The 72,089-nt window shown below is 35.7% G+C and overlaps 3 protein-coding genes and 2 pseudogenes across 4 annotated transcripts; 2 read left to right on the forward strand and 3 right to left on the reverse strand.

Moving 5' to 3' along the window:
- Positions 1 to 23,242: 23,242 nt before the first annotated feature.
- LOC120123187 lies at positions 23,243 to 23,596 on the forward strand. The gene has a single exon (XM_039142133.1). The coding sequence runs from the start codon at positions 23,243 to 23,245 to the stop codon at positions 23,594 to 23,596; it is 354 nt and encodes a 117-aa protein (XP_038998064.1).
- Positions 23,597 to 29,419: 5,823 nt separating this feature from the next.
- LOC120123166 (self-incompatibility protein S1-like) lies at positions 29,420 to 30,169 on the forward strand. Its single transcript, XM_039142120.1, has one exon. It carries the CDS (start codon positions 29,698 to 29,700, stop codon positions 30,109 to 30,111), a length of 414 nt encoding a protein of 137 aa, XP_038998051.1. The 5' UTR covers positions 29,420 to 29,697; the 3' UTR covers positions 30,112 to 30,169.
- Positions 30,170 to 30,816: 647 nt separating this feature from the next.
- On the reverse strand, positions 30,817 to 34,026 carry LOC120123188 (annotated as a pseudogene).
- Positions 34,027 to 40,192: 6,166 nt separating this feature from the next.
- Positions 40,193 to 43,027, reverse strand: LOC120123208 (annotated as a pseudogene).
- A 1,412-nt stretch (positions 43,028 to 44,439) lies between these two features.
- Positions 44,440 to 48,724, reverse strand: LOC120123156 (protein LAZ1-like). Of its 2 annotated transcripts, XM_039142111.1 has the most exons (8): positions 48,377 to 48,698; positions 48,224 to 48,280; positions 47,489 to 47,597; positions 46,748 to 46,932; positions 46,571 to 46,659; positions 46,023 to 46,284; positions 45,557 to 45,811; positions 44,440 to 45,257 (listed from the first exon to the last, which is right to left on the reverse strand). In XM_039142111.1, exons 1-8 carry the CDS (start codon positions 48,512 to 48,514, stop codon positions 44,886 to 44,888), a joined length of 1,467 nt encoding a protein of 488 aa, XP_038998042.1. In that variant the 5' UTR covers positions 48,515 to 48,698; the 3' UTR covers positions 44,440 to 44,885. The 2 variants fall into 2 exon arrangements, with proteins under 2 accessions (XP_038998042.1, XP_038998043.1); XM_039142112.1 differs by lacking the exon at positions 44,440 to 45,257 and having other exon boundaries at positions 45,610 to 45,816; positions 48,377 to 48,724.
- Positions 48,725 to 72,089: the final 23,365 nt, after the last annotated feature.

Raw genomic sequence — 72,089 nt, forward strand, 5'->3', positions numbered from 1 at the left:
GCTGAGGCCCGAGCAGAAGTTAAAGGGAGCACTAGCTTTGCTCAAGATGGAGGCATTAAGATGGTGGTGTTTGATTGCCAAGAGTATCTCGAAGGATCAATGGACTTGAGATATTTTCAAGGAACGCTTTCGAAGTCATTACATCGGGGAGAGATACTTACATGAGCGATATCAGGTGTTTCAGAGCTTGGAGCAGGGTGATAAGTGAAGATACTAATTTTTTTATCCATATTATTAATATTATTATTATTATTATTATTATTATTATTATTATTATTATTATCATTATTATTATTATTATTAAATATATATTAAATATATATAAATAATTAATTACAGGCCAATTACAAATGGACCGGCCCAGTTACAAACAAACCAGAACCGGTCCAGATCAAACCAGAAATCCTAAACATTTGGGGGTTTCAATTAGGGTTTCCTAACCCTAATCTAGTCGTCCGCCTCATCACAGCCGTTGGATCTGAGAGATCCAACGGCCCACACTCATCCAGCACAAACCCTAGGGTATGATACCCTAGGGCCACGCGGTCGCCGCTGCTGCTGCTTCCAGAAGACTCCACCGCCACACCAACATTCCAGCTTCCACCACGCCTCCATCGAAGCCTCCAGAAGACCCAGATGGCCACCCACGTTGCTACTCTAGCAGTGAGTCACCACTGGTAGTCTGGTGACTCACCGAAGGGTAGTCTATTACCCGGTCCGACGGCCACACCGCCCGAACCTGAGAAAAAAAAAAAAAAAAGACGGAAACAGAAACACAAACACAGAGAAAAAAAATATACAGAGAAAAAAAAACTATTGCCAACGATCTCAGCAGCAAAGAACCAGAAAAGAAAGAAAAAGGAAGAAGAAAATTACCGAGGAAGCCGACCGCCGGATCTCACCAAACCTTCGAAAACCGAAGGTATTTTTTTAGATTTTCTCCGATTGGGAGCCGTTTAAAGGAAAAGATCATCGGAACCGTCATTAGGACGGTCCGATCTACGTTTCGATGTAAAAAAAAAAATTCTGGCCACCGAAGACGGTGGCCGGCGGCGGTGGTTGACGGCGGACGAACGTCGACTGACGGCTGCCGGCCGGCTGGCTTCTCTCTGTTTTAGAGAGAAGCGAGAGAAAATTCTCTCTCTCAGAGAAGAGAGAGAGAAGGAAAATGAAGAAATGAAGCTGGCCTTCGGGCCAGCCAGTTTTGGACCTTTTATAGGCCTTCCCGAACGACGTCGTTTCGGGAAGGACTATGCGCGTAATTAGACAATAGTTAAACCCGTCCGCCGTCCTCCTAATTTGTAATTTTACATTCTAGTCACTAAATCGATTTTATAATACTTTTAATTCAGATCTTAAATTTTAATTTCTTTTATTTTAGTCCTTTATATTAAAATAATATATTTAGGATAAATAACAGATTTAATCCCTTAATTTTAATAAATAATATTTTAATCCCTAGTTTATGTTTTTAATTTATTTTATTCTAATATCCGAATTTTAAATAATTTTATTTTAGTCACTAAATAAATAAATAAGAAATAGCATGTTTAATCCCTATAATTTGATTAATTATAAATTAGATTTTTAAATTTTATTTTACTATAATTTATTCATTTATTTTATATGTTTTCATTTATTTTACTGCTTTTAAAATATATTGTTTTAGTGGTATTTTTATTTTATTTGTTTATATTTTTAAAATATTTTTATGTATTCATAAATATATATATAATAAATAGTAATTTTTAAATATTTATTTTTAATATCAAAGAAAAGGACAGTCTTAAAATAACTGGATGTCCTATTCTGATATTTAAAATTAAAAATTAAAACAATATTATTTAAATTAATATTTATCAATGTCAAAGAAAAGAGCTGTCTTAAGGCACCTAGAAGTTTTTTCTGATATTTTTAAATAATAAATATTTTTATATAATTTTGAAATAATATGATTATAAAATATATTTTGAATTTTATTTTTTAAAATTAAATTTAATAATAAGAGACAATTTATAATTAAAAAGTACCAATTTTGGGCGTTGTAGGGGCTAATCCTTCCCTAAACGTAACCGACCACGAATCCCTTTTTATTTAAAAAGAACGAATTTTTGGTTATAAACGCAGATCAGTTCATTTTTTGATGTTTTTTTAAACTCTTTTAAAAGATAATTTTTAGGTATTCGACCTACCTGATCCAAAAGGCCGATGGCGACTCTCAAATTATTTTCAAAACCATTTATTCACATCAATTTTCCCGCCAAATAAATATTTCGTGCCCGGACGAAAACCGGTTACGACAGCTTGGCGACTCTGCTGGGGACTGGTCAAACTTTTAAAAATCAATTATAAATTGTCTCTATTAATTAAAAATTAAAAATCATATATTATTTTTTAATTCTTTCTTGTCAATTTTTATTTATTATTTTTATAATATTTATATGTTATTTTATTTGCAAGTATTTTATTCATTATTTTTTTTCTGTCAAAGGTTTGAACATTTCTCCTCACACACACACTTGCATTGCATAACATAAAGCTCTATAATTGAGTTGTCCCTGTTAAGTGGAAGTGAAAGCGACGTCTTCGTGAGAATTTATTCTCCGTGTCAGACCTAGCAAGTAACTTCCGGGGTTCATATGCTCTCTGTCTTCGTGAGAATTTATTCTCCGTGTCAGGCATAGAGAAATGTATCCCTCGAATTGAACTCGATCCACTTTAGTCTGTGATGGACTAGGATTGAGGGTTAGCAACCCAAGGGGCACTAACAAGGACAATTCGGGTACCTTGATTCTTAGATCTGAAACCCTGCATATAAAGAACCTTAGAAACTCTTCCGATCATAAGTCATGCCGAAATTTTGTCCAAAATAGGTGTACACACAGGAGAAATGAATTCTGACTTTCTTGTTAATTTATTTATTAATTAAATTACATGTTTATTTAAATTATTTAAATTTAGAAAAGCATGTTTAAATAAAGAATATTTATGTAAATGTTATTATTAAATTTCTTTATTATGTAAACTAATTTATTTCTTTTTGTGTGTTCTTTATTTTCTGTTTGCATTACATCATACAGGATAAAAGACATTGATCCTTGTGTTAATTGTCTCATTGGAAAGCCTTCATCTATGGATAAAAAGTGTTCAAATCAAGTAATTCTAAACTCAGAAGTAAGACAATGGGCTGAGGACTTACAAAGACGAGAAGGAGACAGCCTGCAGGATGATTATGTATCTGACTTGGCCAGTTATGCTCCAGTTTCACTAAAAAGAAATGATATGCAAGATTTGCGAAGCATTTGGGAAAGTTGGGATTCAAACAAAAAATTGCAGTTTTATCAGACTTACGGAGACATCCCATATTTGCTCTATGTAGAAGTTGATGATGAATTACTCGAGCCCTAATTCAATTCTGGAATCCAGGGTACAATTGCTTCACTCTCAATAAAGAGGATTTGGTCCCTACTATTGAAGAATACACAACTTTGCTACATATAGATGGGACTTTGGAGAATCGAATCTATTCAAAGTCAATTAAAACTCAACCCTTTCGAGTTAAATTAGCAAAGATTGCTGGGGTACGAGAAGAATGGGTGGCATCCCGTACAAAACAAAAAGGCGAAAGTGAAGGCATTGCTTGGACCAACATTAAAGAACTTCAGAGTCATCCAGATATTAAAGTACGATTCGATTTATTTGCTCTGGGTATGTATGGTATCGTCATTTCCCAAAAGTATTGGGATATGTTGAAACTGCAGTGGTAGATTTGTTTGAACAGCTACCGAAAAAGATTAATCCTGCTTCTGCAATCCTAGCAGAGACCTTCAGATCGTTAAATGCTTGTAGAAGGTTAGGAGGTGGACAATTCTCAGGGTGTACCCAGTTGTTATATGTTTGGATCCGTAGTCATTTCTGGAGGACAGAAAAGGTTTCATACCGACGCTTTAATACGGATTACTCACCATTAAAAGAATTTCTGGAGCAGGAATGGCCGAAAGAAATTAAGAAAGATATGTGGATTAATGCCTTTCGAAATCTACAAAGCAATGACGTGATTTGGCGAGCCCCGTGGCAAATCCAAAGGGAATTCTTTTACAAATGTGGAGATTACAACTGGATAATGCTGCTCGGATTATGGGGAGGAATTGGATATGCACCACTTCTGGTCATAAGACAGTATGAAGGTCGTCAATTTGTACCTGTCACTGCTGGGTTACAGTCATCTGAATTCGCATTCCACAGAAAAAATTATAAAAGAAGTATCATGGAAGCTGTTACAGCTTGGAAAATAACTTTTTGTATCCGAGCTAAAGCAGCAAAAGAAATGCTAACTCCTGATTATGAAGAATGGAGATCTGTCAGGAAAAACGAAAATATTCCTTTACCAGATCAAAATGAGGATATCTCTATGGAAGATCGCATTAAGGTGGTTCCGTCAGAGATTGAAATCTTGAGAGCTGAGTTTGAAGCAGAAAGAGAAGGCTGGTCGAAAGAATTAGAGCAAATGAGACAAGATAAAGCTATGTTGGGGGTTGACATTGAATTTCATTCATCTCAATGTGCAATGTTGAGAAAAGATAAAGAAAAAGGTGAGGATGAGTACAGAGCCTTACAGAAAAATTACCATGAGTTATATAAATCCCGGAAAGCATCAGGATCAAGCCAAGCAACAATACAGATGAATAAAAAGTTGAACATCGAGAAAAGACGAGTTGAAGATCTGAAAGGAAAGAATAGCCGTATACTCAAAAGCCTTGAGAAAGAAAAACAAAAAATGGAAGATTTTGAGGTCGACAGAAGAGATCGAATTATAAAACACAAGGCTGAGCATCGCGAGATCATGAATGAAATGCAAAGAGAAAGAGATCGAGTCAAAGATGTAGAAGAAATGAAGAATGACATCTTTAATAAATTTGAAGGTGAGAAAAATATCATGTTCAAGGGATTTGAATCTGAAATGAACCAGTTGATTGCTGAACTTGAAGTCAGAGGCCAAAAGATGGAAGAATCCAATGTTGAAAAAGAAAAATGGGAGCTGGAAAGAAAAAATTTCAACACCAGATTTGAGGTAGAACAGGAAGTGGCTAGAAATTGGATGCGAAGATGCAGAAACAAAGATGTTCAGATCCAGAAGCTTAATCAAAGAACGCAAGAAGCACGAACAAAACTTGAAGAAGATCTGGATCAGTCTAGAAAAAAAACTCAGAGTTTAATGCTTACATTTTGCAACTTGAGGAATCGTTGTTTCAAGAAAAGGTTCGTCTAGGGCCTAATGACCTCAAAGAAAGTAATGAGGAAAATACTTCACTGCAAAGACGCATTAGAGATCTTGAAAAAATTCTGCACAATTGTCAAGTCAGAATCACTGAATTAGAGCAGACTCTTGAAGAAATGAATGAACAGTGGCAAAAGTCAACTGAGTTTTATGTGGAAAGAAGTGAAGAAAGAAGCAATATGGTGTTCGAGGCCATGGTTCAAATGAGCGAAGTTGCTAGATATGTTGGGGAACTAGCTGTTGAAGCCAAATAATTGAGCATCAAGTTGATCCAGTTTCTAAGTACGGAAAGAAGGTGTCATGGTTAATAAAAGAAATTATAGAGCTTAATAGGAAAGCTATGCCTTATCTGTAGTTATGAACTATTATAAAGAAACTTTTGTATGCCGATGAAAGTTGTTCTATGACAGTTAACTTTTTGGGATCAATACCTTTTTGCATACATACATTTTGCATACATTCATCATTCATTTCATAATTTTCTTTATGAATTTTATTATTTTATTTTATTAAGATAAAATTCATTAATTAAAATTTGGAAAAAATAATATTAAAAGATTTTTCAATCGCAGTTATACTGGCCAAAAGAGAAATACAACATCACTACGGTACTAGACAAGCTACTAAGAGAATTATGGAGGATAAAATACAGCGTATTGAGGAACAGCATCATAAAGAACAAGAAGAAATGAGAATGAAGCTGGAAAAATTGAAGCCAGTATTGCAAATTCACAAGACAGTATGATGAAGAAATAGAGGACATGTTTAAAAGGCAGGCTATCAGTGGAAAAATGCATGAAAATCATGTATCTTTCGACCAAGAACCCATATATCCTCTAGGTTTCCACCAGAATCAATTTATCACTGGTACTATACCTATACAAATCAATGCTCGTACATCTGCATTACAAGAAGCCAAACCACATGAAGATCAACAAGTGAATCCTGCATCTTCAAGCAAAATTCCGCTTATATCGATGTGAAATAGGGGATCTTAATACTGATCATTTGATCCCAGATTTGAATGAGCTGAATGAGAAACAAAAAGTAAATGAAGAACTGACCAGACAGATCAAGAGCTTAGAAGAACGAATGAAATCCGTGGAAATAACTGAATCATTCTATGGGTTTGATGCTAGTGAGTTGAGTTTGGTTCCAGACCTAATCTCCCCCATCAAGTTCAAAGCTCCCGAATTGATAAATATGACGGTACTACATGCCCTTCATCCCACATTACTATGTTTTGTCGAAGAATGGCAGGATATGTGAAGGACGAGAAATTGTTAATTCACTGCTTCCAGGATAGTTTGACAGGACCGGCTTTAAAATGGTATACTCAATTGACCAAAGCCAACATTAGATCCTGGAAAGATTGGCTAAAGCATTTTTAGAGCAATATCGCCATGTAACAGACATGGTCCCCGATAGATGGACTCTCCAAAATTTGGAGAAAAAGAATAATGAAACATTCAGACAGTATGCCCAGAGATGGCGTGACACTGCGGCCCAAGTTCAACCACCTTTGTCAGAAAAAGAGGCCACAGTAATATTTGTTCATACCTTGAAGGCTCCTTATTTAAATCATCTAATGGGGAATGCAACCAGAAATTTTGCAGATTTGGTCATTTCTGGAGAACTCATTGAAAATGTCTTGAAAAGTGGCAAGATTGAATCAAATGATGGGTCTAGTTCCAAAAGACCTACGTACCGGAAAAAGGAGAATGAAGTCAACAATGCAAATTCTTACAGCAAGGATTCATCGAAAAGTGTTACAATAACCCAGCCAAGGGTTAAGAAAGAGGAAACAAACACTAATCGAGCAGATTCCAGAGGATCTCGAAAGGAAAATAAAAGGTTGTCTTTTACACCTTTACCAGTACCATATGCTAGATCTATGATTCGCTGTTAAAAGCAGATGTCATACGGCCCTATCCTTTGGTTCCCATGCAACCACCATTCCTCCTTGGTATGATACAAAGGCACACTGTGTTTATCATGAAGGAATCACGGGTCATTCTATTGAAAACTGTTGGCATTCAAAAGGGTGGTTCAAAATTTGATCAACACTGGGAAATTGGAATTCAATACACCATCTGCATCAAATCATCCATTGCCAAATCATGGAGATAAAAACGTGAATGCAATTCAGGAAGAGAACAGAAAGAAAGCAAAAACTGACATTTCTGAAATTAAATCTCCGTTTATTGGATATTCCAACAACTCTCGTAGCCGGTAGAATTCCATAACAATTCAGGCCAAAGCAGAATGAAGGCAAGAATTATTGTGAATATCATCAGGAGAAAGGGCATAAAATTCAACTATGTCCTGAGTTTAGGATTTGGTGCAAAAATTGATGAACAACAGAGAATAGAATTCTTTGAAGAAGAACCAAGAAAAAAGAAGATGATGTTTGCTCATCAGAGGATTCTAAACCAAGTCAAAGAATAAATGATCCTGTGATATTAATGTGAAATCATCTACGGTGATTCCTGCACCAATAAAGCCGAAAGTAGTTATCACCACTCCTCTACCATTTCCATACAAAGATACCGCAGGGTACCTTGGAATATACTACCAATGTTTCAATGGTAGGAGGATCTGTTTCTCTAGAAAAAATAGAAAAGAAAAAACAAAGTTTGAGTACAACATCGAAGTCTGAAGCAGTGAACGAAGTCGGTTTCTTTACGAGAAGTGGGAGATGTTACTCTCCCGAAACATCCAATGCTTCAGAACAAGTTAAAGCCAAAGGAAAAGCCATAGCAATACCTCAGAAAGTATTTGAGGATGAATCCCTTCCAGCATTCAATGAGCCTGTGACAGAAAAACAAGCTCAAGAATTTTTGAAATTATTAAAACATAGTGAGTATAGTGTGGTTGAACAACTACATAAACAACAAGCGAGAATTTCTATTCTTGATCTATTGATGAATTCAGAGGCACATAGAAATGCTTTGATGAAAATCCTCAATCAAACATTTATCCCCGAAGATATATCCCTCAATAAACTTGACAGAATTGTGGGACATATAGCCGCTGACAATTACATAACGTTCACAGATGATGAAATACCGGAAGGCGGAATGGGGTCAGTAAAAGCTTTGAACATCACGATACATTGTCATGGTCATGTGTTGCCAGGAGTATTGATTGACAATGGATCCGCTCTCAACTTGATGCCTCTAGTCACACTTCAAAGAATACCTCTGGATCAATCACACATGAAGAGTTATCAGAATGTAGTACGAGCATTTGATGGTACTCAAAAAGAAGTGCTTGGGAAAATGGAAATACCGTTGTTAATTGGCCCAGTAGTGTACAATATTGACTTTGTGGTGATGGACATCCACCCCACATATAATTGTCTATTAGGGAGGCCATGGATTCATTCAGCAGGAGCCGTTCCTTCTTCATTACATCAGAAATTGAAATTTGTTGTTGATGGACAACTAATATGCGTTGGTGCTGAAGAAGAAATCATTGCGTCTGTAACAAGCGATGTTCCATATATCGACACCAATGATGATGCTCTTGAATGCTCTTTTCGAGCTCTTGAATTTGTAAATGCAACCTTTATTGCAGAAGGAAGCAAAATTCCATATCCCAGATTGTCTGATTGCACCAAGATGACAGTACAACAAACTTTAGGCATCGGAGCTAAAGCTGGGAAAGGTCTAGGAAAGAATCTTCAAGGGATTTCAGTTCCTATCAGTATAAAGATGAAAAAAGACCGTTTTGGGCTAGGGTTTAAGCCCAATCTTCAGCAAAAGAACAAAGAGATGAAAAGAATATGTGAAGACAGAAAGGCAAAATTGAAAGGGGAAGAAATCCTTTGGAAACACATGTCTTTCCCACAGTTGAAGACCACATTCAGATCAGGGGGAATAATTAATATAGAACAGCAGCTTGTTGAAGCCTTTAAAGAAGAAAAGTTGACGAAAGATCAAGACATAGTTGAAGAAGCTATGAATGGATTATTTATCAACATGATCATGAATGACAGCAAAACTGGCAAATACTTGGATAGGATTCGCCCATGTCTTCCTGGAGAAACACTCACCAATTGGACCACTGAAGATCTTCCTATAGTTTTTAATATTAATGCAGAGTAATATTCAGAACTAATCTTTATGTTTAGCTCAAAAATATGAAAACTTTTTGTTATCTTGTAAAGGAAATTATGTTTAAATATAAGAAAATTTCTTTAAAATTTTCATATGGCAATCATTCTTTACATTTTCTTACATTTTTACATTTATTTATTTCATAAATTTACTATATTCTTTCGGAAATATGTCCGACTTAAATTTGCAGGTGTCACAGTGTTAATAGCATGTTTATTCCTAAATTTAATCCAGTGATAAATTTAGAGCAGCCCATATGTCTGGAAGAAATCAATGGGTGTGAGGATGAACTGGAATGTGATGTTCCTACTGAACTATTAAGATTGGTAGAAAAAGAAGACAAACAAATTCTACCCCACAAAGAAAAGGTTGAGACTGTGAATTTGGGGACAGATGAAGAAATAAAAGAGGTGAAAATTGGTACTACTCTGACCATCCAGATAAAGCAAGAATTGATAAATCTCCTTCAAGAGTTCAAAGATATATTCGCATGGTCTTATCAAGATATGCCTGGTTTGAGCATAGATATAGTGATACACAAGCTTCCAATCAATCCAGAATATAAACCGGTCCAACAAAAGCTCAGACGAATGAGGCCAGAAATGTTGTTGCAAATCAAAGATGAAGTGATGAAACAAATCAATGCAGGTTTCCTACAGGCATCTAAATACCCAGAATGGGTAGCCAACATTGTTCCCGTACCAAAGAAAAATGGGAAAGTTCGAATGTGTGTGGATTACAGAGATCTCAACAAAGCTAGTCCGAAAGATAGCTTTCCATTACCCCACATAGACACACTGGTGGACAATACTGCAGGGCACGCATGGTTTTCATTTATAGATGGATTTTCAGGATATAATCAGATAAAAATGAATCCTGAAGACATGGAAAAAACAACATTTATAACCATGTGGGGCACATTCTGTTATAAAGTAATGCCATTTGGATTGAAAAATGCAGGGGCAACATATCAAAGAGCCATGGTAACTTTGTTTCATGACATGATGCACAAAGAGATTGAAGTATACGTAGATGACATGATTGCCAAATCCCGAACTGAAGAAGAACATATTCAAAATTTGAGAAAGCTTTTCCAAGATTGAGGAAGTATCAATTAAAGCTTAACCCGCTAAATGCACTTTTGGAGTAACTTCTGGGAAACTTTTGGGTTTTGTAGTCAGCAAAAAAGGAATCGAGATTGATCCAGATAAAGTCAAAGCAATTCAAGATCTTCCACCACCCAATACAAAAAAAGAAGTTCGAGGATTTTTGGGAAGATTAAATTATATATCTCGGTTCATTTCTCAATTAACTGACAAATGTGATCCAGTGTTCAAATTACTTCGAAAGAACAATCCTGAAGTCTGGAATGAAGAATGTCAAGAAACTTTGGATATTATTAAGAAATATTTATCCAATGCCCCAATTTTAGTATCACCAATGCCTGATAGACCATTAATTCTCTACTTGACGGTTTTTGAAAATTCAATGGGATGTGTACTAGGACAGCATGATGAATCTGGAAGAAAAGAAAAAGCTATTTATTATTTGAGCAAGAAATTTACTGATTGTGAAGTTCGATATCCACCAATACAAAAATTATGTTGTGCTTTGGTGTGGACTACTCGAAGACTCAGACAATATATGTTATACCATACTACTTGGTTGATATCAAAACTTGATCCTTTGAAATTCTTAATGGAATCACCAGCTTTGACAGGCAGAATGGCTAGATGGCAGATGTTATTATCTGAGTTTGATATTGTATATGTCAACCAAAAAGCGATAAAAGGAAGTGTCATAGCTGATTTTCTGGCCAGTCGTGTATCAAATGATTATCAGCCTTTGAACTTCAATTTTCCCGATGAAGATCTGTTGTGCATATCCATGAATGAAGAAGTCAGAACAAATGATGAATTTGCAACTTGGAAGCTTTATTTTGACGGAGCATCTAATGCTTTGGGACGAGGAATTGGGGCAGTGTTAATTTCTCCAGAAAATGTTTATTATCCCTTTACGAGTAGACTGGAGTTCTTTTGCACCAATAATATGGCGGAATATGAAGCTTGTGTCATGGGATTGAAAGCAGCTATAGAAAGAAAAATCAAATTTCTCAAGATATTTGGAGATTCATCTTTGGTGGTGTATCAATTGCGAGGAGAATGGGAAACAAAAGATCCCAAATTGTTGGAATACAGAAATTTTACCCTTGAATTAGTGAAGGAATTTGAGAAAGTTACCTTCAATTATCTCCCTCGAGAAGAAAATCAAATGGCAGATGCTTTGGCTACATTAGCTGCTATGTTTCAAGCAACTAAGAAAGTTGATATGATGCCAATCAAAATGCAAGTATATGAAATTCCTGCACATTGTTATAGTGTGGAAGAAGAGGTAGATGGTAAACCATGGTATCATGATATCTTGCAATATATCAAAAATCAAAGTTATCCACCAAATGCATCGGAAATTGATAAAAGAACCTTGAGAAGAATGGCTGCTGGATATTTTCTTGATGGAGAGATTATGTATAGAAGAAGCAATGATCAAATGCTATTGAGATGTTTAAATACCAGCGAAGCTCGAAACGTCATTAAAGAAGTACACAGTGGAATATGTGGAACACATGCAAATGGTCTTTCCATGGCCAGAAAAATAATGAGATATGGATACTATTGGGCTACTATGTACACAGATTGCATTGATTATGCAAGGAAATGTCATAAATGCCAGATATATGCAGACAAGATTCATGTACCCCCATCTCCTTTACATGTAATGACAGCACCCTGGCCATTTTCTATGTGGGGAATAGATGTCATTGGGGCAATCACACCAAAAGCATCGAATGGACATTGTTTCATCCTTGTGGCAATTGATTATTTTACCAAATAGGTTGAAGCTGCTTCATATACTAATATTAAGAGATCCACAGTCTGCAAATTCATAAAGAAAGAGATAGTTTGCCGGTATGGCCTACCAGAAAGGATCATTACAGATAATGCTCTGAACCTGAACAACAAAATGATGACCGAACTTTGTGCACAGTTTAAGATCAAACATTCAAATTCAGTGGCATATCGTCCAAAGATGAATGGGGCAGTTGAAGCAGCAAATAAGAACATCAAGAGAATTATTACAAAGACTACTGAAACTTACAAAGATTGGCACGAAAAGTTACCTTTTGCTCTATATGCATACCGAACTACTGTTAGAACATCTACTGGGGCAACGCCTTTTTCTTTAGTCTATGGGATGGAAGCAGTCTTACCAATTGAAGTTGAGATTCCATCGCTTCGAATATTGAGAGAAATAAAATTGGATGAATCCGAATGGATCCAAGCTAGATTTGATCAATTGAACCTTATTGAGGAGAAAAGATTGAAAGCTATTTGCCATGGACAGATGTATCAAAAACGGATGATGAAGTCTCATGACAAAAAAGTACATCCAAGAGAATTCCAAGAAGGTGATCTAGTACTAAAAAAGAGTTTGCCTATACATAAAGATTTCCGTGGTAAATGGATGCCTAATTGGGAAGGGCCATACGTTGTGAAAAAGGCCTTTTCCGGAGGAGCGTTGATCTTGGCAGAAATGGATGGAAAAATTCTGAGAAATCCAATAAACTCGGATTCTGTCAAGAAATATTATGCTTGAAGAAAAGAAAGAAAAAGGAAAAGGAAAAAAAAGAAAAAGAAAAAAGAAAAAAAGAGAAAAAAACAGAAAAAGAAAAAAGGGGGGTTAAGGTGAAAACCCGCAAAGGGCATCTTGTAACCAAAGGAAGGATTTGAGTTGAAAACCTGAAAAGGCGGCTCAAATGCAGGTTGATATTAGGCATCTGACAATTGAACTCTCTTAAGATTTTGACAGTTTGGAAGAAACTTCACATCTACAAGCATTTCGACAACATTTGAGATCTTCCAGACAAAAGCTTACATCATTACTCTAAATTGTGTCAACTTGATTAATTTAGAAATACTTATGCTTATAATTTGTTGAGACATTTGAATTTTTATCATTCTTATGCTTGCCATAACTTTGAATACAATTCTATTTATTTCAAGTTCAATTTATTTGAGATTCAATTTATTTTTGAAAATTCAATTTATTCTTTTATTGAATTAACATAATTTTGAAATAATTTAAAGATTTCTGAATATCACTTTATGTTAATACGTTTAAATACATGGAATACAAAGTAAGCAAATCATCACCATCTTGAACAAGGTCGAATTTGACAATTCTACTCATCAATTGCTCCAATCGATCACCATTTAGGTCTTGCACATCTGTTTTCAAAAATATACTAAGACAGTAGAAGGCAACCTTTGTAGCTTTGATTCCAGCAAAAAGAAACAAGACATTGATATCACTGGGAAACATATCTCTATACAGATTCTTGTGTATGGTTTTTAAGGAAACCTAGAAGTATTTCCACCTCATCAGGTTCAAGTGGAGCAACTTTATTCCTTCCAACCCATACTAGATTCCATTTTCAGCACTCATTAAGAACATACTTCTGGACACTTGAAGGTGGCTCATTGTCATAAGCTTCAAGAACCTTATAGATCCTTTCTGTCAATTTGAGACGTCATGTACATGTTTATAAACAGTTCAACTTTGTTCTTGGATCACATGAAAGCCATCATTTCTTTGTCAATGGAAAAGCATCAGCACATGGAGGAAGCAAAATAAGAGAAAATCTGTTCTTAATTGGCAGAATTATGAATATAGCCCTTTTCAGTGTAGTAGCATGGAAATACTTCGAATCTACAAATTCTGGCTCTACATCAAATAAGTATTGTGATATCCTAGTCCAAACATTAACTGAAAGATGAATTTGCCAATAGCATCTTCTGGAAGTGTTCTTTGAGTTATCTGATCAGGTTGGACAGAACAATCATTGAATTTAGAAGATGAATTTGCCAATAGCATCTTCTGGAAGTAATCTTTGAGTTATTTGATCTGGTTGGACAGAACCAATCATTGAATTTAGAAGATGAATTTGTTCATAGCATCTTCTGGAAGTGTTCTTTGAGTTATCTGATTTGGTTTAGCAGAACCAATCATTGAATTTGGAAGATGAATGTGCTCATAGCATCTTCTGGAAGTGTTCTTTGAGTTATCTGATCTGGTTTGGCAGAACCAATCATTGAATTTGGAAGATGAATTTGTTCATAGCATCTTCTGGAAGTGTTCTTTGAGTTATCTGATCTGGTTGGACAGAACCAATCATTGAATTTAGAAGATGAATTTGTTAATAGCATCTTCTGGAAGTGTTCTTTGAGTTATCTGACCTGGTTTAGCAGAACCAATCATTGAATTGGGAAGATGAATGTGCTCATAGCATCTTCTGGAAGTGTTCTTTGAGTTATCTGATCTGGTTGGACAGAACCAATCATTGAATTTAGAAGATGAATTTGTTAATAGCATCTTCTGGAAGTGTTCTTTGAGTTATCTGATCTGGTTTAGCAGAACCAATCATTGAATTGGGAAGATGAATATGCTCATAGCATCTTCTGGAAGTGTTCTTTGAGTTATCTGATCTGATTGGACAGAACCAATCATTGAATTTGGAAGATGAATGTGTTCATAGCATCTTTTGGAAGTGTTCTTTGAGTTATCTGATCTGGTTTGGTAAGAACTACAGAACCAATCATTAGAATTAAAAGATGAACTGCATGATCGTCTTCATTAAGAAGTTTCTTTTCAAGCTTCTTTTGCTTATTCCTTTCCCAAAAATCATAGCACAAGTTTCGCCTTTGCTTGTAACTGGGATCATCACATAATGGCTTCCCATCTTTTACCGGAAGAAAGCTATTTGAAGTTTCAGCCTCTGAGAATCACATTTTTGTCAAGTATAACAGTTTATTCTCTTCATCAGAATCAGAAGTCAAGATTTCTCGGTATTAGAAGAACTATCGATATCTGTGAAATCATCTTGAAAGGTCACTTCATAATCAGATGAGTTGTTATCAGAATCAACATGTTGCCTGAATGCAAGCTTTTCAAGAGCTTATACTATTGAGTTTTATTCTCAAGAGGTTTTGTGACATTATATCTACATCTACATTTGTCAAAGATGATAGATTCTCTGATTTGAAGAAGACAGATCTATTGGGTTTTTACAATTGAAGAAATACTCAATTCACCAGTCTAAAATAAAACAACTTAATATTCATTCATCATATTTAGGCATTTGTAAAAATAGATGCATTTTCATTCATTTTTATTCTTGTTGAATTTTTAACAGAAATTTCAAAGATTTTAGCAAAGATTTCGAATTCACCACTTGATGGATCATCTTTTCCAGAGAAAGTTCATAATGAGAAGAACTCATCTGAAGAAGGAAGAAGAAGTTCATAATGAGAAGAATTTGTTCAACCTTTTGCCTGAATTCATCAATTGATGGATTATCTTTTCCAGAGAAGTTCATAATGAGAAGAACTCATCTGAAGAAGGAAGAAGAAGTTCATAATGAGAAGAATTTGTTCAACCTTTTGCCTGAATTCATCATTTGATGGATCATCTTTTCCAGAGAAGTTCATAATGAGAAGAACTCATCTGAAGAAGGAAGAAGAAGTTCATAATGAGAAGAATTTGTTCAACCTTTTGCCTGAATTCATCAATTGATGGATTATCTTTTCCAGAGAAGTTCATAATGAGAAGAACTCATCTGAAGAAGAAAGAAGAAGTTCATAATAAGAAAGAACTTGTTCAAATTTTTGCATAATTCTATCACAGAAGGAGATAGATTAGCATCAGCCTTTTCCAGAGAAAGTTCATAATGAGAAGAACTCATCTGAAGAAGGAAGAAGAAGTTCATAATGAGAAGAATTTGTTCAACCTTTTGCCTGAATTCATCAATTGATGGATTATCTTTTCCAGAGAAGTTCATAATGAGAAGAACTCATCTGAAGAAGAAGAGAAGTTCATAATGAGAAGAATTGTTCAACCTTTGCCTGAATTCATCAATTGATGGATTATCTTTTCCAGAGAAGTTCATAATGAGAAGAACTCATCTGAAGAAGAAAGAAGAAGTTCATAATAAGAAGAACTTGTTCAACTTTTTGCATAATTCTATCACAGAAGGAGATAGATTAGCATCAGCCTTTTCCAGAGAAAGTTCATAATGAGAAGAACTCATCTGAAGAAGGAAGAAGAAGTTCATAATGAGAAGAATTTGTTCAACCTTTTGCCTGAATTCATCAATTGATGGATTATCTTTTCCAGAGAAGTTCATAATGAGAAGAAATCATCTGAAGAAGGAAGAAGAAGTTCATAATGAGAAGAATTTGTTCAACCTTTTGCCTGAATTCATCATTTGATGGATCATCTTTTCCAGAGAAGTTCATAATGAGAAGAACTCATCTGAAGAAGAAAGAAGAAGTTCATAATAAGAAGAACTTGTTCAACTTTTTGCATAATTCTATCACAGAAGGAGATAGATTAGCATCAGCCTTTTCCAGAGAAAGTTCATAATGAGAAGAACTCATCTGAAGAAGGAAGAAGAAGTTCATAATGAGAAGAATTTGTTCAACCTTTTGCCTGAATTCATCAATTGATGGATTATCTTTTCCAGAGAAATTCATAATGAGAAGAACTCATCTGAAGAAGAAAGAAGAAGTTCATAATAAGAAGAACTTGTTCAACTTTTTGCATAATTCTATCACAGAAGGAGATAGATTAGCATCAGCCTTTTCCAGAGAAAGTTCATAATGAGAAGAACTCATCTGAAGAAGGAAGAAGAAGTTCATAATGAGAAGAATTTGTTCAACCTTTTGCCTGAATTCATCAATTGATGGATTATCTTTTCCAGAGAAGTTCATAATGAGAAGAACTCATCTGAAGAAGAAAGAAGAAGTTCATAATAAGAAGAACTTGTTCAACTTTTTGCATAATTCTATCACAGAAGGAGATAGATTAGCATCAGCCTTTATAGAGAAAGTTCATAATGAGAAGAACTCATCAAGAGCTTATTCAACCTTTTGAATGACTCTATCACAGAAAGGAGGTCATCATCATCCCCAGCAGAAAGTTCATAATAAGAAGAACTCATTTGGAGAGAGAGAAGAATTTATTCAATATCTCCATTATGATCAAAGTAAAGTCAAATGGATAAAAAATTTTATTATCTTTTCATCTTTGCCCTATTCTTGTTAACACAAGAATGAGCAAAGAGTGGCAGCTAAAGATACTAATTTTTTTATCCATATTATTAATTATTATTATTATTATTATTATTATTATTATTATTACTATTATTATTATTATTATTATCATTATTATTATTATTATTAAATATATATTAAATATATATAAATAATTAATTACAGGCCAATTACAAATGGACCGGCCCAGTTACAAACAAACCAGAACCGGTCCAGATCAAACCAGAAACCCTAAACATTTGGGGGTTTCAGTTAGGGTTTCCTAACCCTAATCTAGTCGGCCGCCTCATCACAGCCGTTGGATCTGAGAGATCCAACGGCCCACACTCATCCAGCACAAACCCTAGGGTATGATACCCTAGGGCCACGCGGCCGCCGCTGCTGCTGCTTCCAGAAGACTCCACCGCCACACCAACGTTCCAGCTTCCACCACGCCTCCATCGAAGCCTCCAGAAGACCCAGATGGCCACCCACGTTGCTACTCTAGCAGTGAGTCACCACTGGTAGTCCGGTGACTCACCGAAGGGTAGTCTATTACCCGGTCCGACGGCCACATCGGTGGTGGCTATCCGAACCTGAGAAAAAAAAAAAGACGGAAACAGAAACACAAACACAGAGAAAAAAAATATATACAGAGAAAAAAAAAACTATTGCCAACGATCTCAGCAGCAAAGAACCAGAAAAGAAAGAAAAAGGAAGAAGAGAAACTTACCGAGGAAGCCGACCGCCGGATCTCACCAAAACCTTCGAAAAACCAAAGGTATTTTTTTAGATTTGCTCCGATTGGGAGCCGTTTAAAGGAAAAGATCATCGGAACCATCATTAGGACGGTCCGATCTACGTTTCGATGTAAAAAAAAAATTTTCCGGCCACCGAAGACGGTGGCCGGCGGCGGTGGTTGACGGCGGACGAACGCCGACTGACGGCTGCCGGCCGGCTGGCTTCTCTCTGTTTTAGAGAGAAGCGAGAGAAAATTCTCTCTCTCAGAGAAGAGAGAGAGAAGGAAAATGAAGAAATGAAGCTGGCCCTTCGGGCCAGCCAGTTTTGGACCTTTTATAGGCCTTCCCGAACGACGTCGTTTCGGGAAGGACTATGCGCGTAATTAGATAATAGTTAAACCCCGTCCGCTGTCCTCCTAATTTGTAATTTTTACATTCTAGTCACTAAATCGATTTTATAATACTTTTAATTCAGATCTTAAATTTTAATTTCTTTTATTTTAGTCCTTTATATTAAAATAATATATTTAGGATAAATAACAGATTTAATCCCTTAATTTTAATAAATAATATTTTAATCCCTAGTTTATGTTTTTAATTTATTTTATTCTAATATCCGAATTTTAAATAATTTTATTTTAGTCACTAAATAAATAAAATAAAGAAATAGCATGTTTAATCCCTATAATTTTGATTAATTATAAATTAGATTTTTAAATTTTATTTTTACTATAATTTATTCATTTATTTTATATGTTTTCATTTATTTTACTGCTTTTAAAATATATATTGTTTTAGTGGTATTTTTATTTTATTTGTTTATATTTTTAAAATATTTTTATGTATTCATAAATATATATATAATAAATAGTAATTTTTAAATATTTATTTTTAATATCAAAGAAAAGGACAGTCTTAAAATAACTGGATGTCCTATTCTGATATTTTAAAATTAAAAATTAAACAATATTATTTAAATTAATATTTATCAATGTCAAAGAAAAGAGCTGTCTTAAGGCACCTAGAAGTTTTTTTCTGATATTTTTAAATAAATAAATATTTTTTATATAATTTTGAAATAATAGGATTATAAATTAAATATATTTTTGAATTTTTAAATTTTAATAATAAGAGACAATTTATAATTAAAAAGTACCAATTTTGGGCGTTGTAGGGGTGCTAATCCTTCCCTAAACGTAACCGACCACGAATCCCTTTTTATTATTAAAAAGAACGAATTTTTGGTTATAAACGCAGATCAGTTCATTTTTTAATTGATGTTTTTTTAAACTCTTTTAAAAGATAATTTTTAGGTATTCGACCTACCTGATCCAAAAGGCCGATGGCGACTCTCAAATTATTTTCAAAACCATTTATTCACATCAATTTTCCCGCCAAATAAATATTTCGTGCCCGGACGAAAACCGGTTACGACAATATGTCTATTATGGATTATGAGATTAAGTTCACCAGGCTGAGTCGTTATGCCCTGGGTTGGTGGACGATGAGGTAGATCGGTGCTTGATGTTCGAAAATAGACTGATGTATGATATCAAGGATCGGGTTGCTACCCACAGAGAGAGGAAATTTGATACCTTGTTTGAGATAGCCAAGACTGGTGAGGAGAGAAAGTGAGTGGGTTTAGAGCGTAGGAGGAACTGAAACAGAGGCACTGATTGAGACAAAGACTGATTTAGGAGAACTTCTAGTTCTAGTGACGTTTTTGTGCATCCCAATAAGAGAGGTAGGGTGAGTCTTCTCAGAGAGGTAGAGTAAGTTCGAGGCTTGCAACGTCAGCCACTCTGATAGTTCCAGCTTCTAGTCAGGATGGTTCTTCAGGAGTACCGCAGATGCCCACTTGTAAGTATTGTGGGAGACTCCATTTTAGAGAGTGCACGAAGAGGATGGGGGATTTGTTTCAGGTGTAGGTCCAGTGACCATTTCTTAGAGGGTTGTCCATAGCCGACTCCCACATCTTAAAAATCAGTTCAGACTCCTACTCGTACTCAGAGTGCAGTTCAGACTCCAACTGGGGGTCGTAGTCAGTCGAGAGGATATAGGATTGCTAGTAAAGTTTGACCTTCTCAGAGCAGGGGTACACTTGGATTGAGGCCATACAACTTGCTTGGTTTATGTTGCTCGACGTCGATAGGATAATGAGGAGCCTGATGTGATTGCAGGTACTATTCTTATTCATTCAGTTCCATACTTTGCTTTATTTAATCCTAGATCTACTCATTCCTATATATCACGTTCTATATCTAGGGGTTTTGATATCCCGATTGGGAATATCGAGAGTCCTGTGACAATTCTGAGCCCACATACCAATCTATTGATATAGACTGAATTTTTAGAGGGTGCCTTATAAAGATCCATGTGGAGTTTTTTTGGCGGATCTGATGGAGTTGCAATTAGAAGAGTTTGATTTGATTCTCGGAATGGATTGACTGGATGAGCATCGAGTTATTCTCAACTGTGAGACCAAGAGAGCTATCTTGAAGACTCTTGATAACAGGAGGATAATGATTATTGGGGAATGTCGTGGGTTCCTATCGAATGTCATATCAACCTTGGTAGCTGAAAGGATTATCAGAAAGACTTTTGAGGCATTCCTCATTTATATTTTGGATACCAAGAGTTCTCGATCGAACTTAGAAAGAATTCAGACCGTTAAAAAATTTCCTGATGTCTTTCTGGAGGAGTTGCCTAGTTTGCCACCAGATAGAGAAGTTAAGTTTGAGATTTAAGTCTATTCCGGTTCAACTTTAGTTTCGATGGCTCCTTACTGTATGACCCCTAAGGAGCTTAAGGAACTGAAGGTCTAACTTCAAGAGTTGTTGGATAGAGGAATTATTCGTCCTAGAGTTTTATCATAAGGTGCTCTGGTTCTCTTTTTGAAAAAGAAAGATGGGACATTGAGACTCTGTATTGATTACAGGAAACTAAACAAGCTCACAGTTAAAAACAAATATCCTCTACCTAGGATCCCTGATTTGTTTGACCAGTTCCGAGGAGTCACTATCTTTTCAAAGATAGACTTAAGATCTGGTTATTACCAACTCAAGGTGAAAGATTCTGACGTCCCGAAGACCACTTTCCGTACTTGATATGGGCATTATGAGTTCTGTGTGATGTCATTCGGGTTAACCAATGCCCTTGTTGTTTTTATAGGCCTGATTAATAGGGTGTTTTGACCTTATCTGGACCAGTTTGTAGTCGTGTTTATAGACGACATATTGGTGTATTCCCGGATCGAAGCAGATCATGATGAGCATTTTAGGATTGTTCTACAGTCCTTAAGGGAGCATAAGTTGTTTGCCAAGTTGAGCAAATATGAGTTCTGGCTCAGTAAGGTGACTTTTCTATAACATATCGTATATGTTGAGGGTATTCGGGTGGATCCAAGTAAAGTAGAGGCTATTCTGAGTTGGAAGTAACCCAAGAATGAATCATAGATTCATAGCTTCTTGGGTTTAGCTAGTTATTACCGTAGTTTTATCGAGGTTTCTTCATCGTAGCGGCTCTTTTGACGAAGCTATTGAGGAAGGATGTCTCATTTGTCTAGTTTGAAATACATCAGTCTAGCGTTGAGAAATTGAAGACGATTTTGACTGAAGCCCTAGTGTTGATTCAGCCTAAGTCATGGAAGGATTTTTTAGTTTACAGTGACGCTTCTCACTCTGGAAGGGAAGGTTGTAGCTTATGCGTCTCGTCAGTTAAAGTCGTATAAGTGAAACTACCCCACCCACGATTTCGAGTTAGCTGTAGTGGTTTTTACTTTAAAGATCTGGAGACACTATCTATATGGAGTGAAGTGTTATATCTATACCAGCCATAAGAGTTTGAAGTATATGCTTGTGTAGCTGGTTGGAGCTCCTAAAAGATTATGATTATGTGATAGAGTATTATTTGAGCAAGACCAATATAGTGGTCGATGCCTTGAGTCGTAAGACATTATCTAATCTTAGAGTTTTATTTTCCAAGTTGAGCTTTTATAATGATGTCAGTCTATCAGCAGAGTTATAGGTTAAGCTGACCATAACCGACGAGATTAGGGCTAAGTTGTTGCTTGGTAGCTCATTGATTACCATTATAAAGCAAGTTGAGCAAGGGTCGAGTTTGGAGTATACTCTTATTCATAATGGTATTCTATGCTTCCATGGTCATTACAGAGTTCCAAAGGATGAATAGTTGTGGCAGACCGTTCTTTAGGAGGCCATAATAGCCCTTATGCTATGCATCCTGGTGGAGACAAGATGTACAAGAATCTCAATTAGCGTTACTATTGGGTTGGTATGAAGGAAGATATTTCTAATTAGGTGGCGATATGCCTGACTTGTCAGTAGGTCTAAGTAGAGAATTAACATTTGTCTGGTCTGTTGCAGCCTATTATGATTCCAGAGTGGAAATAAGAGCGCATTACGATGGATTTTGTGACTAGGTTACCTTTGACCCCTAAAAAGGATTTTTTCTGGATGATTGTTAATCGACTCACCAAATCAGCTCATTTTATTCCTGTATGGGTTAATTATTCCTTGGACAAGCTGGCTAGATTATATATTTATGAGATTTTCAGGCTTCATGGTGTTCTGTTGTCTATCATTTTGGATCGAGACCCAAGATTTACTTCTAGATTCTGGAAAGCTCTATATGAGGCTCTAGGTGTTTGTTTAAACTTCAGTATAACTTTTCATCCGCAGAATGATGATTAGTCTAAGAGAGTGGTTCAGGTTCTTAAGGATATGCTACGAGGTTCTGTATGGGCATAAATGTCGTATTCCTATATGTTGGACTGAGTTGCATGATATGAGGACGTTGGGTCCAGAGTTAGTCTAGGAGACTAAGGATACTGTCATATTGATTCATGATCACCTGAAAGAGGCCTTTGATAGACATAAATATTATATTGACCAAAGGAGAAAGGATATCAAGTTTGAGGTTAGAGATCATGTATTTATGAAAATATCTCCATGGAAGAAGGTGTTGAGATTTGGATACAATGGTAAGTTGAGTCCGAGGTTCATTGAGCCTTATCGTATTCTGAAGAGAGTTAGACCTTTTGATTATCAGCTTGAGATGCCTCCTCAACTTAGTCACATTCATGATGTTCTTCATGTATCTATGCTAAGGCGATACCGTTCGGATCCGAGTCATGTTGCTCTGATTGATGATGTAGAGTTAAGACCTGATTTGTCCTATGAGGAAGAGTCTGTTCAGATTTTGGATAAGGATGAGAGAGTTCTTCGAAATAGGCAGATCCCTATGGTCAAAGTTCAATGGAGTAATTATGGTCCTATAGAGGCTACCTAGGAGACATTAAAGTCGATGGAGCTTAGTTTTTGCATCTGTTCAGACCAAGTAAATTTCGATGACGAAATTTATTTTTAGGGGGGAGAGTTTTCACACCCCAAATTAGGGATTAATTTTTTTTTAATTTAAATTTTAAGGTCTAAATTGAAATTTAATTATAATTATGGGACTAAAATGAAATTTTAATAAATTTTGGGTCTAAATTTGAAAGTTTTAAATTTAGAGGACCAATGGTGTAATTACACTATTTTCTTTTTGTTGGGGTATAGAATTCCATTTTCTCCTTATAAATTTCCATTTTTGGGAAATGTTCTCTTTCTCTATTCAATTTTCCATTTTTAATATTTTCTCTCTCTAAAATCTTTAAATGTTATTTCATCGACGATCGGAGCTCCGTTAATGACACCACTTATACCATTACTTTCCTTGCATTGTTGTGAGTCCAACAGTGGTTGTTTTGTCATTTAAATCATCAGTGTGCAGAGGGGTGACACAAAACAAGTTTTCAACAAAGCATAATCGGGCTCTCCGCCGTTCACCGTGGTGAACGAGCTAGGAAAGTGACTCAAAATCCCTTAAAATAATTTTTAGGATTTTTATATTTTTCCTGTCACAAAACGACGTCGCATGCGCTCCCACGCGTTGCCCCTACGTACGGGGCTTGTCCACCGCCTGATGGACCATCTAGAAACGTGTCGACCTAACCCACATACCCGACCCATAAACTGTATTCGACCCGACTCGTACATCCATTTGGCCTAAGCCCAACCAAACCGGCCCAATCAGACCAGTCTATTTCTAAATCGGACCAAACTGGTCTAATCGAACTGAACCAGATTGAGTTGAGCCAAGTCGAGCCGTGTTGTTGACTTTGACCGTTGACCATCGCTGTTGACTATTAACTATCGTTGTTGACTTTAACTGTTGATCGACGTTGATTTTTTTTAAAACCTCTCTCTTAAAGTTTTTCGATGTCTTGAGTTTGATTTTGTGGTTCGTTTTGCTAAATTCTGATCCAAAAGCCACGAATCGAGCATGTTAATCAAAAAATGCTTACTATTTTTAGCATTTCTACACTTTTATTCAGGATTTGATTATGGAATTAATCTGATGCTATATTTTTATGAAGGTACACGAGATACCCCTGACCGAGGGTCATCTAGGTCTGGCACTACCCGTCCCACAGAATTGTCCGATCTGTGTTCTTCAAGAGTTACTCGTAGGTTTCCGTAAATTATTCTATTAAAGTTTATTACTTATTTAATTAGGGTTCTTATTTCAGTTATTCTGATTCATAGAATCTAGCACTGCCACTGACCGCAATAGGAAGACCCAAGAGTAGGTGATCGTCCCAAACTACTCAGATCGGTTCAGGTGTGTTCCTATTGGTGTCCCAGTACTATTTTGACTATCTGTCTGAACTATTTAAAAATTCTTAGATTTATATTTTGATCACATTATATATGAATTACCGAATGCTTCTAGCATGATCTCTGGTTGCCCTATATTTGTATCTGATTATGATAAGTTGCATGTTTTAATATTTAAATAGTTAAAATTACTATTCTTACTCAAATACATGCACTTTTGCTATTATTGGGGGCTTTGATTGGAGGAAGTATCTCAAGCTTAGTCTATGACTTGTAAGACCTTATTGCAGGCTCCTCTTACTTTTTTTGTGCACATGATAAGTCCTTACCGCAGGCTCTTATACTATCTGTTTAAGGTCCTTATTGGGTGTACAGGTGGGTGTATGGTTCAGGGGAACCTACACATTTGGTGTTCGGATGGGGGTAGTGTTCATGTTTTTAAACCCTATTTTATACGTAACTTTTACCAAAGTATTTTATTTGTATGCTTTTATACAATGTCAAGAGCACACTGGGCTTTTTTTTAGCTCATTCTTTAATTTTTACCTTTTCAGATACTATCCGACAGTAGGCTAGCAAACTTGGCATCAAGAGGACTAATCTTTCTCTAGTTTTGTATTATTGTATATTTCTTCACGCCTTTTCTATTATATTTTGGGTGACACGTGTTTATTACTTCCTAGGTATCTATATTATGGATATTTTGTATCCCGATGTCATTCTTTGTATATTTACCGTAGGGACTTTTATGATGGTTATTTTCAGTATTTTACCGTTACATGGTCCTTATTTACTGAGATGAATTTGGATTGCATTTTAAATATGAAAAGAACTTTGAATACGACATGTGATCGTCTAGGTTCGATCGTAACTCCCAGGTCGGGTCTTTGAGGTTACATTGGATGTGAACCAGAAGAAGAAGACCCATGGTGCTGGTGATAAAGAAGGTCTAGTTGGACTGACCCCATGTTAATATGTAGTCCTTTGAATAATGTGAATACCATTGCTCCACCTAGTCCTGTTATTGTTCACAACACCTTTGTCTTCCTTGCCATTGTTCCAAACCTACCTTTTCCAACCTGTATGCCATGAATTATATACGGGTTGAGATGGATACAAAATTTATGTTGGAGAAGTGAAGTTAAAGATTGAGGAGATATGTTCCAAATGATGACGACTATAATGAAATTCATGGCTGGAATTAGGTTACTCATGGCAGTCACAAATGTTGCAGACGTTAATGACATTGCTTCTATGTACAAATTTTGAGACAGTGAGCCACTATATAATACGAAACACAGAGAAATTTATCTTTGTTAATTCTTAGTAATTTGTTCATTTGAAAACAGTTTTTTTCAATGATTTTAGGGTTAGGCTTTGATGATTACTATTAGTAGTGGTGAATCTTGATATTATAATTTAGAGGCCTAATAAAAAATTTAAATTTTTGGTAATATAATCAAAAAAAATTAAAATAGTGGAGGGACTTAATGAGATTTAAAAAAAAATTGGGCAGGCTTAGTGAATTTCTTTTAACAATTTTGATGGGCAAGATTTTTAAGACTTCAAGAGTACTTAAAAAAGTTAAGAAACCCTAATAAATTTCTAAAATAATTAAGAGGTATAATGTAAATTTCCCAAAACTTTGGGAGTGCCAAGACTGCTCTTCCACAGTGGATGAGAACAAGTGAGTTAGGCTCCGTTTGGTTCTAGAAAATATTTTCTGTTTTGTTTACTATTTTTTATTTTTAGAAAATAATTTTGATTTCCATTTTTTTAAAATTAGATGTTTGGTTAATATAAATAAAAATTTCAATTAAGAAATAAAAATAATTAAAATTTATTTGACATCTGTTGTTTAGAAATAAAAATGCATAAATAGTTATTAAATAAATATAATTATTAAAAATTTCATTACATAAATTTAATAGCCTGTTATGCAACTATAAAATAATAAAGTTGATAAGAAATTTTGTAACAAAAAATATTTTAATTTATAATAATGATAATGTATATTTGACATCAACTAAATTAATTAAAAAATAGATAAAAATAATGTTATAAACAATTGCACACAAAAGTGTCATTAAAATAAAAAATATTTGGTGTTATTTATGTTAGGTATGGCTCATAAATATATCGGTACAGTATAGGGTTATTTTTGTAAATATGTATCAGAGTTTATTTATTATAAAAGGAAATGTAACCAAAACCTATGAGATATTGAATAAAAATTCTAGCGCCGCCTAGGGCACCGAGGACGTAAGCACATTGTTGAACCTCATTAAAATTCTTGTGTTCTTTCCGTTCTCTTTACCCGATTATTCAACAATTTAAGGCTTTCAAACTTTTGGAATAAACTAGTGTAGTATTTGATTTTTTTACACTCAATACGACCTTTAACTAAGAAAAAAAATAATCTAATCCTTTGAGTAACGGAATCAAACATTAACCCTCACGACGTTTACATGACTATTCACAAAGCTTACATGATAATCTATAATATTGATGTGATAGTTCACGATCATGTTGTGATAGTACATGATGGATAATGATGTAGTAGATGGCTTAATTGATTTTTAGACTGAGTTTTAGGGTTTATTTGATTCTTTAAAATGTTTAAGGACTTAATTAATTTTAAATAAATTAAGAATAATATTTAAATTTAAAATTAAAGTATAAACAATTGTTAAAATAATTAATATATTAAATATAAAAATACTACAAAATTAAATTATTAAAAAATTTAGCTTAATGACCAAATTGATTGTAAAAATTCATAGACTATGTTATAAAAGTTTAAGGGTTGCATACACCATTAAGTTAAAAAAATATTATTAAAAAGATTTGAATTCATGTAAATTAAAAATTTTGAATATAGTGTTTTTCTATTTTTTTTCAAATTTCCAAAATAATTTTAATGAAAACAGTTAAAACATATTTTTTATGTTTTCATATTTTCACTTATTATTGTTTTTATTTTCAAGAATCATTTTCTAATTTTACGACCAAATACATTTTCTTCGACGTTTTCTATTTTCTAAGAAAATGGAAACGAAAATAATATATATTTTCAAAAACCAAACAGACTCTTATATTTTCGATTGATCCAAATCTAATCTTTAGTATTATACCCCTCCACTCGCCAGCCTATTCAACTCGAGTTTAAGGAGGTTGTGTCCAACTCAAAACCTAACCCAACATAAAATTTGATAAACAGGGATATGATTGAAATATATAGATATATTAATATTATTATAACTATCCCTAAACATATAATGAGTGCTCCCAATTTGTTATCATCCCGGATGATGAGGTTTGGAAATGTGAGAATGCGTTCAATCGTGAAAGGTGGATCATTAACTTTGGAATTAGTTTAATGAATTATTAATAAACCTGGAATTCGAAAATAAGCTTACCAAAGTAACCCACTAAGAAGTGCTTGAAGTATTATAGTCCCTGTTAGCTTTGGCCTCTCCCTGCGCATTAATGTTCATTACCACACACACATATGAAAGAAAGGGTTAATTACCATATATGGACATATTTATATACACCTAGCTATTTCAATCCTTCAAACAAAAGAGAAACACTGCAATCTTTTCATCTCGAAGTGCAAAAACAACGTAATAATTTTCACATTGTTGATGTGAGTAAAACCCTAAGTGAACCCACCATATTTATCGGTAGAGTTATGAGTGAATATTAAATCAAGTGGACTCAATAAATTATTTAGTACAAAATAATATAAAATTTGGAAAAAGAAAGTTATATTTGAAAAATTGAGTGGATTGTGTATAAACAAAACCAAACATCAACATGATGAAATAGAGGGAGGGAGGGAACCTTTGAGCGAGGAGAGCAAGAGGGATGGCAACAGCGGAGGCAAACATGAAGCGGTAAGCAACCATAACCTTCAAGCTCATCCCATCAGTAGCAGCCAATTCGTACAGGACTTGAACCCCTGTAAACACTATCTAACCACCACCATCACCATTGCAGCAATGCATGGCATGATTAACCCACGTTATTACGTACGTACGCTTCCTTTCATGGCGTCACTTTTATTTTGCTTTTCGTTTGGCATGCGATTTATGAAATGAAAGCTGAAGGTGTGTTTGGTTTGCACTTCAAATCATAATCTTTATGTTATTACAATAACAATAATAGCTATCAATTTTGTTTTTGTTTTACTTGGATTACAATCTTACATCTAAATACAGAACATAAGAGGTGTGAATAAAACTGAATTGAAGGAGGAATATAGTCACGTAACTTCCTAGTCCCATGAGATAAGGAGGTGTCAAATTCATGCATTTATTTTGAAAAAAGCAAACCATGTCCAAACATTATTATTATTATTATTCACAAAATTCCCCAAATTAATTAACCTTATCAAATAATAACGTGATTAATATAAAAAATATTGTTCTTTTAAAAAATTCAAACTTGTCACGAACTTGGTTGAGAAATTATTAAATTATGGGTCACATGGATAGCAACAAAGACAACCTTCTATTAGGCATTGGAGACTTCAACCACTATGCCTTGGATTCAACAAGATGTACTAGTTTTGTCATCATGGAAATGTCATCTTCTCTCAATTTGTGCATAGGGAAAGGAAAGCACAGCAATCCCTATGAAATTTTGTTTGTTAGCTATCAGATTACTTTAGACGTTGAGAGCAATAAATTAGAGCATTAGGCATCACCTATCGATACCATACTAAAAATGCAAGCTTCAGCTCTAATTTTCGGTAATGCTCTGGTGACTCTTCTAGTTTTAAGTTGTTGCACTTCAGTTCATTCGGATGATGCAGTGCATGTAAGCATCAAGAACAGATTGGGCAGTGGAAAGAACTTAACCTTGCATTGCCAATCAAAAGATACCGATCTCGGCCAGCAAAATGTGGGCGATGGGAGCGAATTTGGATGGGATTTCACCGTCAACGTATGGGGTAGTACGCTGTTTTACTGTGATATTGGGTGGGATGAGGTGCAGCAATATCATTTTGACTCGTATTCCTTTCAGAGGGACTTTGCTCGATGCCAGAGTCAATGTTCTTGGCTGGTTTCGGGCGAAGGCATCTACGGACTGAATGGACAAACAGGGTTCTGGGAATTTGCATACAACTGGTCATCTTGAATGCTTTGATCAATTCTCAAATAATGCATGTTGCTTTTCAAATACCAACCTCTTGTCTTGTATCGCCTTGTTTATACAAAAAAAAAACGCTGAGGAATGTTTGCATACTGAAACGCCTTGTTTGGTTATAAAATATTCTGAAAGAGGAGGAATTTTCTTTTCCCAAAATAGGAAAATTAGGTGTTTTGGGTATCCAAAGTCCATACAAAGTGCTATCTTGCCGTCCAAAAATCCAATTCCAAGAGTCGAAACGGAGTATATTTTGATGTTGTCATTTGATGACGTGGACTTTCAAAGATCCAACGGGTTGATGTCATATCATCATGAAATTATTTCAAAGATCCAATTAATGGCTTAGTTTTTTTATGCCATTAGTTCTCTCATAATTAATTTTCTAATAATCAATCACTTACCTTCATATTTACATGGACAAGACGTAAGATTCATCATTAAAAAATGGCAGGAAAGAAAACTGAGTAAAGTGGATGACACTATGAATAATAAGGTGAAAAGGGTTCATATAATAAATGAATCAAAATCGCATCCGAATCTTAATCTATTTACACAAACGTTTAAACTAGAAGAGATGAACATAGGATGGGTTAAACTGCTTTCAAATCTTCAATGAATCATTTTTTTGCAGTAAACCTAAAATACAAACATATGATATGGCATCAAATATTATTCTCAATCCTCTCTCGGTCATCTTCACCCACAGTGCTTACGCTTTTATTATATTGCATACAGAGTCTGTACAATTCGTGTATCTGGATTCCATCTTATATTCTACGGCTTCCTTTGATAAGATTCGGTCATAAAACGGCACCTTTGAGGTGGCGGATGCCTCTCGCCAAAAGGACCATAATTGATGGTGGCACTGCTACCGGACGAGCTTCCTAGACTCGGATTAGAAGTTTGATGAAGGGAGATTCGGATGGTGTGGCTCTGAGCTGATTTGTATATATCTATGCACTCCTGGAGGTCGGCGTCGCACGTCAAGAGAACCCATTCATCGTCGTCATCCAAGTACTTGAGATTGATTTTGCCGATATCTTCCATGTTAAAATGTTTCATGATCTCTTGTTGCATGTCTATGAATCCCCAACTTGGTTGCAAGATGAACTGTATCTTAGCTTCTCCGAACGTAGCTTTCACTCTCAAGGCGCCCTCAGCAGATATATTTCGGCCAAACATTTTCGGGAACCAAGGTCGAGTCTCGAAATTAGGAAGCTCAACTATTGTTTTACGGTTCAAGGAGTGCAATTCAGCATCACCGAGAACGCTCTTTAGTGTTCCACCAGGATCTTCCACTGTATTGATACCGGTACTCTGCTGTTTAGCTCCAGTGGAACAACAAGTACTTGAACCAGAGCTCTGACTTGATGAAGACAGTCGAGATTTTGACGCAGCAGCTCCTCGGATTAACATGTTGCTGTCAAGTTGCGGTTCTGATGTCAAGTTTGGCGAGCTAAGTTGTGGGAAGCTTGAATAGAACGAACCTATGTGAATGGCTCCCTCAGCACCTTGAACCGAATCAATAACACCTTGGAGCTTTCTTAAAGAGTGGCCTACCTTCTTAATTTTTCGAGACAGCCATCGATTGATCCCATGTTGTCTGCATATCCTTTTCAAAGTAGTCGGGCACACTGCAATAGAATAAACTCGGTAAGCAACTCGAACGTATTCGGTACTCTGTCTGTTTTCTGATCGTTTACTCGAGCTATATGATTTTCAGAAAAATGTTTTCGTTCAATAAAAATGAAGACAAGAATACAAGGCTTGTAGCTATAATGAAACGTTTTCATACCTCCAATACTCTTAGCAGCATCTTTAAGACTCCCTGCAAAGTACTGCCGGAGATCCTGCAAGCTGATTGTCTTCTCCATCTTCTTTCGTCTCTTCTCACCTGCTTTTTTACCGGCTAAAACTCCATGCCCGCCGGAAGAAGAGTCGCCGCCACCTCCTTCGACACTAGCTTCGGTTCCGGCTATTTGGTGAACATGTCCGAAATCCCAAAGTACCCGCTTATTGTATAACTTTAGCTGTGCCTCTTCCCAATAGGTTGTCACCTTGAATTCTTCTTTTGGTTCTTTAGCACTTTTTCCCTTTTGTTGGGCCTCCATCATGCGCGCAATCCAAGATGACTCCACCGGAGAGTTCTCTTTAGCAGAAAAAATCTTAAATTGGTCTGATCTCGAACCCGAAGTAACTACCATTTCCTTAACATGCAAGTATCACTTCTTCCTCAAGCCTGTTGCATAAAACAGGACAATGCGTTCAGCAGATGCTTTTGCGCTCTGCTGTCACGACAATCTGGGTAAGAATAACTTGCAACCAATCCTATAAACGTGCTTTGTAGCGGGATAATTCGTCTTAGCCGAACATGTGATGTTGGGAGCACGCCTCTAGGTAGCCTGAAAGACCTTCATCAGCCACGAAGCAAGCGGAAACGACGTCGGAATGTAAGCATCCACTTTTACCTCAACACTAGGTGGAGTGTGAAGCTATGGGAGCTCCTTAGATCAACGGCCTGCTAATAAATGCGCTCTATTTAAACCAGAGGAGGAAAGAACAGGTCTCGGTATGTGACAAATGAGTAACATAATAAACAAATACATGACCATTGGCTCTTCTCAAAGGTTTATTTATGTATTTTGTTTACTTTTCTAAAAAAATGAAAAGTCAATTACCATACAAGGCATGTTATTGTAAAAATGAAAAAAATTGGGGACAGATGGTTCATTAAAAGACAGAAGCATAGTGAAGAGCAGAACCCCATTGCTGAAACACTCATTTCGCTTACAGATTCACCATTTTACTAATAATAGAAAAAGAAATCAGACATGAAAGCTCTCCACTTTACAAAGAATCTTTGAGGGGAAAAAAACCCAGCTTTGGTTCTTTGGTTGTGCACTGTTTGAGTCGAGGAATCTTGGAATTCATGAAGAAATTAGTTGAAGATCTTTTGCAAAATGGCTCTCGAGATCTTGGGAGGCCATGGCTTCTCCTGCCATGCCCAAGCTCTCTTTGTCTTGTTTCTTTCGCTCGAGTCGCCGCGTACCAGAAACTGTGTTAGAAATTTAACCCTTCATTATTAACTAATTGTCTGATTAAACAATTTAATTATACGTTTAGGGTTCAAACGCGGAATCCTTCACCTGGTTTATTTAGGAAAACAGGCCGGGCCAACACCTTGCTGCTTAATTTCTCAGGGAACAATAACAATTTTTACCTACAACAATAACAATAAAATAATAATAAGGATAAATTATGCTCTCCTTTTGTTTTTTTGTCTGATTACTTTTGGTCACCGATTTAAAAATAAAGCACATTTGGTCCCTCACGTTATCGATTCGTCTAATTTAAGTTATTCAACTATTAATGTATGTTAACCCAATAACAAAAGTATTACGTGACAATTAAAATTTCTTTAAAAATACGATGTCATCATTTTTTTCTTCAAACACGGTGTTGTTGCTGCTACTGCCAACATTAGAGATAAAAAGCATGCCACTAGAAAAGATGATATCTTGCTATGATCTTAGAGGAGATGAATCTGAAGTCTACCTCATTCAACATAAATGACCTTCTGACTCCTCATCGTCTTTGATGTCATTGCCACCTTTCTTTCCTTTATTTTATCCAACACTTTTCAGCTTCAACTTATTCATATACTTACCATAACAAATCCATCCTCTCACCACCTCCATTAGATGTCGTCACCTTGTGTCTCCCCTCGAAAAGCTTGCATGCCAATGTCCTCTTCCATTCCTTTTCTTTCTTTATTGACCCCAAATAACTCAACCCCGTTGTTTCGTTGTTAACGCTTTGGGAATTCACCATTGTTTTGTCTTCAAGCTCCCCACCATTTTCAATTCCCACTGTAGCCTTAAGATCACTTACTTTACTCTCCATTGTCTTGGATTCCTATCTTTTTCTTCCTTCGTAGGCGATAAGTTTTCAAGCTCATTTTTTTTTCTTTCAAAAACTCTTCAAACTTCAAAGATCTTCATTACAGCATTTACCTGAATAATTTTCAGACATGAAATCTCCTCTAATTCTTCATCGTAAGTACCACTTGTCAATATTTTCTGATTGTAAACCGAAACATAATCGAATTCATTAACAGCTTGTAAGCAATCAACAATGACTTCCATCTCCGAAACTCCATCTGTGTTTTCTCTAATTTCTGCAATGGTTGTAATTTCATACATGAAATTATACGCTTCAAGCTCTTCCAAGCATGGTAAGTCATCACTTTCATCGTCGACTACTAGGGAACTTAATACCGTAAATAATGCAGGAATCAAAAGGGAAGTGGTGACAAAAAGCGGCGAAAGAAATCAAAAAATCTTAAAGAGATGAAGGAGAGAAAAAGATAAAATAAGAGAAGTAGATAAGATTAGAAAGAATGTAAGAGCAGAAGAATATGAAGTTAGAAAAAGATTTGAAAATTGAGTTTTCTTCTTGGCAACATTGGTTTGAAGCAAAAGAAAACTTATGACAGAAACTAACAAGCAAAAACGCGCAGAATTCCGAGTCTAGTTTCGTTTGATCTAGTTAACTAATTGGCGATGAAACACCTCTCGAAGTGCATGAAAACCGGATGTTAAAGAGAAGAAGACGATACGTTATTTTTGACACGTTTTATATTTTTAATTAATTGTAACTCAGACTTCCATTAAGGGTTAATGTGAGTTAACATTTGAGGGATTAAAATCATATAACACAAGGGACCAAATACACTTAATTTTTGAACTAGTAACCAAAGTCGTCCAAACAAAAAACCAAAGACTATTCGTACAATTTACCCTAATAATAATAATAATAATAATAATAATAATAGGGTAAATTACATCAGATATCACTAAACTTTAAGCGTTGTATTGTTTATACCACTGAACTTTCGATTTTTCACTTATAACACTAAACTTTGATTTTCATTTCATTTATATCACTAGGTCATTAAGTCATTAACAACCAAATCAAATGACGTTATTTTAGTGAGCTGTTTACGTCAATAACCATCAGTCACGTGATTGTGCCGTTAATAATTTAACAGTTCAATGGTATAATTGAAACGGAAAGAAAAGTTTAGTGTTATAATTGACAAAATCGAAAGTTCAGTGACGTAAACGATACAACACTTAACGTTCGGTGGTATCTGATGTAGTTTACCCATAGTAATAATAATCTAATAGCTCCCCCCCCCCAAAAACAAATTTCGATTTGAAATCTACAGCAACTGATGGTGATGACTCCACATAGTTGATTTAGAATATACTATTAATGATGATGATTAGTCATCGAAATTGAATGAAAATGTTAATTCTATTAGCCAAACGTATGACTGCCATCCATATATTCTAAATGCTGATTTCATCCACTAAAAAATTGCTTACACCCTTGGCACGCCCATCCCATACAAATTGTTTTTTAAAAGTTAATATATGATAAATTTAAGGGATAATGACACGAATGCTTTCGAAATTTGTCAAATTTGATCATATAGCGTCTGTACTTTTAAAACATTAAATTCTTTAATATAATCATTTTAGAATTTTTATTTACAGTCAAAGAACTCATACTTTTATGTTAGAGATGAATTTATAAAACTTTAAGAGGTAAATTTATAAAATTTTATAGCAAAAAATAGATTTTCAATAAAAAAATCTAAAATATATAAGAATTTAATATTTTGGGCGACCATCCCTCGGTCCATTTCTGTTTATAGTTGAAATCGGGATTCTTCATTTTTAGGGGTTTTTCAAAAAAAAAAAAAAATTAATGATTGATGGATGTAGAAAAAATCCCCATGAATATTATTATTACAAGTTCATATACATATATATATCTGATGTGGGTTTGAGTTGGAGAACCCATCAGAATTATTAATAGTATTTAATTTAATTCTTTACAAAAATGTGTAAGATGAGCTAAAGTCACGCACCTAGTTGTTGGATAAGTGGCTGCTGAAATTGATTTTTTTTTTTTAATTTCTTATTTTCCTATTCTCTTATCAATAAGTTACCTAACATCACGTTAGATTCCGAATCTCATCTCGAACAATAATGTGTCCAAAGAGTTACACGGCGGCATGCGCCTGGGACTGGTTTTTTTGGTATATTTAGGCTCGGCGATGGGAGTTGAACATGAAAGGAATTGACTGGTGTAGATCTTCATTGATTTCGACTGTCCGGATCATATTTCACCGCATTACCTGACGAAGAAGGCAAGTCAAGGATGTTAGGTTGGTTAGAAGAATAGGGAATCGGCGTTTTCATTCATTTTCGAGATAAAAACAGAAGGGGTGAAACCAGATGAGACAATGAAGAACTGAAAGAGGGAAAAAAAGCTGTAAAAAGTGGTGCAAGTATTGCATTTGTAGCGAATTTCGTGTCGGCAGTTGCTTATCACTTAAATGATCATTTCAGCACCATATATGAAAATACAGATTAAAGTTAATGCTGCCCATAGCTTTTCACCAGGGAAAGTACACGGAATTTCGAGTTCAAAAACTACAGTTAATTATCAAATTAGCCAGCGAATGCAGAGAAACTAGGGAGAGAGGAAGATCTTAACAAAGCATGCACGTTTTTGCGGCGGCTTTCTATCACAACTTACAACACTTGATACCTTCGTGGATCGTCTTTTATTTGTATGATTGGTCTGGTTAATTGGAAGGCGCTTTAGCCATCTTCATAGTTTTTCCCAGAACGTTTAAAACGGCAGCACGCTGCAACAACCGGGAAGAAGAAAATTGTTGAGTTAAATTCCCGGAGTCTTTTAAATTACCAGCTCTCCGGTGATGGTATCCGTATGTTATTATTCATAAATATAATTCATCTATATGTGCATATGGACAAAACCACAAGGGAAAAGCCTCCCCCGGGCGAAAAAGAAACACAAAACACGCGGATAAATTACCTTCCTCCAGTGAGAGCTGAATTGATCTTTTCTCGAGTTCAACAGCATGTTTACTGAGTTTAGCTGCAGAAAGCGATCGAAGCACAGGCAACATAACATCAAACAACTTTATCAGTATTATAAGTTTGTTACAGTAGAGAGAGTAGATATGGTAAGACTGATTCACGAAACACATGCACATACTCCAAGCGTAATCCTCAAGATCGGACTGGTCCAACTTTTTCAATAGCATCTGCAATTGATAATACCGTTCTTCCCAGTGAAGCTTTTTAGTTCCCCTTGGACTATCCAATCCAGAATCAGCAGAACAACTGGATGTTGATTGGATTCTAACGATGGTAATCTCGTAGCAGGCTTACCAGGAGGTAAAGGCACAGAAGCTTTTTGGCAGATGAACTTGTCGAGGATGTCAACGGGGCTGGTGAAAATGCTGGGAGACGAGAATCTTTAGGCTCTTTTATTTCTGGATTTTGTTGGCTAATTCCCTCTACTTGACCAGCATGCCTCGGATGTTGGCAATTATTCGTTCTGATACAGTCGAAAGCACAGTTCTTCCCTAATTCAGCTTCGGGTTTTCTACGTACATAGACAAGATGTCCATTTATAGAACTAGTGCTCGGAGATTGGCAGTGGGAAGGGCTCACTGGGCATTCAGGGGATGGTCTCTTAGTTCCAGAAACCATAGTAGGATCACTAACCGGTACTCTTTCTTTTGAAATTGAAGAGCTTCCCGTAGTGTAAGGCACGGTTCTATTTTCGTTCTGCAGATCTCTCAATGGTGTCTCTTTGCACCAACTGGAGGTTGTTTATCACAACTTGGTGAGTTATTTTCGGGATTCCGCAGCTCGTATTCACTGATTTTAGAGTCTATTGTTTGTTGACCCATCTGATGATTTTTTTATTCTGGTAACCAGAAGACTAAGATCATGATAACAGAAATCAAATTAAAACAAATGGCATGGTTCTTAAACTAAAGAAGGAAACTGAGATTGTTGAAGATATAAATTTTCCAACCCGAATCACTAAATATATCTTTTTCTGTGGAATCTAATGCATACTGGTTTCGATAATTGACCAGGTGAGCTCAGAACACTAAATATATAAGCTTAGCGTTTGGCTTAAACCGAAAATAACTACTAAATGAAACTAAGCAACCTAAAGCAGTAATCAGTACCCGATAGTAGATTACAAAGGAAACTTGACCGGATTCATGCAAGCCAGGCAAACTATGACATAAATACTAGTGATAAGTGATGCATATTTTTGTCAGCCATTAATTCACACTTGAATAGGCGGTCATACGACTACCTCATGTGACCACCACTTATACCGTCACTACATTATTCGATAATATCGTCATAAATGTTCCAAATTGGTAAGTAAAAACAAACAAACCAAATTCTATAGAGACTGAATACGATAGTTCCATCAATTGAAATTTTACGAACGTGATCAAGTTTTGTTTATCATATACAGCATTCGGGATAACAATAATACACAACAGGAATTTAAAACATTGCAAAAGAAGAGAGTATATGGATGATTTTCACAAGCTAAAGAGTTTTCATGCAAGGAGTTTGACCATAGGCAGAACATGTCTCAAGGGAAGTGAATAACTGACAGTTTTTGAAATCTCTTCGAGTTTGTGGTTATGGACGAATATCATAACAATTCAATACTAAGGATCAAGGGAAACTACCTATGTTCCATAGAATGGCGGTCTCAGGCTGTGTTTCCAGCCTAATTAGTGCAAATAAAACCCACAATAGTTTCTTTCCAGATTACACATATTGTTTCCGACAGGGAAGATAATTAAGGAAAATGATCGGAACAACATGCATGCTATGCTAATTACTACCTTAGCAGAACTGGAACTTATTTTGCTAACAATATCAAGATGCCACCCTCACCTCTGTCAAATTTGAAATAGTTTTATCTGATTATTAACAACCACCACACACGGAGAAGTTATTGCTAGGGTCGTAATTACCAAATTAATGTCATCGGAAATAGATGTAGCATCATTTGAGAATAAATTTTATGCTTAAACAAATGAATCCTCATGATTAGAATCAATATATATACATATATATATATATATATATCTCAATTCTAAACAAAGCAAACTATAGATTTTCAATAAGCTCCATAAGATTTCGAGGAATTCATTAAACAGTATCTAGGTATACTAAGAACTAGGGAATGCAATGTAATCAACTATATACATCCTCCATGCATTTGAAGTTATAATTTTAGCTTTCGAGGAAACAAGATACAAATTTGGCATTACAAAATAAAACAGATTAGATTAATTCACTAGAAATCAAACAAACAACATTTTAACTCAATAAGCACAGGAATTTAAAGATTATACCAAGTAAAAACAAAAGTTAACAGGCAGAAATGAAAACTAGGAATACAAAGACATGACAAATTGCAGAAAATACAAAGACCCAGTGTGCAGAGTGCTTCATTTAACACAAATTAATCAACTTTTCGGGACATGGGTTCTAAATATGCTAAAGGAACAATGCCCATTGAATCAAAATGAAGAAATCAGCAGAAAATGGGAATATTTATGCAATGCTATCAAAATTTGATCATATTCAAAACACTCAAGATTACCTAACAAATTAAACGAAAAGGTAACGATCAAGGAAAAATGTACTGCTGTGAAGAAATCAAACCAAAGGAAGACAACACATTTACCTTATTTATAACGCGGATAAATAAAGAAAAATAAGAGCGAAAAGGTCGATATCGAGAGCCAAGGAACTTGGCCTCTGACGAAGTAGTTTTATTTACCGTTTAGACCTTTGAACTTTTTAAATTTATAGTTTTCAGGGGAATATTACATGATAGCACCCTAGTGTTTTGGACTTCCCCCTAACACCAAGAAAATTATATAATGTCGCTGTTGCCTTTTTCTTTTGTGTGCGAGGCCAATTGGCATATTGGACTTAACACTTATTTTCAAAAACTTAAATCCAATGTTTGTTAAATTTGAGGGCTGAGTTTCGAAGATTGAAAAATGTTTAAGTGTGGAAATTAACTTGATTTCTGATATAATCGAGACTCGTATGTCTACCAGACAAGGGGGGTCCTAAAACCACCCAATATTTCTTAAACAATGGGAGCCGACAGATAAAGTTTGGTGGAATGCACTTTATATGTTTACAGCCAATAATATTATAAGGCATAAACTTACAGATACATTTGTAACCATTGGAGGAAAGTTCAAGGAATATGTTCACACTTACTCATATGCTGCAATAAGGAATTAGCTTTTCTTTGAGCTCGGTTCGCCCGGTTATGGTGATCTCTTTCAGTGCTTCATAAACACCAAACTGAAGTGCAGCCAAAGCAAGCGACGAATTATTCAACCCCAACTCCAAAAGAACTGATACGGCACATTCCTTGTTTTTCGGAGTCCTGTTCCTGATGATATCCACTAGAGTCTCGATAACCAACAGCCGACCTATCTCGTTCCATCCCTCGGGATGCAATACAAGAAGTAACAAGATCGAGAGTGCCTCGCCGATCATACCCAGAGTTTTATCGTCGAGTAAACAAAGCAAAGGCGGTATAATACCGGCTTTAATGGCTTTGGACTTGTTGGATTGGTTTAAAGACAAGTTAAAGAGTGCAGTTGCAGCATCTTTTACCTCTGGTGGTACCGTGTTGTAGAAGGTTCACTAATGGTGGGATTCCGTTGAAGTTTCCGACGAGAGTTTTGTTCTCATCTAGCATCGATAAGCTAAACAAGGCTGCAGCCGAGTTTTCTCGTGCTTCATCGGTCCCGTTTTGCAGTATCTCAATAATGGCTGGAATGGCTCCTTCTCTGGCTATAAGCCTTCTGTTTGTCTCATCGATTGACAAGTTCAATAGTGCAGTGACAGTGTGTTATTGGATCTTGGAGTCTGGATAGTACTATAACTGAACTAAACCCGGGATTCCTCCGTTGTTGGCAATGAGAATTCAGTTCTCCGGGTTTTCTTTTGACAGCATTCGGATCTTCACGACAGCATCTCGTCTCGCATTCAGCTGACTCGAAGATAGGTCTCAAACCAATGAAGATATTTCTTCCATGAGTTCAGCTGAACAGCTCTCACAAGATGCATAGCTATCCTTCTTTGGCAATTCGAAATTGTTCTTCTCACACCATTGCAGAATAAGGTTGCGGAGCGCGAAATTCGGTGCTAAAGACAAGTGATCCAAGGTTTGTCAGGTCTTCGGACATGTCCGATGATTCGAGTTTAACCACTTAGTAATGCTTTCCCTTTCATAAGTCTTCAAAAAGAGAAAATAAACACCTCAGTTTCAATCAAGCATACATTCAATACAGAGATTACTGTAAGATTACCTGTCCAGTTGCCACAATAACAGGATCTGTCATGATCTCTAATGTGATGGGGCAGATAAATTCATTAGGTATTAATGAAGATTGACAACTCTAAAGAGTTCTCGTCGAAATCGGACCGTCGAGTGAAACATTTTCATCGATCCCTGCAATTTGTTTGAACTTCCCCAGAAGATCTAAGATTCGCTTCTCGGTGTCACCATGTCCACCTCTACGTTTCTCAAGTTTCCGGATAGCTGCAGTTTTGGCTTTCAAATCGGCAATCATATGCAGTTCGAGCTTGTTAGCTAGTCTTTCGAATATAGCAATGTCTGCATTCCGATCCTCATTTTTTCGATAAAACGACCATCATATCCATTGCCAGTTCCATAACTTGTGTATCGGTTCGCCCCTTTGCTCTTTTAAGTTGCATTCTCATTAATTCAACCTAAGGCCAAAGAACACTATAAGCTAAAAACTGGGAATTTCGGATACTTACACACGAAAATCAAATTATAATTTTGGTCCTTCTATTATAATCAAAATTCAATATTTAGTCCTTATGCTTTAATTTGCATAACATAAGTTGATCCCTCTACTTTTATAATGTGATTAGTTAGTCCAAATGGTTAACTATGTCAGCCAAATAATGAGTGTTTATAAGAAAAATTTCAAGTCAACATTTTATCTTGAATAGTTAAGTGTGTTACCTTTTTGGTTAACTAAGGGCATCATAAAAGCAAAGGAATCAAATTATGCCAAACTAAAGTATAATGACTAAATCCCAAATTCGAGAAACGTGGAAGGACCAAAACCAAAATTTGACCCATTAATTATCAGTTTTAGAAACACGGAGCCAAACTGTTGTTCAGACCTCAAGATGCTTTAAGAAAAAAATCCAAGAACGTCTTTTACCCAGAAATTCTATGTTAATCCAAGCTTAAAATGTCGGTTTTCTAAAGCAAATTTATGAAATCAGACTGAAAATGAAAGGTGGAAAAAAATTACTTGTTCTTTCACTTCAACTGAAACTCCAAGCTCATCATAAGGCATGCCATCAAGGGCCTGGTTTAATTTGTTATAAACAGCATGGAATCTGCTCATCAGTGCTTCACTTTCCATTTCCTAATTTTGCCGAACACATCATCTGCAGTTAGTACACAAGACAGCAAAACAAAGGGGAGTGGGGAATTGAAAACCATGTGAATAAATAGAGATATATCTTGCTTCCATGGTTACAGTCCTTCAACAACTTCTTGGCTCCAAGCAATGCATTCTTCAAACTAACCAGAGAATTCGAACTCGAACCTGAAACCGAACCCGAACCGGAAACGTTTGATGGGTTACCAAGCTGATCCCTGATCTCCTCCAAGAGTGGAACCAAAAGCTTCAATCGCCTCACCAACTTCAAGCAATCCTTCCTTTGGGTCTTCCTAAATCCATCATAAGATCCAACGGTCTGTATCACTTCAATGAACTCCCTAACCACCGCTTCACTCTCTTATCCGACTTCGGACGAACCCGAATCCGCCGGAATCGTCTGCCTCGCCGTCGGCGACCACCGACAAGTTCAACTCTTAAAAGGGTACCTGAAAATCCTTGTATTCTTTCACTGAAAACAAACAAAAAAGGTAATGATTTTTGAGGAAAAAGGCAGAAGGAAATAATGGAGGGGGTCATCCACTGATGAATTATAAAATAAATATGAACATGATGATGGGTTAATTTTTTAAATTTTAATAATTTGGCGATTTCATAGGGGTTGGTCTTATAATAACGGTTACTTCACGGGGTTTCCGGTTTACTGAAAGTGGAGAGGAGAAAAACCGAAAGTAAAATTTGAAAAACTTTGACGCGGATTTTTCTTTACCACAAAACGACGCCGTTTCACGTGCAATTCTTGTATCTATTTTGGTAAATTAGGACCCACCCGTTTTTTTCTTTTGTTTTTGGGTAGGGGGGCATTAGGCACTTTTGTGTTTGATGCTGAAATATTTATACTCGATTTTGTCATGAGGAGTGGTGTTTATTATCGGATGTTTAAACTTTTAATCTTTTTACTATTAAAATAGTATTGAAATAATAAAACTCGATTAATAATAAAAGATATTAGTTAATTTCTCTAGAATTCACCACCTTTTCTCTCAACGATATCGATTTAATATCAAAATTTTGTGTCCAATTAATGTCATCTTCAGAGAGACATAAGAATACTTCAATTTAAATCTTCTTCAATAAAAAGAAAATAATGAAATAAAAGTTGATTCCAATGAAGATGAATATGCAGAGGAATAGTAAGAATGTGATTCTTAATGGTCAAGTGGAAGAGTGGCAATGTTGGACCTCAATTTAATGTTGCCAGCTCTAGTTGCCGGTTTATTACTGCTCCGAGTATTGTTGAAGGATGAGGAGTTGGATTTAAGCTGATTTATTTATTTGTTTCGTGTTCGTATTATGTTTCGTTTATCGTATCCGTATCCGTATAATTAATTTATGTTTGAAGTTATTAAATTTAAGTTGTATCATAAACTAACCTTTTCTAAAAAATTATCCATAAATGTAGCAATTTCAGTTTGGCATCATGTGTATATGCATACATTAGGCATTGGCCCCCCATGCTTTCGCCATAATCCTACACTGTCTTTTGCCCCACTGCTCAATTTGTGTGGCCTTCCTTGTTCCAAGAAAGTAGGTATGTGAACACATACACACAGATAGCTTCGCCCCAAGAAAATCATGTATAAGCCGGCATGCCTAAAATCATGCTGTATCCCAGCCGAGAACTTGAAATTCCGGTCGATAATACAATATACCGGACTCCAAAATGAGCATGCAAAACCACCACCTTCAGGAAACAAAACAAGTTGTTCGTCAACAACAAACAATCCCTAAACTTTATAATCCTTCACAAACGAACCTTTGAAATCCTACGGAACAAATCTGAATTTAAAGTCTTGTCAAAAGCAGCCGAGAATACTGCACAGACGGGACATCAAGGACAGGTTTTCAAACCTTGTCGATAAGTAGAAGGTGGCGCCGTGTTTCTGCAGCAAACATGGATCAATATGAATAATTATCATTTCGAGTGGCGTGCATATATTCAGGGCAATAATACAATAGCGGTTCTCTGTTCAAAACTTTCTGGGCAATGATTTCTAGACATTGCCAAGCTCGGTTCGACCTTAAAACATTTAAAAAGCGGACACCAACTCAAAAAAATGAGCAAAGACGTCCCAATTATGCAACTCAGATCTTAATTGTATGAGATGGCCAAGCCCTAAATAAACATTATACAACATGACATCTATTACACTACATCTCTAGTTTCCACAAGTGCCTTGTATAAGCAACCAGCTCGGTTGATGATATTATACCAATATCGGCAAATTCAAAAGAAACCTGAGCTGAATTATGTAGAAACTACCAAGCTACTGATGGATGGGTGATGTCTCCCCAAATCTCTCACAAGTGTCTCAAGTTCATATAGTAATGATTATTCATCCAAGCTTTAATCCTTTGTAATCCATCTATTGCCCCTAATCTGATATCCGCCATAGCTTGGATCACTGCTACTTTCTCCTCCGCTTTCCCCGCTGGTATGTCCTGATTTTGTCCGGGTATATCCTGATTTTCCACGATGTTTCTTTCCCCTTGCAACTGCACTATCACTAAAACTGCCATTTAAGAGGGGATCATCTATACCACGAATTACCCTCCGCGGAGATGCGACAATACAACTATCATCCTTTGTCTTTCTCTTGTCTTTGCCATGCCTCTTTATGTTTTGAGAGATCTTATGCAGTTTCTCATTGAATTTGTTGATTCCCTTCTCAACGGGCTCAACTGCCTGATTTACTGTAAATTTTACATCGTTTACAATCTGAACAGGCAAAAAGAGCAGATTCAGTAATAATAATAATAATAATAATAAAAGATTCTGGTGTTAGAAAGATTTGACTTTATAGGCAGAAGGAGGTAAAAATCAAAAGTTCATGAATTTCGAACATAGGGTAGACAATATGCATCATACTTTCAGGTTTTTGATTATACGGTGAAAGCTAATTAGCAACTTAATGAATTCCATCCACCCAAGGGATGAAACGATGAAGAATTTTTAGGTAGCTATTAATCTCCAATCATGCACTAAACTGCACTATTGGTATAAAACCAAAGACTTACATATTCACCACCACCAATGAATACATCCTTCATACTTTCTTTGATGGTCGTCATTCCACCTCTAGCCTCTATGTCTGATTGCGGCAGGCGTATTTTTGTCGGTCTCTCACTGTCCCTAACCTCATCAGGATCCAGAGGGGAATCAACAGATGCATAGTCTCCAAGGACTGAAACACTTCCGGGAACGCGATCTCCCATTAGTTCATAAGGTTTGGAAGGGAAAACATATAGATGAACGACAGAAGCAATGCCCATCTGCGCTGGAGGAATACCATGACATGTCAAACTTTCATACTTTATACCAGAAGAAGACTCGTAGAATTTACAAGCTTTTTGAATTTAGATGACAGAATTCCGGTTTACATACTATTAGGTAAATCGGTTGCCTAATTGCTACACATCCACATACCTATAGTAAATAAGACAACTACCAAGAAGAAATACATTGGTGATTCAAGACATCTACCTCTATACAAATGATGAAGTCTTGGACACTTGACTTAAGCTGCAAGCTTTCAGCAATTGGACTTCTGAACAAACCAAGAGAGTAAAAGAGGGCGATGGCCACACCTTGCCACCAAGTTAAAAACACAATTGATTTAAAAGTCAAAAACTTGGCCAATGGCTGTATGTGTGCCAGTTCATCCTTTGTGACAGTATAAAATTGAATTAAACAGTACAAAGCCCATGATTGACTGAAATTGAGAACCACAGCCATATAAGGATACCTGAAAATCAGGAACAACGCCAAGAAAAGGGAAACTTCTTCAGATGGGTCAGTTACAAAATCTTGTTTCACTAGTGAATATTTTAAACATGCAGTTGTGCTCACAAATGAAATCATATCTTCTGATTTTTGGAGTTTGTTGCTAAGCAGGAGTAGAATAATAGAGGCATTAATATGAATCACAATTTCAACACTACTTTCTTTGAACTTAGAGAAAGGCTTCCTACTGATAACCCAAAGAACATCTTTACAATTATAAGTAACATTGTACATTAAGATCATCTTACCCACATCCCCATTTGAATTCTCCTTCACAGTATACACCAAAAGCTTCAAGAATTACTGCTAAAAGTGCAGTCAATAATTTGATTATCATCTGCAAACAAAGCATACAACTTTGTTAAAATAGGAACCAATGACAGGCAAAATTTACAATTCATTAAAACAAGCTGAAGAGGACCTACATATTGGACAATGCCGAACTTGACAACTTGGTAAAACCATTGACCAAGTTTCCACGGTTTTAAGATATAATTCATAGGAAATGGGTGCTTAACAGTTCCCTTTTCACAATCAAGTTCCAATAGTGGAGCTAAAGAACTTGCATACCCTAGTCTTTCCATGAATTGAATAGTCCTCTCTTCGCCACCTTAAAAGCAGAAATTGGAAGAAAGTTGCAATAAAGAAAATAAAATTTCTCAATATCAGCCATAAAAATAAACAGAAGCCCAACTTTGGAAAATGAAAACCACCATAGAATATATAGAAGAGAAAGGCAAAATGAAACATTTAACGAGGGTTGTCAAGCACAAAACCTAGTGTTGTACTCTGAAATTTTATAATGTATAATGGACCTTTGCAAACTGTACGAACCAGACATGCATATGCAATGCAGAGGCTTTAGTTTCAGAATATTTTGAAAGAAATGGTTAGACGTTTAGGTCCATAATGTCAAATGCATGAAATCTAGCATGTATACAGTTTGGCAGAATAGTCCAATCTCATTTAATACCTCATTGGTGAACTTCCATTTTACTTTGTGCATGCATGTCAGTATGATTTATATAAGTCATCAACAGATTAGATAATGGAAAACGACAAAGAAGATGCCACTATAGAAAGTGTAATGTAATGAAGGGAGGGATATTCAGAATCAAGAGATGAGATATTTATTTTAACTTCAAGGCTCTTGAGACCGGACATACCTAAGCAACCAACAAGGTATCTTCCAAAGCAATACATGGCAAATGATTCATAACAATCACGTAGTATCGAACAATCAACACTAATTGATGGATTCACCAGTGATACAAACTGTTAAAAGAATGAGGGATTGTGGGTTAGAAAGACAGACAATAAAAATATATTTCACAAGATATATCCTGCAAAAAAGAAAGGAACATGTAGAATACAGTGTGAAAGTTATACCTAAAATGCTAAAAGTCCCACAGACTCGAAGGCACACTAAATTTAAATTTTATCTGAAGCTGACTATAAGGAAAATTCCATATGAACACATTAATTATAATTAAAAAAAAACAAACCACCACACTTTTAATGCAAGCCTAACAACAATATCAGATCACACCATTCAAGATTCATGGCAATGATTTTACATGATTTCGATATATAAATCCAGCAATTTCAACTTAAAGTTTCCAACACCAAATGTTTATACTTAAATTTTTCAAAAGTCAAGCATGGTATTTCATTTTAAGAAGTCTAACAACAGAAATTACCCACAGCAAGCACCTTTAGAAGCAAAACTTTCCTACATTTATCATAGACATTAATTTTCATCGAACTTAAAAATTAAAGTCGAAGACCTGCATGATCCGAACAACACAAAACAATCGAGCTTTATGATTCAAAGCTTCCACAAAACTAAGAAAAAATTCAAAACCCATAAAAAAAACTCAAAACCCATAAAAAAAACTCACTGATTCTACGGAATAGCAAGGAACCATCAAAATAACTCCGATCAAAAACTTTTGCTCCTGTCAGTCCAAAACCGGAAAGAAAAGTCAACAGAAGCCTTAAACAAGCTAAAAATGACTAAAATCTCTAACTAAACCAAAAAAAAAAAATCTTACCTCAGGATTTTTGTAAGAAGCGAGGTGCTCGAAGATAAGATATACTGAAAGCGAAAGCGTTATGACTACAAGCACTCCGGCTATCGAAGTCGCCCAAAGAGGAGGCGAATAGCTCAATAAATAATCTGTAATCTTCATCAGATGCTACACTTTTCCTTTTACTTTGAAGATAATCAGCATAATTAGTTTTCCACTTCCAAAATTATTTTTCTTAAAAAAGATCAAAATCAACGAAATCTCATCCCTAATTTCTTGTTTGATTAAAAAATTTAGGATTTTAAATTGGGGAAAATTTGAAGAAACCTAGGTTGGACTCGGAATCAGAACGAAATGATGGAGGCTCCGACACGTACGCTGCCCGTTGATCTGTGTTTTTTATTCGTTAATGGGCTAGATTACTTTATTGCCCCTTTAGAAACAAGGATCTAAGGTATCGAATTTTGCTATTAGTCCCTGTACTAACCCAATTATCTGGATTTAATTCTTCTATTTTAATTTAATTTCAATTTAGTAATTCCTGTCTTAACTACAAGAATAATATAAATAAATAAAAAGGATTAAAAATATAAAATTAGATACTAAAAATTATATCTAGAACTTAAGTGTAATACATTAACTAAATTAAAGAATTCAACTTAGAAAATTGTATGACTGATATTTGTATATTGATTAAATTCCAATTTACGTTTAGTATAGGGACTAGTAATAAAATTTAACCACTTTTATGGAAGCCTTTACTTATTGTAGTTGCGTGTAATTCTGAACATCCGTCTCCGCAAGTAATTTGGGATTCTATTAGAAGAAAAAAAATATATACTGCGATCAAATGAATCAAATTATAATATTCAAATACCCTAAAATCTTATTAAAATATAATTCTCGAATTTTAACAAAATTCGTAATATATATACTTTTATTAAAATATAATTAAATCATAAAAATAATAACTGTCTAAATTTTATTTGGTCCAAAATTTCATACATTTTAATTAAGTCATTCAACAATTATATTATCTACCAAAATGAAATTTAATATTATCTGATCGTATAAAATTAACGTATAAATAATTATTATAAATCTTACAAGTAACAAACGTACTAACATATCAAGTATGAGCTAGATACGAAATTCGCCCTCAATAAAATCACATCAACTTAGGATGCAACATACATGAGAGGACAAGGCGAAATTTCATATCAGGAAAAGCAATGTCCATCGATCCACCAAGAGCAACATCATTCGCATCAAGCCACCAATTTTCCTTTCATTTAAATTAAATTTATTTTAATAAATTTCAACTGAATTAATGTTTGAATCTCATGAACTTCAATGCATGTATTAAGAATTGAGTGCGGGCCTGTTCTCTGCCCAAGCATGAATTTGGATTACGAAAGTAAAAATCTTTTGAATGACCCGGTCCGCTTTGATTCCTGAGTAGAGGTTTTTGCCCATTACCGCCATTAAAAGTATAGGGTTTTAGGGCACTTTGGTTTTCAATTAGGGATCTACGGTATTTACTATAGTGCAAGGGAATTGATCACCACGAGCTGACAAGTTCCATGAGCTTTATTTATTTATTACGTGCGTATTATTTTATTTTTTTATGAAACTCGTCACCTCGAGATGACGAATTGCTTTAAAATGTTATTAAATTTCCCCCCGGTAATATACTTAAAATTAGAACTTGAAAATGGATTATAGTCGTTGGAACTCGTCGTTGGAACTCGTCCTGTGGGCGTGACGAGTTCCAACGGTCATTTTGAGAATATTTCATCTATAAAGGAGTTGGATTAATTGATAGAGTTATATGGGAACCGAATCATGCAGTTGTAGGAAGAATATTTCAGGCAATTTCTGAAAGATCTTTTTGCTTCTGATTACTCTGATATTGATGATTCGGATTCAAGATCGTCTTCAGATGAGAAGTGGGTGAAAGAGTCAATAAAGTCGATTCTTGATCAACATGAGGAGATGAAAACGGAAGAGGAAAAGAAGAAAAAGAAGAAGAATGAAGACTTAGAAAACTGACGCAGCAAACGACTTATCGAAAGGAAGAAGAAGAGGAAAATTGTTTATTTTTTTGAAAAAAAAAATATTTTAAATAAATGTATGAATTTGAGTTTAGTTAATTTGTGTATAAATTTGAGTTTAGTTAAATATATGGTTATTGATATTGATAAATTATCCAAAATAGGTACAACAGACAACATTTGAAACAATACAAATATGAAGGTTTATCGGTCTGGTCCATATTTTGGAAGATGTTGACATTTCTTCCTATTGTAGTTTTCACCTCTGCAGTGGCTACAAATCTTTGGTAAACCTTTCTCGCGTTACGGATCATCCATATTAGTATGAATTCAACTAGATTCAGGATGACCTTTTAACTTCCTTTGTAATTGTGGATTGGACAATTATTCCTAAAAAATAGTTGGTGGTCAATATGCAACATTTGAGAGATACTTAAATTCACAACTATATATGTTGTGCATAGTATGCAAGCTATAAAAATCATCAATGTATGAGTATGGGTCTAATTGACATGCATACATGTAGCAACCGCATGAGCACATGGGTATCTGAATGCTTGAATTCGACCACAGTTACACCATCTTCTATTCAAATTACCAGTGTAAGTGGTAGAATTCCCACCCTCTTGTGGTAGAACAAGTGCTTGGACAATTTAATCAGAATCGAGTCTCGTGAAATTATGAAGATACATTGATATTGCATGTGTTTGATTTTTGTTCATTGATTTCTCCAGATGGAGCCCAATTTTTGCCTTTGTTGATCATTGCCTCGACTTGGGCAAATTTTTCTGCCCATAGTTTACCCAATCTGAAGTAAGTCTCCCATAAAAATTACATCATCATCGTCGAAAATCTGGATTGTCATCGTCATTATTGCCTCTGGATCATCGTATAACTCAACTAGTTGATTATTTGAAGATTGATGCAAGCCAACCATAACAATTACATCATCATCGTTGTCAAGCTGGATTGCTCCATATTTGATCGGATTATCTGAAATTAGGTGTCGAAAACTTAAACATAAGATAGAAGCTCCAAGTTTGCTCTCAAATTTTTTTCTTCATTTGCTGATATGATACATCGACAGGGAATATCATGTTTACAGGCTTCTGTGACATAAACACACACCAAACTCATTTTCAGTCACTTAGCCATTTGAGTGAATGATACTTAGCTTCAGAAATCTTTTTGGAGAAAGGTTTTTGCTGAAGATACAGATGAAGTAAGCCAATTTAATAATGCACCATGCCCGAAAATGTCAAAACGAGCCATTAATACTCTTTAGAATGAGTCATTAATAATGCAGGGCATTAGAATATGCAGTAATGTTTCAGTGCCTCACCAATCATCTTCAACAAATTTTCAGTGAAATGTCATCTCTAATAATGCACCATGCCCAAAAATGTCAAAACGGACCATTAATATTACAGGATGCCATACAATGGCAACAACTTTTCAATGCCCCATCAATCATCTTCAGCAACTTTTCAGTGAAATGTCATCTCTAATAATGCATCATGCCTGAAAATGTCAAAAACCATTAATACTCTTTAGAACGGGTCATTAATAATGCAGGATGCCAGAAAATGCCAACAATTTTTCATTATCCCATCAATCATCTTCAGTAAATTTTTAGTGAAATGTCATCTCTAATAATGCACCATGCCCAAAAATGTCAAAATGGGCCATTAATACTCTTCAAAACGGGTCATTAATAATGCAAGATGCCAAAAAATGCAAGCAACTTTTCAGTGCCCCATCAATCTTCTTCAGCAACTTTTTAGTGAAATGTCAAGTCATTTCTAAAAATTTTCAGTACTGATATATCACTTCATATCAGGTACAACTTGCATTTCAATAGCTATCTAATATGATGCACCATGCCATAAAACTTTTAGTTCACAATCTTTTTCCCTATAAATATGTATCTGGTGAAACCTATTTTACTGGTCTAGAGCAACCTCAATTTTTCACTTCCAAATCTTGAGTTTTTTGCGAACATGGCAACTATTCTATAACTATTTTTTATGATTGCAAATCCTTAACCATGTGTTTCAAAAAAATATTCAATTAGACGAGTTAAAGTTCAAAATACAAAGAAGAGTTCAACTGGGAAGCAGTAGAATAATATCTTTGTTATATTATAGAATTCCACTATCATGCACGAGGTTTCATCTAAGCGATGATATCGACCTTGTTGGTATGATTGAAACATATTTCAACTATTCTTTGTCTAATGTCGATTTGTTTGTAGAGTTCGATGATCTCGACCTTGTTCGTACGTTGAGGATGCTATTTTCAGATCAAACATCCAAAAAACTCAGACAAATGACGAAGCAACAAATATAGATGATGGAGACCCAAAAGCATGGTTCCAATTTGTGCGTGAACAACAATAAGAAAAAACATGGAGAATTGAAGAACTTAATATTACTTCTCACGAGTTTACTGATTACGAAGAGTAGAACATCATAACGAATAATGCAGTAGATGTTTATGAATTTATGATTTGATTCACTGTTTTTTGTGTGTGTAAGGTTTGTCCTATTTATGTCCTTAAGGTCATGTATTAATTGTGTTGTAATATTACTTCTTAATGTGCATTTCTCATAGTTCGTTGTTTTTTCTTCATATATAAACATTACGACTTTCTTATTTAAATATAATATTAAACATAAAAACAATCACGAGAAAAACCTTAGCAGGGTATAGTTCAAAGGGACTCGTCACTTCGAGGTGACGAGTGCCAACGACTTTTTTTTTAATTTTAAATTTAAGTCTATTACCGAAAAAAATTTAATAATATTTTAAAGGAACTCGTCACCTCAAGGTAAAGAGTTTCGTTAAAAAATAAAATAATACGCACGTAATAAATAAATAATATCCCATGAAATTTGTCACCTTGAGGTGATGAACTTCCCTGAACTGTAGCAAATGTCATAGATCCCTAATTAAAATCCAATATTCTATAAATCCCTAAATTTTAGGAGGAGAGCATTACTGCCTTAGGAATGGTCTAGAGATCGTTACAAAGGGATATACATAGATGTATGTTTGATTCGGATTTAACATATTTTAATTCCATTTAATTTTATGGGATAAGATTTTTTTAAAATATGAATTTGATCAATAAAATTAAAATTTTTAAAGGATCAAATTTAGAGTAAAACGTACTCGATTTGATCTAAAAATAATATTATAATTGATTTATATATTTAAAGATAATTACTATATTAATCTTTTTTCTATATGTTTTGATTAAGTTATTATTTTATTTAATAAAAATTATATATATATATATATTAGTCAAATCAGGTTGAATATGAATTTTATCTCTAAAAATTAAATTGAGTTTTGAGTCAAATGAAATTTTATTAAATCTATGTCAAATCACATGACAGAAAAAAAATGTTATACATAAATCGAATTTGGATGAGTCAAAAATTTAACTTTGACCTAATCCATATACCTATAACCATCCTTAATTTTGCTTTTATCTGATTTAAAAAATTTATAGCATGATACACTTGATAAAAAGTAAAATAAAAGGAATGCACGTTGGCGTAGCTTTAGCTTTGAGAATTATGGAAACTTTCTCTGAAAACCCTAATGAAAACGTCAACCCTATTCCCTATGATAATTCTGGTGGCCGTCCACCGGATGTAGTTGAGTGTACCGGCAGATCGGCGATATTGGAAAGGCCGGGATCACCGTTAATATTGCAGAACCAAAGGTGTGCTAAGAAGGGTAGGAATGCCGAGGGCCATGTTGTGTATGTTAACCCGATGAGAGACATGGATATGGATACTGAGGGAGGCCCACCCCTACTGAGAACGTTGTCATTGCTGATGGTTAGGAGGGAGTTATGCACTATCTAAATCATAGCAGACAAAGGAGTTTTTCAAAATACTGGTAAGGCTTTGTATGACAGTATGGTTGCATCTGCCTCGAGCAAGGTTGATGATAATAATCCCATGAATGGATATGATGCGGATGATATAACTGTTAATTAGGAGGATGTCTTTATTGATCGTTCTGGATCAGTTCTAATGGTCAGATTCTCTGACAGAGTGCATCACGAAATTGATCAAAGTATGTTGAATGTTCTTATTGTCAGATTACTTGGGCGTTCAACAGGGTATACGACTTTGTTGAATCGTATTCAAGCCCTATGGAAGCCGATTGGAGAGATTCTTTTGATTGATTTAGATAACAGTTATTTCCTAGTCAGGTTTGAGAAGGAAAACGATTATGCTAAAGCTCTTACTGAAGGCCCTTGGACAATCTATGGAAGCTACTTGATCGTTCAGCCGTGAAGTTGATAGTTTTCGACTTCTGAGAAGCACCCATCGTACGTCATGGTTTGGGTCAGATTACCAGGTCTTCCATATCGGTATTATTCGAAAGCTTTATTCAGGCACATTGCGTCAGCAATCGTGGACTACAACACACAAATAGGTAATTGTGGTAAGTTTGAGAGGTTTGTCGTTCTTGTGGACTTGAATAAACCGCTTTTACCTATCTTGGTATCGATGGTTTTTATTGATCTCGAGGTTAGAATATGAAGGTCTACACCAGATTTGTTTCAAATGTGGTGTGTATGGTCATGCCAAAGATAATTGCCCGAAACAGGTTACAATGGAGGATCAAAATGCCGCTGATATTGAGGACGTGGACAAGAGGAAACTGTTGCAAGTGGATCGAATAATTCCTCATTATATGGACATTGGATGATAGTTGAGAACAAGAGGAAGAAGATCAATGGCACTGCCAATAATAAAATTGGTAAACCGAGTGCCATTGTGCAATCTAGCGGGAAGGGCTCCAGATTTGGTTTGCTGAATGCGGGGATGTGGACAATGGTAAGACTATTATTGCTGAAGGTAGTACAAATCATGTGAATGAGAATAGCAACCATGAAGCTGAACCATCAATTAAAGTTGATTCTCAAAGTAAGGGGAACAAACAGAATGTAGAGCCTGTGACGAAACCTGCTGTTCCAGCTAAAGCAAACCAACGCACTGCAGCGTACATGGCTTCAAACCCGGATAAACGATCCAAGGCCTTTAAAAATGGAGCGAGTGGTCTTAATGTTGTCTCTATGGTCCCCGGCCAAGAAGCGACTACAACGGAGCACAATAAAGGACTTACTAGGGGTGATCATAAAGCTATTTCAATCAACGAGCCGAGTGCTGGAATTAAGTCTCAAGCTGGTAATAGATCTGCTAAAAGTAAAGTGGTGTTGGATATTCCTCTAAAAGAGAATAATAAAAGAGGCTTCAAAATCCGAAAACCAAATGAGTTCAAGACACATTTTGCTCCTCTAATTTCTGATTGGGTTCACAATATAACAAACCAAATCACGGCAGTAGACTTCAAGGTTAACCATGTAGCATCCAAAGGTTCTAGTGTTCTTGGACAAAGTTCACCTGGTGCGAGATCCAATCGCGCGTCGGAAAGCCCCATGGAGACTGTACAAGGAAGTGGAACAAGTGATGTATTGTGTCCGCAGATCGAGCAATGAGGTTCACCTCCTTTTCCCATTTTATTTGTCATGACTAGTTTTCTGTTATAGAATTGCCAGGGTGCTGCAAGCCTGACTTTTAGAAGATACTTTAAAGCTTTTACCCGAGAACATCGACCGAGTGTAGTGGCCTTACATGAAACTCGCTTGAGTTGAAGGAATGGTGGTCGTGTAATTATGAAATTTGGGTATCCTAGCTGCTGTCGCATTGAGGCTCACGGCTTTAGTGGTGGGATTTGGATTTTTTGGGAGGATAATATTATAGGTGACACATATCTCTAACCAGTTTGTTAATGGGAGAGTCCATATTTATGATTCTGAGAAGCGGATTAAGCTGTCTGTTGTTTATGCAAGCCCTCATAGTGCCAAACGCAAAAATCTATGGGAGCAGCCTGCCATATTGGACCCCGGCGATGCTATGCCTTGGGTGCTAGGTGGGGATTTCAATGTTATTCTGAGCTCGGATGAACATGTTGTGGGTAGTCGAAGGTTTTCTGAGTTCATTCATGGTGTTGGCTTGTTTGATCTGGGTTTTCAAGGACCTTCATTCACTTGGTCTCAAGGAAACTTATATCAGAGGTTGGATCGGTGCTTGGGGAACTTTAGTTGGATATGAATTTTCTGAATGCCCATGTTCTACACCTGGAGCGTATTTGATCGGATCATAAGCCTCTAGCTTACGGACAGTGATTCTAATGTTCAAAGGAGACCTTTTCGGTATATGGAAGTGTGGCAAGATCAGCCGGACTTTCAAAATTTTCTCAGCTCGATATGAAAGAATAATGCAACGTTTGAAGATTTCTTTTCAAAAGGAGGTGGGGATATGGAATAGAGAGGTGTTTGGTCATATTAGGAAGGGAAAAAAAATGTTACTTGCCCGATTGCGAGGTGTTGAAAGATCACTTCAATTGGAACATTCCGAATTTCTAGTTCATTTGGGAAATAAGCTGAAAATGGAACTAGAGGGTATTCTTGAACATGAGGAAAAACTTTGGAGACAAAAGGCTTGCGTTCCCGTAACACTAAATTTTACCATGCAATTGGGATTTGCTAGGCGTCGGGTGAATAAAATCATTGCTTTGAAGCATTCTGATGGTAATTGGTGTAATGATCCGACTGAGTTAATGGGCATGGTACAGGAATTTTATCATAGCCTTTTCACAAGTGAGGGCAATTCAAACCGAACTTATGAATGTCGTGGTTTGTTCCCAAAGCTTGGACAGACGGATTTTGACAAGTTGGCTAGTTAATTGGAAATTAAAATGCTTTGTTTGATATGGGACCTTCAAAATCGCCCGGTGTTGATGGCCTAAATGAAGGTTTTTTTTTCCTGAAGAATTGGAATACCGTGGGCAAGGTAATATGTGATTTCATTGAGAAGATATTTGTCGAGGATGCCTTACCCGACAGCCTGAATAAGACCCTACTCGTTCTACTTCCAAAAGTTTTAACCCCGAAATGGATAAGTGAATTTCGCCCGATTAGTTTATGTAAACTTCTTTATAAAATTATCACGAAGATAATTGTGAACAGATTGAAACCGTTTCTCTCAAGCTGGGTCTTTGAAAATCAAACTAGTTTTGTCCCGGGGCGCTCAATTACCGATAATACTATTATTGCTCAAGATATTATTCATAGTATGATAAGAAAAACCGGATAGTATGGGTGGATGGTTATTAAGATAGACTTAGAAAAAGCGTATGACCGGCTTGAATGGGGTTTATTGATGATACTCTCCAGGATATTGGTATACCCGATGCGTTACGAAATCTTATCATGCAATGTGTGACTTCAGTTTCGACACAAATTCATTGGAATGGCTCCATGTCTGAATCGTTCAAACCTTCTAGAGGTATTTGTCGAGGCGATCCGATTTCTCCTTATATGTTCGTGTTGTGTATGGAAAGACTGGCCCAAAGAATTCAGATTGAGGTGAATAACCAACGCTGGCAGCCCTTTAGAACTTCCAAACGGTGCCCGACTATTTCCTGTCTATTCTTTGCAAATGATATGTTGGTGTTTGCAAAAGCTTTTCTTGATCAGCTAACGGTTATAAAGGACATATTCAGCAGGTTTCGTATGGTCTCAGGATTGAAAGTGAGCCTAGCTAAAACTACTATGTGCTTTTCGAAGAATGTTCACCGGATATGCACTCGATCATAAGCTCGACCTTTGGTTTCGAGGAGGTTTCGGATCTTGGTAAATATTTGGGGTTCCTCTGCTTCACTCAAGGGTTAATGCTGCCTCGTATAGATATCAGATTCAAATGGTTCAAAAAAGATTAAGTGGGCGGATGGCAAAAACGCTTTCATTGGCGGGGAGAATTAATCTCGCTAAGGCTGTCTTGTCGACCATACCATCATACACAATGCAATCGACGGTACTTCCGAAAAGTATTTGCAATGAATTGGAAAGACTCATTCGGCGATTTATTTGGGGGATTTTATCGGATAATAAGGGAGTTCACCTTGTTCGTTGGGAGGATGTCTGTAAACCAATTTCACAAGGAGGTCTCGGATTTCGTTCGATGAGTTCTCAGAATGAAGCTTTTATAATGAAATTAGCGTTTAATCTAATTGCGAAGAAAGATGCTCTGTGGGTTCGCTTCCTTCGCGCCAAGTATAAATGTGAGAATGGTATTCCGACAACCTTACGGAGTAGCAATTGCTCGAGAACATAGAATGCGATTAATGTTGTTTGGTGTGATGTTTGGAGCCATACGTGTTGAAGTATTGGAAAATGGAGGAATGTGGACTTTTGGCGTGATGATTGGATCCTAAATACGGGACCTTTGATCAATTATCTAAGGCCCTCTGAAGCTCACAGTATTGGCGGAGTACGGGTGGAAACTATAGTAGATCAACACGGTATTTGGCGTTGGGAGTCCTTTCAATGTTCCCTTCCTTGGGCGGTTTTACTTCGTATTGCAGCAATCAAGGGACCAAAATCGTCGCTTATGCAGGACATTGTGGGATGGCTGGGACGAAAGGATCGTAAATTCTAGGTGAAATCAGCTTATGCGATCAGAAGTGGTATGGTAACAGGGTCAGCGGCGCAATTCTGGAATCATGTTCATCACTTTCGAGGGCTACAATGCATTAAAATGTTCGTGGTTAGTGTGTTGTGGCAAGCTGATGACCAATGAGGAGAGAGTGAAGAGGCACTTTACTACGGACAGCTGTTGCCCGGTTTGTGCTGCGACGGTGGAGGATATCAATCATATGCTTCGATTATGCCCTATTGCTTACTCATATGGATCTTCGATGTTGGGTTTATTTGAATATCACAAACTTGCATTATTTCGCTACTAATGCTAATGACCGGGATTTATTTTTTGGTGCAATCATTTGGAATACATGGCTTTATAGGAATGTTGTAGCCCTTGGAGATCCGATGGAGCTTGGTGGTTCAATTCTTGAGAGAAGTCGTGAACTGCTGGTGAACATGCAGTGTGCCTTTTTTGGTGCAGGCCCTCGTAGCCGGCTGAATGCGACGATAAAAGTTAGTCCGAATTCCTGGCTCCCTCCTCCAGTGGGATGGTTAAAGATGAATACTGATGGTGCTAGAGCTGGAGACGATGATAGAGCATCTTGTGGAGGGGTTTTACGTGACCATAGAGGTAAATCGTGTGCTGGTTTCGCTAAATTTATCGAGGTTTGTTGGACCTTGGAGGCAGAATTATGGGGAATTTATGTTGGTTTGCTGTTTGCATGGGATCTCGAGGTTAGACAGTTGATATTAGAATCGGACAGCAAAGAGGCGATCCATCTCATACAAGGGTCGGGCATCATTATTCAACATGTGAAGCGTGATGGCAACAAAGTGGCTGATAAATTGGCCAAGTTGATAACAGAGGATCAATTTGAAGTTCTCAAATTTCATAGACCGCCTTTGGCGGTTGAGGATTTGCTGCATGATAATCGTAGCCAATAAGCATTTGTGATTTCACTTCTTAAGCCTAAAAATATGTTGTTCCTTTATAATCGGATTCCATCCTCTTTTCCAAAAACAAAGAACACTGCAAGTGGTCTTATAAAACAAACATAGGAGAGCAAAAAATCTGTATTAATAAAACAAGAACGGTCCAATTATGCAGCGAAAAAATGATTATATACCGAAATCTGAAGATATAAAGCCTGTCTTAGACAAGAGTGCAGAAATTAAAAAGAATGGGAATGAATGCATGGTCAGAGTCTAGGTAATTTAAAAAGTTCTAAATGAAGTCAAATGTCATTTTCATTTTAGCATAAGGTCAGCGAACAGTTGAGCAGTGCATGGCCTACATGCAATATTATATGTTTACCCTTTCATCCAAATAAATAGTTGTTAATTCATTTTAAAATATTATCAATAATAGTCTCACAAAAGACCTGAGAGCAGCTATTGTCCATTTAGAGTTTGATTTTAGATCAATGCTTTTTAAGAATAAACTACTCATAAAAAAACATTGAAACTGATAGGTCAAATTATTCAATATATTATTCGCTTTTAAGAGAAAGATTAAATTAATATAATATTATGATAACAAGTGTTAAATTTTTAATATAATGATCAAATAAGTTGAGGTTTAAAATCTTATTATGTCCATTTTTATTAATTATCACGTTAATTAGGATGATAATAAATCAAGTTGTTGATTTTTTTCAGCCAACCCGACTCGAGAAAGATGTTCATCGCTTAAATTTGACTCGATCCAAAATTAGAGAGGTCGTATTTAGGAATGAGAATGAGTCGAGTCAGGTTAAGTTTTTGGTGGATCCGATCCGATTCGAAAAATATATACATTTCATCCGAACCCGGCTTGACTCGAAAAATATATATTATCTACTTGACCTCAATCGACACCTATTTTTAGAGTATAAATTTGACATGACATGTGTAGACATCAATTTTTTTCATTATTATATTATTATCATTATTATTATTATTAAATAAAAAATTACATAGCCCAATTACATTCAAATCCTAGACCCAACCAGAACCGACCCAGACTTAAATGGAAACCCTAAACATTTGGGGTTTTAATTAGAGTTTCTAAACCCTAGCACTTCAGCCGCCAATGATCCAGAATCCTCCACGCCGCCGCCGCACTTGCTGCCAAATGCTCCAACCAGCTGTTGCCGACGCCCACTGCCACGACTCCACCCTAGCCGAGGACTTCAGAAGCTCTGCTGCCACGACACGTCCGTCCACGTTGAAGCTATTATGGTGAGTCACCACATAGTTCAGTGACTCACCGAAATCAACCCTTGGGACCGGTCCGAGAGCCGCACCGGTGAAGGCTATAAAGCCTCAACTTACCTACAAGCAAAAAAAAGAGAACGGAGGGCCACGGCAACTAACAGAGAGCAACCAAAAAAAAAACAAAAACAGAGAGCAAAGAACTACACCAACGATCCCAGAAAAATACAAACCGAAAGAAAAGAAGTTGGAATACTTACCATCATCGGAGGACTTCGAAGAGTCGCCTGAACCATTGTAGAACCGAAGATAAAACTTCGGTTTCGTTTAGATCTACGAAAATTGGTAAGACTTTATGCGAGAACAACCTTGGATTTAGGTTTAGAAAAATCGGGGCTTTGATTTAAGAGTATTTTGTATTTTCCGACCACCGTGAGTGGTGGCCGACGGGGAGCGTCGGCGCCGAAACAAGGCGGCCGGCCGGAGGCTTTAAGAGAGAAAAGAGAGAAAAAAAATTTCTCTCTCAGATAAGAAATAGAAGAGAAAGGAAGAAATGAGAGAATGGCCCGTAGGGCCAGCCGGTTTTGGGTATTTATACCCCTTCCCAAACGACGTCGTTTTGGGAGGGGTATATCTGTAATTTCGTGCATGGCCAAACCCTTTCCGCAGCCATCCTAGTTTGTAATCCTTACATTTTAGTCACTAAAGCAAATTTTAGATCCTTCTAATTGGGTATTCGAATTTTATATATATGTATTTTAGTCCTTAATCGTAATTATAAATATTTTAGGTAAATTACTGATTTAATCCTTTAATTTTAATAATTAATTTTTTAATCCCAAATGCATGTTTTTTTAATTTTATTTTAATATGATATTCGAATTTAAGATAATTTTATTTTAGTCACTAATTTTAATACTTTAAGTTAATTACTAGTTTTTTTATTTATAGTTTTAATTTCATTATTTTTAATTATTGTTTTATATTTTATATTATTATTATGTATAAAATATATATAATAATAATATGTTTATTTATTTATTAAAATCCTATTTATAAATTTAATCTTATAAATTACTTTAAGAAAATAATCATATTTTAAAAATATATTTATTTTTCAATATTAAGAAAGGGCAGTCTTAAAGCAACTGGATGTCCATTTTCTGATATTTTTAAATAAATAAATATTTTACTTTTATAAATTATATTCTTTAATAAATATTTTATTAATATTTATTTATTTTTTAATATTGAATGAAAGAACTGTCTTAAAGCACCTAGAAGCCCTTTCCTAATATTTCTAAGTAAATAAATATCTTATTTATAAAATATATATATTAATATATTTTTAAATTTTAAATTAAACAGGATTATAAATTAAATATATCTTCGAATTTTTAAATTTATAATAATAGAGACAATTTATAATTAATAAGTACCAATTTTGGGCGTTGTAGGGGTGCTAATCCTTCCCTAAACGTAACCGACCACGAATTCCTTTTTATTTCTAAAAAGAATGAATTTTTGGTTAAAACGCAGATCAGTTTATCTTTTAATCGATGTTTTCTTAAAAACTCTTTTAAATGATGATTTTTAGGTATTCTACCTACCTGACCCAAAAGGCCGATGGCAACTCCCAAATTATTTTAAAAACCATTTATTCACATCACTTTTCCCGCCAAGTAAAAATTCGTGCCCGGACGAAAATCGGTTACGACAGCTTGGCGACTCCGCTGGGGATGATGGTCAAACTTTTAAAATCAAATATAAATTGTCACTATTAATTATAAATTAAAAATTCATATATTTAATTTATAATTCTTTCTTTTCAAATTCTTTATATATACTTATTATTTTTATAGTATTTATATATATTTCATCTTTGCAGTATTTTCATTATTTAAGGTTCTCTCACACACAAACACTTGCATTACATAACATAAGCTTTCTAATCAAGCTTGTACCTTTTAAGTGAAAGGAAGTTGTCGTCGCGAGTAACTTTCGGGGGTAGTGATAATTTATTCTCCGTGTCAGGTATAGAGAAATGTGTCCCATCGAATTGAACTCGATCCGCTTAAGTCTGTAATGGACTAGGATTGAGGGTTGACAGCCCAAGGGGGAATCAACAAGGACAGTTCGAGTACCTTTACACCTAGAATTGAAAACCTGCATATAATAAACCCTAGAAACTCTCTCGATCTGAAACCATGCCGAAATTTTGTCAGTAGGTATACACAAAGGAGAAATAAGCTCTAGCTTTTAATTCCTTTTCTATTTCCTGAATAACTGCATGCGAACTAGAAATCATGCAGTTAGGTTAATTTTTCCAAACAAAGCATGGAACTAGAAAGCATGAGGTTAAGATTTATACCTTGATAGATAGATTTTTTTTCCATTAATTGGTACTAACTATTCTATTTTTTCTTATTTTTTCATGCATGTTTATCGCTCTAATCTGTCCATATTGATTTCTTTGTTTGCATTGATCATGCATAATCAAAAGGTGTTTACTGGAAAGACTGTTCATCATATTGGAAAGAAATCGTAAATGGACAAAAAGTTTTATGATCAAACAAAATATGATGCGGCCAAGAAAAGGCATCCTGAGGGAACTCCGAGGATAGAAGAGAGCTATGCACCTAGAGATCATGTGTCCATTAAGGAGCAAGAGGAGATACGAGAAATAAGAGAGCAGATGACCAAGATGATGGATAGAATATCTGTTTTGGACAAAGAAAAAGAAACCCCTGCAAAGAAAGAGAGAGAGCTCAATGAACTTAACTCTGCAATGTCAGATACACAAGGGACTTCTGATCTTAACCAACTTGAGAAATTACAGACAATCATCATTCGTATTCACAAATCGTCTGGAGATACCAAAGAAATGGTGACCACTGTAAAAGCTCCCAGAGATGAGAAGAAATCATGTAATCAGAAATCATCGAAGTTTGGTCAGGTTCAACCCAAGATAAAAGGTGGTTCTCATCTTGATACTATCCCCATATCATATAAAGAGTTGTATGAGAAGTTACTTGAAGCACGAAAAGTGGATCCATATTATATAAAACCGTTCCAACCTCCATATCCGAATTGGTATAACATCAACGTTTATTGTAAATATCATGCCGGAGCTCAAGGACATACCATTGAAAATTGTCTTGCCTTCAAACGTCGACTCCAAAGTCTTTTGGATCAGGGAATCTTGCAGTTTATGATAAATGATCAACCTAGTTTGGTAATTGAAGATCCTGTCAGATCAACACCAAATGTATTCAAAGGTAATAGCATCAGTAGGGACGTCCAGAAGGAAACAGATTTGCTGAGATTCGAAGCCCAAATATGTCATTTGAATGATCAAAACGATAAATTAAGCACTGAAATGGAAAGCATACAGGAAGATTTCCAGAAGGTCAGTCAAGCCTTTTAAAATGCTGGTATAGGTAACACCCCAGAAGAGTGGATAACAGGGGTCACCAAACTGAAGAAGAACTGTAACATACATGAAGGAAGAGCCAAGAAGTTTTATCATAATTCACGAGTTGCAGAAGAAATATGCAAAACGTCTGTTAGTGAATTGAAAAGATGTCAAGTCGAAAATCAAAGGTTGAATAGTGCTATGACCAACATGGAAGCATCATATCATATTCATCAGCTTGAGATTGATACTGAATTAAAAGCCACTATGGCCAAGAACAAAACATTGAAGAAATGTTTAGATGATTATAGAGATCTTGTATGAGAACTTCTTGAAACATAAAGAATCTCTCACAAGAAAAAATGAACAATATTGTTTACAACTTCGAGAGTTAATGCAAAAGATGAAGGAAAAAGACAATATCATGAAGGAAGCCACTGCTCAAGCAAACAATGTGGCTCATAAGCCGGTGGACTTAGCTAGTTTCACGAGAGAATTAAAGCAGATTGAGAACTCCACACCTGAGCATGAGTGGAAGTTAGTTTGGCTTTTAAGGGAAATAGAGAAGTTAGGAGTGAAAGCTATCCCCTACATGTAAAAGTTTTGTTTGATGTACCGAAGCTTTTGTGTTCAATGAAATCTGTTCTAAGATGATCACTCTTGAGTAACACCTTTTCATACATGCATTTACATTTTGTATCTGTGCATTTTCATTTTGTATTCTTACTTTTTATATCTTTGAATTGCACATTTTGCATTTTTATTTTTGGCATTTATGCATTTTCGCATTTACATTACATTTTTTTATTTAAAGTATTGTTATATACATTAAATATAAAAACATGTAAGTAATTAATGAAAGGTTTTGTAACAGTAAAACCAAGGTCATTCATTCATTTTACTTTACCATCATCATGAAAACAATGGAGCAATCGTATGAGGGACTACAAGATCAGTGGCCAGAACAATTGACAGGGTTACCTCAGGATATAAGGAAAGAAACATCAGATTCAGTACCAGATGGATCAAATCAAATTAGTCAGAGGATGGCATCTAATAAAGAAGAGATAACTGCTAAAGAGCAACCAATGCTATCAGAATGAAGAGTCAAGAAAGATAACATACACTGGGGCACCCCACTTGAACCCAAAGAATAGCCTTGTTCATTATTCACAATATGAGGAAATATTCAAGAGGATGGATGAAGCAATCAGAAATATGAAATGTATTGATACTTCCCACAAAGAACTAGAAGCAAGAGAACTCAGCTTGGTTCCAGATTTGATTATTCCCCATGAATTCAAAATGCCTGATTTTGAGAAATATGACGGCACCAGTTGTCCCTTAATCCATTTGAGAATGTTTTGCAGAAAAATGGAAGGATATTTAAGTTCTGATGATCTGTTAATTCACTCTTTCCATGATAGCCTTATTGGCCCAACAGTAGTCTGGTATAATCAGTTGACCCAGGAACAGATCAAGAGATGGGTTGATTTAGCTGAAGCATTTTTGGGACAATATATGACAATAACATGTATGAAAGGCTTAGCTCAACAAATGGATCTTCGAAGTAAAAAGCCTTAAGATGGAGAGGAGTGGCAGAACAAGTTCAACCTCCCATATTAGAAGAAGAAATATCACGTATGTTTCGTGATTCCCTTCAAGCGCCTTTCTTCGAGTTAATGCAGGCAAATCCAACAAAGGAATTCGAGAATCTTGTGACAAGTGGAGATTTAATTGAGAATGTAATCAATGAAGAAAACTCAAAAGTCACATCCAGGAGCCCAACGGATCAAAAAGCAAAAGCTGATAATGTGAATGAGTGTCGCATCCAGAGTCTTCGCAATTGCAAAAGAAAAAGAGAAAGTAACTGTTCGGATCAACCAAAGAAAGTCATGCGATCAAGAAAAACTTTGGAAGTGTTCCAAACTTCCATTTCAGACTTGTATCCTCATTTGGTTAAAGGTCAATACATCACACCAAGACCAACTAAAGTGACATCAAACCCTTCTGCTCATAGCTATGATCAAGATAATGTTTGTAATTTCCACTTGGGGGTAAAGGGGCATTTTACAGGCAATTGTAGGCCACTGTTAAAACAAATTGAGATGCTTGTTGACAAAGGGGTTTTGACACAAGAAATGATTAAGAAATGGGGGCAAATGAAGAAAAAAACCCTGATCCTATTACATACCCAACATTATAGGAATAATGAGGCATGATGCATAAACAAGTGGACGTGTTATCTACCACTGTAGTACTTTCTATTTTCAGCATCTTGTTTGAACATGTTTTTTGTTCCTTTCTCCGCCTTGTGTGCAATAAATAAACTTGTGTTGCTTTTATGGTTATGAGCAAGGAATCAAGTTTTAATCTTGAGACCATTGAGTATCAAGTAGATTAATTTTTCTTTTAAATTTTCAAGAGTTATAGATCTTTGGCAAGTGGTAAAATTATATATTTCATATCCCATCCAACGCCAATTACTCGACCCGTACTAAAACTAAATTCTGACAATATAATTATCTGAGACTCTTAAGAAATGTCTCTACCTGTTTTTGAGAAACTCACTCTAGATGTTTATCTTCTCGGGTAGAGTTGATCGATTCATTATGTTACTTTCCACCATATACATGACTTTAAAAGTCACACATTTTTCCTTCCAAACACAAAACCATCATAAACCAAAAGACCTCAAAAGAACCAAACTTTCAATTATCCGTGAATCTTACTACAAGAAGAGATGAGATGAGGCATCATGGACCAACTTATCGAAGATAATTTTGAGTGATTGTGACATACTCAAAGAAGAAGGAAAAAATGATTGATTGAAATAAATATATCATGCATTAATTATATTTTTTTCATGTAAATAAAGTTCTTGAATATTCATCCCCCTGTGGATACCTCTTTTTACAAAGGTTTCCGTGTATGAGATGATGAACGGCATTGTTTCATTTATCCTTTAATATATATATATATATATATATATATATATATATATCCTTTGTTGTCCACATTTGAGCCTGAATAATTTTTCTTCTAATTCAACCCTAACCAAGGATCACCCTCTACATCTGGGGGTAAGGTAAAGGATATTGGCTCACAAGAATAAAGATTGTCAATACAGTTTTATTACGAAGACAAGTTTCCATGAAGTCAAGAAAAGTTTTGAACTACAAGGTATGTCAAACACAGAGTGCTTGAAGATCAATCCAATCAAGAATAATGGAAAATCTCCAAAATGCAAAAGGAAAAAGAGGTGCTCAAAGCAATTGAAGTATTATACTCATCCAGCAAAAAAAAAAGAAGAATGAAAAAAGAAAAAAAGAAAAAGAAATAAAAAAAAAGGAAAAATGAATCAAGATGGGTGACTTATTGAGCCTCAAGTTACAAGGTTGATCAAGTACAAACAAGAAGAGCAAGAAATGCTGAAGATATGAGAAAATGGAAATGAATCCAAAATTTGGCAGTCTAGAGGGATCCAGATGATGGAAAAATCCCCAACAAAGCAGATCCAAGTTAAGCAAGGCAAGATTGATGGCATCAGAATGAATTGATCCTTGGTTTGATTACCCTTAAACACTTATTCGGGCCTTTTTATCCCTCTCTTTCATAACCATAAGCCATGGCCTACGTTACGTACCTGAAAAGTCCATTTTAATCATACATGGATTTCTAAGTAAAAAAGAATATCTTTAGAATTCATTCCGCCTCTCAAGATTGATTTTTATTTGCAAAAATTGGTTTTTAAAATCTTTAATGCATGATATATGAAAAATGATAAAAGGGGGGTTCAAGATGTAAATTTTTAAATAACATCTTAGGACCAAAGGAGGATTCGAGTTGAAAACCTGAAAAGGCGGCTCGAATATTGAATGGTGCAACAACGACATAAGAGACGATCTTAAGCTCTTAATGAAGAACCGCACATCCCAAAGACGTTCATGATATTCTGGAATCAAGAAGTATCTCTATGAGATGAGCATAACAACCATTTCTTCAAGTTAGTGGAAGCCCGAAGCGACATACTGAACCAACTTGAAAGAACCTACTTTACCAGAACTAACCTACACCTTAAATCAGTCAATATTTTTGACACTTGCTATAAGACTATGATTTTTGAATGATTTAAAAGTGTAGTTGATTTATTTGATATTCATTAAACTCATTGTTTATGATTTGATTCTATTGTGAACTTGAGAAGTGCATTACTTTGCAAAATTCTTTCATTCTTCGATAAAGAAAGGAGAAAAAACATTTTCAAACAAGACGGTCTCAAATGAGGAAGGTCCTTGAAGCAAGACGATGCATATTCTACCTCTGTTGTAGAAAAAGAATGAACGAGGCCAGAATGATGAATCATTTCACTTTCTTGAAAGCAAGTGGTCCAAGAAGCCAGAAAGTCTGGATAAGTGAACTTGTGACACTCTCCTATGACATCATTAGCAATCCATCAGGAAAGAAATATTTGTTTATCTCATGCTGAGGTTTCCCCAACCATCAATTCATGTTCTCTAGAAGATTACATCATAGAGCCATGAACAAGTCACTACCTGTACTCTAGTTATACCGTGATGCTGGCTCAAGTCTTGATACATCATTGCTACTTCTTCTATGCCGATCATTTTCTTTGTCAAGATGATATCCATTATGTCCTTCAGAAGATTGCTGAATTTGAATTTGAGGACTTATGGCACAGAATAAGATATTTGAACAGAATCTACCCTTATAGGCCTTTTATATAGGGTAACATTGGTTACAGGATTCCAAAAGTTGAAGATGACCAGTTTTACTGTCAATTAAACCATTCCATGATTCAAAAAGAGTGGGATATATTAGAGCAGCAGAAGAGACAGTTGTCGTAGCAGTCATTGCAAGAAAATGCACCAACAAAAATCTTCTAGTTCATCCTGATGATGTTTATTTCTTCCAGAAAGGTTGTTACACAGGATGCTACCGACAACAAGGTCAAATCCGCCAAATCTTCTCATCAATTGCTCCAACCGATTACCATTCAGTTCTTGCACATCTCAAAGATATGCCAAGACAATAGAAGGCAATCTCTGCATCACTGATTCCAGAGAAAAGAGACAGGACATTGATATCACTGGGGAACTTGTCTCTAGCAGCTCCTCATGTATAGTTTTTAGGGAAACCTAGAAGCATTTCCACCTCATCAGGTTCAAGTGGAGTAACTTTATTCCTTCCAACCCATACCAGATTCTATTTTCAGCACTCACCAATAACATACTTCTGGACACTCGAAGGTGACTCATCGTCATAAGCTTCAAGAGCCTTACGGATCCTTTCTGTCAATTTGGCACTTCCTGTACATGTTTGTAAACAGTTCAACTTTATCCCAGAAAATGGTCACCAGTTTGTTGTCAATGGAAAAGCATCATGTATGGTGCAATGAGAAAGCAGAATAAGAGGAAATCTGTTCTCAATTGGCAGATTATGAATATAGCCCCATTTCAGGACAGCAGCACAAAAATGCTTCGAATCTACAAATTCTGGCTCTACATTGTATAAGTATCGTGACATTTCAGTCCAAACACTAATTGGAGCAAGTGTCATGTTCTCGTAGTAGAAATAAGGAGGCCCAATAGCATTTTCTGGAAGTGTTCTTTGAGTTATCTGATCTAATTTGATATGAACCCCAAAACCAATCATTAGATTTGAAAGATGAATTTTCTCATAGTAGAAATAAGGAGACCCAATAGCATCTTCTGGAAGTGTTCTTTGAGTTATCTGATCTGGTTCAGTAGGAACCCCAGAACCAATCATTGGAATTGAAAGATGAACTGCCTGATCGTCTTCATTAAGAAGCTTATTTTCAAGCTTCCTCTGCTTCTTCCTTTTCAAAAATTATAGCCCAAGTTTCGCCTTTGCCTGTAATTGGGATCATTGCATAATGACTTCCTATCTTCTACCATAAGAAGTGCGTCAGTAGCCTTAGCCATTTGATCAACACATATAAAATCTGTCAATTCTGCAATTGATGAATCTGAACCACATCTCTCCATGGTTATTGAAGCCTCAGCCTCTGAGAATCCCATTTTTATCAAGAATAACAGTTTATTCTCCTCATCAGAATCAGAATTCAGGATTTCCTCGGTATTAGAAAGAACTATCAATATCTGTGAAATCGTCCTGAAAGATCGCTTCATAATCAGATGAGTTATTATCAGAATCAACATGTTGCATGAGTGTGGATTTTTCAAGAGCCTGTACCACTGTATATGTAGTCTTGCTATTGCGCCAGATTACTGTTCACATAAATTGGTTTCTCTTCCACAGAAAAGTATATTTCAGAGATGGCTTTCACTGAAAGATGATAAGCCACTGTGTCAGCCTGGAATGGATTACCAAGCTATTTTTACTGCTCTATTTGACTAAATCCCGCCAGATACAGAAAATGGTCACCTCATTCAGAAGACACATATCTCAGACGTTTCTGTCAGAATGATTGAGTACTTCTTAAGTTTGTGACAACATGAAGAGAATTTCTCCAGTTACTTGACAATACTACTGTTTAGTGACACCAGAATGAGAATATTCAAGATAAATATATTTAGGGCATGAATAAAGCCACAAGTACCTACAATAGTTCATTGTCAAAATTGGACCTCGTGGGGATCATGACATTTCAGTCAAACAGACATTGAGAGTGAATCAGACAAATCTAGAGGGACATCTTGAGGGCCCATTTTCAACCAGAAATAGAATATTGGGGCATTTTAAAGGCTCACAACAATATGAATATTTGGGCATTCTTGGAGGCTCATCTAAACAATAAACAATGTTGAGCACACTTTTAACATCTGTATCAGCAAATGTTGGGGCATTTTGAAGGTTACTTCAGACAGATCCATGTGGGGCATTTTGAAGACTCAGATTAACAAGAAACCAATGTTGGGGTATGCTGAAAGCCCCTTTCAATCAGAATTAGGACTGTTGATGCATTTTTGAACGTTCGTATCAATAATGCTGGGACATGCTGAAGGCCCATATCATCATGTGTTAAAGATCATTGATTTGAGAAAATATTTCCAATGAGACAGAAAGATATGAAGAATGAAAATGATAAAACAGTGACAGTCGAGCTGACTATACATAATTACTTCGTTCATCAGGCAGTTGCATTAGAATCTTGTTGTTGAACAAATATTTACTCAGCAAGTATGGTTTCAAATACCCAATCTTCTTAGCCATGTGTCACATGACAACATGTTCTTTAAATTTGGTCCCCATGCAGACCGTTCGATCCAGGGTTCAGTTCCTCAAGATCTAGACTTTGAATTTTGCATTCTGTGTGTCGGTGATGATTGGAAATATTTCTTTGAGATTCCTGGCAGTTAGTTTCAACCATAATGTTGAGATTATGAAGCTGTTTTTCACATCATTTTTTGCTTACTTGATGACATTGAAAAGGGAGACTCGACTCTCACTTACATTACTATTATTCCCGTTGTTATTGGGATCATCATTTCTAGCCAGGGTAAACTGAGTTTTCATCTATTTTGGGTTTATCATGGGTGTTTCATCCCCAGCGACAAT

This window comes from Hibiscus syriacus, unplaced genomic scaffold (assembly GCF_006381635.1).
Source record: "Hibiscus syriacus cultivar Baekdansim isolate YM2019G1 unplaced genomic scaffold, ASM638163v2 tig00110391_pilon, whole genome shotgun sequence".
NCBI classification, from domain to species: Eukaryota; Viridiplantae; Streptophyta; class Magnoliopsida; order Malvales; family Malvaceae; genus Hibiscus; species Hibiscus syriacus.

What these genes read in the sequence shown, in the direction of transcription:
- LOC120123187 (XM_039142133.1), top strand. Translation starts at nt 23,243, where the DNA reads ATGAAAATATCTCCATGGAAGAAGGTGTTGAGATTTGGATACAATGGT.
- LOC120123166 (XM_039142120.1), top strand. Translation starts at nt 29,698, where the DNA reads ATGCAAGCTTCAGCTCTAATTTTCGGTAATGCTCTGGTGACTCTTCTA.
- LOC120123156 (XM_039142111.1), bottom strand. Translation starts at nt 48,514, where the DNA reads ATGAAGATTACAGATTATTTATTGAGCTATTCGCCTCCTCTTTGGGCG. An exon ending in ATACCTTGTTGGTTGCTTAG is followed by an intron (nt 46,933 to 47,488) that starts GTATGTCCGGTC and finishes TCTGCTTTTAAG; the next exon opens with GTGGCGAAGAGAGGACTATT. An exon ending in GAATTCAAATGGGGATGTGG is followed by an intron (nt 46,285 to 46,570) that starts GTAAGATGATCT and finishes CCTGATTTTCAG; the next exon opens with GTATCCTTATATGGCTGTGG.